Here is a 72,089-nt window from a genome sequence, read left to right as displayed (position 1 = left end):
CTGCCATCATGAACCTTGCCGTCGGTTATCTCCTGGTTAATCACATAATTCAGTCCCACAAACATTGAGCGTTTACTAAGGCTACTTACCATCCTCCAGTCAAAAATTCCTAAAGGCCCAGAGAAGCTAGGATCCTACTCAAAGACCTTGCAGTGACTGTGATTGTATTCCGCGAAACAACACATCTGGTACGTGCGAACGATCATCAATCGTTCGTCGTCGTCTGATTGAGCCAGGAACCACCTACAACTGCCATGCCGCTTTTCTTTGAAAGTTTCTAGGATTAGGAAGGGTAGGGACAGCAGGCGGCCTACAACATCATATCAAGTTGGAGTCAAATAAAAAGAGGCTCTTGATGTAGTCAATCTTAAGAACGACATGTTATGAGAATGAATATTTTTTCAGTAAATGTTGACAGTAATATAAGCAAGCCATCATGATATCATAGGAAAGTAACATACTGCTGTAACAGCCGTTTGTAGCGATGACTAGAGTAGGCCAGTAATACGTCCAGCCATAGAAGGAGTCGACAGCGTAAATGAAGCCCTTGTGTTCAATGGCATCAGAGAACCATGGAGGATGTATGATCCTACGATGGACGTGCAGATTTGTCCACTTACCGCAGTGACCTGTCAGATAGGCGAGACCGTGGTTGAAGAATGCAATTAGCCTGAAGTCTTTACAACTCGCAGATCTTGTGGGCACTTGGCAGATTACAACCTTGAGCAAGTCAAACTTGGTATCATGTTGGCTTTGTAAGATTTTGAGTATTCTAGGCCGCGGTGCCAAATCCGTGTAGTGTTAATCGAAGGAAGGGGGATCAATCGATGGGTGTAGACCTCCACGAGCATCCAGCTGCCGTGACCGTCAATGAGCACCATCCAAGACGTGTTCATGCCGACCCAGTACATACCGTTAATGTAGTTGAGGGTGACGGGTATCGGATCATAGTCAAGGGGGTTGATGCTCGCCACCCTACGATCGTTATGCTGTGTGACACGCCGTTTCTGAAGATCAGGCAGCATCAGAAAGCAAGGAGCTAGCTTAAAAAGCTCCGTCCTGAGGGCTTTGAGTAAATGATACAGCCCCGACGAGCATGCAACGAGAGGCATGGTACTGAGCTTGTCCACACGCGAAACAATGAGCTTGATTACCTCTTTGTGGAGCGAATTCTAGCCACTCTTTTGGAGGACGCTACTCAGTTCTGCCATTGTTAATGCTTGGGTTTCTAACGAGGGGGGGGGAGGCACCTTAGCGGGGATGGAAGATTGGACGAGATTATGTGCCGACAAATATGGAGAAGCGAATATGTGCTGTGGGAAGTCGACAGGTGATGATGACTACAACATGCCGCTTGACTTACGAGACACATACCGGCAGCGTAGGGTCATATCGATGCCAGACAACTTGCTTGAGTGATCACAGTACTGGTACTCCCTACAGTACCTACTACTATGCCCTAACTTGCTTGAGTAGAGTAGTAGTGGAGTTGGACTCTGCTCTACTACTAGCACCGGAGGAGTAGTATATTCTACTCTAAAATAGTTACAAACTTCAGTGCCCGAGCATGGAGTGACTACGAACCGCCATCGGTGCTAACTCCAATCCCCAGCAAACGTTCGCTGGGAGACATGGCAGTTGCAAACGCCTGCGATGCAGCTACAGTACGTGTGTAAGGGCGGCGGTTTTGTAAAATACTATGGCTTAAAAACAGGCCACCGTCGGATGGAAATCTGACGGTTACGTGGGATTCACCAGGATTGAGCTCATGCCGAACAATCGCCAGATATCATTACTACAAAAAGCTTAAAACACCCGAGGCTATAACTTGCACCGGCTGACCACTAACAATGATACTAACATAGTTGTAAAATGGTCAAAGACCGTGTCTATGTGGTGTTTGGAATTATATGCAAAAAATTAGCAAGATGCCCGTGTATTGCACGGCACACCATCATCACCAACTCGGTTTTTTCTCTACTCCTACTCCTATAAAAGACTCAGTTGGTGATGATGGAGGTGAGGAGGCGTGTTCAGCCGGGCATGCAGCGGACGGTGCAGTACTATTCGATTTGTTATAAAAAACAAAGAAGAGCAGTAGAGATAGAAATAAGAGTAGAGATAGAGACTTAGGGTGGAGAACCATCTATTGCTTCGTGTTCTACTCCTGCGCTCCATTCGGTGGCCGCAACGTCCCCAACAGCCACTCCCTCCTGCGCTCCATTCGGCGGGCACTGTTGAAATTTGGGGAGCGCACTCTCACGTCTGCTGGCAGCCACGCCTTCACCGACGAGGACTTCTTGCCCGACCTCGGCAACCTCTTCCTCAATGACATGGGCGACAACCTCAACACCAACGGTGTTGCTCCCGTTGCACCATATGTGTTTCTGTCTTTCCTGTTTGAAATCGTGGTAGAATTCATGTTTCTACTCTATATCCTACTAGATTCTATCTTTTCATCTACTATGCTAGTCCACATGATTAGTTTAATCTCTGTTATAGATGTCATGATTTATTTTGTGCTTATTCGAATTAAATCTCTTAGTAACTTGCTCATATATTCAACTGACGCAACGTCCCCTACAGCCACTCCCGTTTCATGGACGGCCTGGTCGATGCCTCCAAGGAGCCCTTCGTCTATTGCTATGAGTGACCGATGCCGTTTTGGGGCTCGCCGACGAACATCGTGCATCACCTCACGGATGCATGCAGCGGTCACTATTGGCCCTTGGTGGAGAACATCAAGTACGAGACGTGCTACCCGTTCACCATGCCGGAGTCGCTGGAGGATCACTGCCGCCTACTAGTCTCGGAGGAGGACGGCGGTGTCTTCCTCTTGATCGTGGGCATCGGCGAGGCCCGCGCAGGCCGCCACCCCGTCTCTGTAGTGTGCGTCAGGGGCGATGCCGCTGACGCTGACACTGACACGTGGCCGATGTATGGGTGCGTGCTCACTGTTACTACCCCTCCGAGGTACGTGGGCGGAGACACCGGCTCCATCATGCCGACTAGGACTATGCAGAGCTGGGACCTTCCCGCGGATGTGGACATGGAAGACGCATGGTATGATTTACCCCGCAACGCGGTGCACGGAGACTCCAAGGACGTTCACCTGGACATACGCATTATCAAGTTAAATGTTGATCATTAGTCTTCACTCAGTGTAATCCGCTATCTAAGCATGTGGAGACTTCCATGCATGATCTTGCTCTATTGGAGTATCACACATGAATAAAAGTGTACCCATTTATAGTTTAGTCTAGAATCTTCCTTGTATGAATTTCAACTATAGTACTGGTGAAAGACTTACTATGAACTATTTCTTACATCTCCTCTGCCCCTTCCAAGTCATCCTGATTTAATCCCTCCGTCTAGGTGTATAAGGGCATGGTTAATACTTAATAGTATAGCCAACTGTTGACTATAAGAAAGTGCCATGTCATCTGTAGCCAACATGTATAACAATTGATACTCAAAAACTAATTCTTAAAGATCATTTCTTGCAAAGCACAATAAGTGTTATTTCTTCACAAGTTTTGGATGTAGGTTGAATAGTTGAACACTTTTGTTTGCAAAAGATACCTTTTTATCTATTTCACCCGGATGTTTGTGAGCTCTAGAGATGAAGTAATATACGAAGAAACCTATCGATACCCGTTACACATGAGATGACCCCCACATCCTTTGTCAAAATAAACAACTCCCCGATCAATGCAATTCACTCTTCCATGCAACGCACGGGCACCTTACTACTATAGATTGGTACGACCAAAAATTGAACTAACATTATATATAGTACGATAAATGCTGATGCATGTCACCTAAAATTATATCATTGAAAACTATGTTCAAATACGAATCCAACGATATAGTTTTTGTTTTCCTGCACTAACATTATGTCAGTTAAATATTCAGTCAAATTCAATGGGGGACTAATAAACCATGACCAATGTAGTACAAGTGTAGAGGGCGGCGCTCCACGGCAGTCTCACCCCGCTCGTGGCGCGACAGTAAAGCTGTCATATCACAAAACCCAACCACTGCCAGTAATAAGTGGCCTGGTAAAATAAACGCACAAGCAACTATCACATCCCTCCGTATTTTTTGCATTTCATCTCTCTGCATTTACTTTCTCTGGTTCATCTCGCACACTCGATCCCTAGATACTACTCCTAGTATCTCTAGCTACTACTCCTAGGGCTAGTTCTTTTGGCGACTTAAAAAATAAGCGTCTCTTCCCCAGCTTTTCCCATACAACTAGTCACAGTGGAGAGTAACATTAAGGCGCCTCACTCATTTATTTGCGCTTCTAAACTACTACTAGTACCTCTGTCCTGGTTTATTCGTCACCATTGTAATTTGTGGTAAATTTTGACCAAAGATTTAACTGATGAAATGTTAGTGCATGTGACATGCACAAACATTTCATTAGTTATATTTATGATCAAAATTTGACACAAATTACAATGGAGACCAATAAACTAGGACGAAGCTAGTAGTAATGGGATTACTACTACTCTAGAAGCCTAAATGAACTGGCCCCTGGTACTCCTACTATTGGTACTAGTACTCAAGTTGGAATTCCAATTGTACGACACAGCTTGTTAGGAAAAAAAATTCGATACAGGGTGTAGGAAGCGGTTTGGGAATTTGCATGCCTTTCCGACCAGTGAGATACTCCGTACAAAGTACGACAGAGAAATAACCACAGAGAAGGAAGCTAAAAGTAAACAATCAAACGAGCATTTTCAGAATCTTGACTAATGTTGTTTTCCTACTTTTACAAAAACCACATCGTAATGTTAAAACGTGCATTTGCACATATATAAGTAATAGTAGCACTCCCTCCGCCTAGGTGTATAAAGTCTTCCGTCCTTCTTGGTCACGGTGTACAACCAAAGATGACTTATTCACGTGGACGGAGGGAGTAGCATAGTCTGCAAGCATATATAGAGAGAGACGTGTAGTGTGATAGTATATAGTAGTAAAGTTTGTGCTATATACACCTACTTACAAAATGCATACGGATACACAAGGTTTCCAAACTTTCCCTCTTACATACTTAATTAAGGACCCTAATATTTCCCGAACATTCGGTATTTATCATTTGCGTCCCAAAACTAATGAGATCACCTTACGAAACTAAATTATACTCCTACTAAAAGCCACGACAATCGCAGGAGAGCTTGTGGTGAGCCACCAGTGCCCTGGTGCGCGGCCATTTCCCAGCGCGCCGACACAACGCCTCTTCCTCAGCCTCGCAACTTGCGAGGAGTTGATTGGCCGCTTGCTGGCGGGTGAGCACAATTCATTGGTGTGGTGATCCGGCGCCAGCAGGTACTCCTCCTCGCTAGAAGCGTGCACCCGGTCCACGTACCACCAAGCGTAGATGAGGCGCTTGGGCCCGACTTGACTCAGGGCTTTGGCACGGGCGTCCTCCACCACCCTCACGGCCCTTGCACGAGCCTTCTACCAAAGAGCCAATTGCCTGACTCTCATGGACGTGACATAGACCTGCCAGGAAGCTTGCCCCGTGGCGCGCTTCTCTTCCTCAGCCTTCTTCTCCACCTCTATTTTGGCGTGCTCTGCATGGGGGGCTCGATGGGCGGTGCAGCGTTCTCCTCATAGCGAGGAGCCGACCCGTCCTCCGACGCGCATGCTGGCGAGATTGGGAATGACAACGTGTACACCTCGACGCGTCGTGGCGAGGAGTGGAACACTCACGCGTCCTCCTCGACTAGTGGAGGCGAGGAACGGAACGGTGATGCGTGATCGTCCGGGCGATGTAGCGAGGGGCGCCTAGGGCTTGGGAGGGGCGATGCCATGCTGGTCGACGTGAGAGGGAGGGAGAGGAGATAGCGATGAACGTGAGCATTCTTCTGAATGCCGTGGGAGGCGCAGTATTTATAGTGAGCAATGGCACACCTACGTAAGATATGGACTGAGCTGCACTGACTTAACTGCAGGTCCAGTTGCATCATTGACATGTGGGCCAGACCCCTGTTGGGCCCATATGTTAGTGACCCAATGCACCTGCAGTTAAGTAACTGAAGCAACGTCCTGGAAGATATGTTGTGTGATTAACGTAACAACTACGTGGGCATATTTGTTGGACTAAATTACGGGGGAGGGAAGGGGTGGAAATATTGCTGGTCACAACGGATTGGACGAGCATGGGGGGAGGAGAGTCATGCATGCAATTTTTTTCCACACGAGCTGGAGTGGTGGGACCGCTGGAGGGAGAAGGAGAGTCTGGCAGGCATATTGTTTCCACACATGGAGAGGAAAAGATTTGGAGACGAATGGGATTCTTGGAGGTATGGGGAACGGTGCATAATAAGTCATCTTGCATGCCGGGCTAGGTATAGTCTCAAGTCGTTAAACATACACGCCCCACAGATGTTCATATTTCAAGGTGCACTAAATTATTGCATGCGATGATTAAGGCTGGCCATAATGGTGGTATCTTAGCTGGTATCATGCACAAGGGAATAGCAAACATGCTGATGTGGCAAAGAATTAAAGAAGAGAGTGGGGGTAGAGTAACTAGTGTTCATGCATGCATTCATAAACACATTTTTTGTGAAGAACGACAACATTAGTTGAGTACTTTTGCAGACTACAAAAACTATTCCGCCGCCTCTATGTCGCTAAGAGTAGGTGAAATTTTTGAATCGAGCCCTTTAAACTAGAAGGGAGGTAGTAGTACTCTAATAGCTAATCTTGTTGTGATGACAAGATAGGGCATGGCACGCACCTGGACGGAGGAACTAGTCAGCATTGTGCATTTAAGTTTTGTCTGAAGTCAATGTACCTCTACTTTGACCAAACTTATAAAAAAATGTATCAACATTCACAATGTCAAATCAATATTTTTATATTCATTATAAAACGTAATTCTTATACTCATTATAATCAGTATTGTAGATATTAATATATTTAGTATAAATTTGGTCAAACACTTTGCAAACGGTTGACCGAAGTAAAAAGGACCAGAGGGAGTATCATGCATGTGTAGTAGGAAAAAATGCTCATTTATAGTCGATCGAAGTCTCAAAGGGCGCGACCGCGCGATGGAGGCGAAGGTCGTGGGAGGCGCGACGGTTGACGGAATTAAGTGAAGTTACATCGACGCGTCGGCATGGCGTGCGAACAGGCAGAAGCTATACCATCAGGCCTATGATATGGGTCGAGTAGACATGACATCTAGTGGGTCCCGCATAGTTCTCGAGAACTCTTTGGGGGCTTGCATCCGTTTATCCACCGGGCAAGCCAGCAACCCCACGCTGTTCGCACACCCTACTCGTCCCTATCTTCTACCTTACAATAGTTTGCTCCCAATCGTCCCGTCCTTTCACATTACACTAGTTCAACTTTTTTTGCGGGGTACACCAGTTCAACTTCTCCTAACCCTCCTCCAAAATCCATGGCCTCCCAAATCTCCATGGTCGCTGCTGAGTACCAGGTTAGAGCCATCACCGGCGATGAGTTCATTGTCATCTACACATGTGGATCCGCGACGGTGAAAGCATGCCTTGCTCGCTTCCTACGCATGTTCAACAGTTCAACGAATGAGTGGGTCGCTGGGCTAGATGTTGAGTACACCACAGCCCTGGAAAGAGAGAAGATTCTAAAGGATGCAGAGAAGAAGAAGCCCGCCATGATCCAGGTTTGTGTACATAACGTGTGCTTGGTCTACCACATATGCCATGCTGACGTTGAGTGCCAGGATTTTAAGAACTTCCTCAAGGACGGAAGAGTGAAATTCGTTACTGTAGACTATAGGAACGACGGTGATGTCCTGCATCTAATAGGCATCGTTGTAGGCCAGCCCTTCGATCTCCAGAAGGCAAGCCTGGTGTCCTCCTCTCAGCCTTCAATGCTGACCCTGGCAACAACCATGATTGATCCTTCGCACGCTTAACTGAAGAAACCTCATCACGAGTTTCATCATGCATGGGAGTCGAAGACATTAGATGAAGGCCACATCCTGTATGCAACAATGGATGCCTACTTTTGTTAAATATCTACAAGGGTTGGATGAAGAAGTAGAGCCCAATTTCCGGTTCAATCAAAGAAGCGTCGGCGAAGAGGAAGAAGAAGAGGGACGAGGACGAAGTCGAGGACGTGGACTCGGACTCCGAGTAGGTGGCAGTGCTGTCGCTCATGCTGGTTCTACTTCAGTGTCAAGCGGACTAGTTGCTTAGTTTATTTTTCAAGGGTGTGTTGTGCTGAGGCCCCAACAGAACTATGTTTATGTTCTTTCTCGTTATTTGAACTCTTTAGTACATACAGTAGTACTAGTACTATGTCTTACTACTGTTCTTCTTGTAGTTGGTACAACTGCTCGTATCTTCGTGTTCCTACTGTACTTAATACGTTTGTACTAGTAATATAATTTGGGTCAGTCGATTTGTGAATGAAGTTCGACGGAGCAAAGGAAAAAGAGGACAGAGAAGCTACCCCAGTAACTATATTAGGGTGGCAGGGTGCCCATGATCTATCTTATGAGTGTTGGGTGTCGAATGCAGTTCGCCGAAAAAAATGGATCGTGCTCGGGGTTAAAAGGATGGTGGGGGTGGGGATCATGGCGGTGGCAGGCAGTTCAGGGGAGGGCGGGGCGGCGGCGGCAGGCGGTTAGGCATGTGGCGGACTGAGAAGATGAACCGTGCATCAATTTCAGATATTGAAGAAGCCCTTCTAGCCATCCATGTTGCATCAAACGGCTCACAAGAGTCAACTGACCCAAATTGCTCCTTCAGATTACAGGATCCACGTGGCATTCAAGGTCTCGAAGGTAGATTCCACGTCCGCACCTGGTTTGTGGGCTCGGCGCGTGCGCGACCGGCGTTCGCCGCGACAGCCACCATGCGCGCCTCCTCCGCGCGGGCGGAGACGACAATGAAACGCTAGTTCCTCCTCGCCGGCGTGCTGGAGCACGCGCTCGTCCACCTCTTCGTACGCTATGTGCATAGACGCGGCTGCACCAGCTGCTCGCGTGCTTGGCAGCACGACGGCATCGCGAGGAGGAACTATAGATGACGTGAGCGGGTGAGCCTTCGGCTTCATGGCACAACGATGGCGGCGACACGGCGGTGATGGGCAAGTAATTGTTGGCCGGAGCAGGCGGGCGCCAGCATGCGCAATGGCGGCGGCGGCATATTGATGAGTGTGCGTATGAGAGCTTACTTTAGTTTTATATAGGGTTTGTCAAACTTAAAAGAAAACTGTACTAGTACACGTAAACATTAGACTTAGGCAGCGCTTTTATTAGTTACCATAGCCACGATATGGAATCTTGTGCAAGCATGTGAACCGTGGCCGCGCGGTCAATCGAACGGTTTGTCACTGTTGAGGGAGTCCTGGATTAGGGAGTCCTTGGACAGCCGGACTATATGCTTATGCTGGACTGTTGCACTATGAAGATACAAGATTTAAGACTTTGTCCCGTGTCCGGGTGGGACTCCCCTTTGCATGGAAGCCAAGCTTGGCAATTCGGATATGTAGATTTCCTTCTCTATAACCGATTGTGTGTAACCCTAGCCCCCTCTGGTGTCTATATAAACCGGAGGGTTTAGTCTGTAGGACAACAACAATCATAATCATAGGCTAGCTTCTAGAGTTTAGCCTCTACCGTCTCGTGGTAGATCAACTCTTGTAATACTCATATCATCAAGATCAATCAAGTAGGAAGTAGGGTATTACCTCCATAGAGAGGGCCCGAACCTGGGTAAACATTGTGTCCCCCGCCTCCTGTTACCATTAGCCTTAGACACATAGTTCAGGACCCCCTACCCCAGATCCGCCAGTTTTGACACCGACATTCGTGATTTCATTAAGAGTTCCACTATGTCGTCACCATAAGGCTTGATGGCTCCTTCAATCATCTACAACGATGTGGTCCAGGGTGAGGTTTTCCTCCCCGGACAGATCTTCGTATTTGGTGGCTTCCCACTGTGGGCCAACTCGATTGGCCATGTGGACCAGATCGATAGCTACGCCCCTGGCCATCAGGTCAAGTTTGGAAGCCTAAACTACACTGCCGACATCCGTGGAGATTTGATCTTCGACGGATTCGAGCTCATGACAGATACACCCTACGGTCGCGATGAGCATGACCTAGATCTGCCATTGGACAGTGTTCAAGAGATCACACCTGCAGCTGCCCTGGCCCTAAATCTAGTGCAGATCGTGCCATCCGAGGACGGGAGGATGGACCCCACCACGGAAGCCGCACATTCAACGACGATAGAGCCGAACGCAGATTTCACTTCCAAGGAGGTCTGCGTCATCAGACCTTCAGACTCGTTTCCGGCCATAGGCTCCGAACCGCGTGCATTCGTGCCCATCGGATCTAACTGGGCACCGATAATGGAGTTCAGCTCCGTGGATATCTTCCAGCACTCGCCCTTGGGCGATGTTCTAAACTCATTAAAATCTCTCTCCTTGTCAGGAAACTCTTGGTCGAACTATGTCCGGCTTGAGTGGGAAGCAGACGATGAAGGAATTCGTTACCCACCCACCACCCACTTAATAGCCACTGTCGATGATTTCACCGACATCCTTGATTTCGACTCCGAAGACATCGACGGTATGGACGACGATGCCGGGGAAGAACAGGAACCACCGCCCACAGGGCGCTGGATAACCACCTCATCATATGACATATATATGGTGGACACACCCGAAGAAAACAATGGCGAGGATCAAAAGGATGCAGCGGAGGATAATCCTCTTGAGAAGCAACCAAAGCGCCAATGTCAGCGGCGCCACTCTAAACCCCACCATAGCAAAAGCAGCAATACCGGCACAAGAGACAATAGCACTCCGGATGATGCCGAAGACGAAAACAATCCCGCCCAGCCAAGCTTCGCACAGGACGGATGGGAGGACGGGCAAGCTAGCCCTGATGAACAGGCAATGGATGAAGAGTCGAAGGATGACAATTACATGCCCCTCTCCAAAGACGAGATGAGCCTCAATGACGAAGAATTTACCGTGCCTGAGGATTCCGTCGAGCAGGAGCGCTTCAAGCGCCATCTTATAGCCACTACAAAGAGCCTAAAGAAAAAACAGCAACAACTTCAAGCTGATCAAGATCTGCTCACTGACAGATGGACTAAGGTCCTGGCGGCCGAGCAATACGGACTCGAGCGCCCAACCAAAAGTTACCCGAGGTGCAGGTTGTTACCTCAATTCGAGGACGAGGCACTAGAGCCTATACTACCAGCACAGGATGCGGCTAGCCAACCACCTCATGGCTGAGACAAAGCGGCGTATCAGCCTGAACACCAGCCTACACCCCGTCGCCAAACAAACAAAAACACAAAGGCCTGGGGCTACACGCATGACCTATGAGACGAATTGAAAAACAAAGAAGGACAGTCAAGATCGATCTACAGATCGCGGGGGCGTGCCCCAACACGTGATGATGACCGCCACGCCTGATATACTAAATACAAATCCATCCGGGCCGAATACAGCAGACCAGATTCATCCGAACTGCGTCGCGGCGTAGCCCGGCACAGAGGCGCCGCACACCCTCTATGCTTCACTGAAAAAGTAATGGAGCATGAATTCCCAGAAGGGTTTAAACCCGTAAACAACGAACCATATGATGGGACAACAGACCCCGTGGTATGGATTGAAGATTTCCTTCTCCACATTCACATGGCCCGCGGTGATCATCTCCATGCAATCAAGTACCTCCCACTAAAACTTAAGGGACCAGCTCGGCACTGGCTGAATAGTCTGCCAGAAAACTCCATTGGCAGTTGGGAGAACCTGGAAGACGCACTCCTTGACAATTTCAGGGCACTTATGTGTGACCACCAGAGAGTCAGCCAGGAAATTTTGGACTCGGTTCTTAACCAAAAAGAACCAAATTGTCGACTGTCCGGATGCGGAAGCCCTAGCGGCCTTTAAGCATAACATCCGTGACGAGTGACTCGCCCGACACCTCGGCCAAGAGAAGCGAAATCCATGGCAGCCCTCACGACACTCATGACCCGCTTCTGTGCGGGAGAGGACAGCTAGATAGCTCATAGCAACATCACCTCAAGCAAGCCTATGAATTCGGAACCAAGAGATAACAACGGCAAGCCACGACGCAGCAAACACAAGCGTCAAAATAATGGCGACAACGCCGAAGACACGACTGTCAATGCCGGATTCAGCGGCTCTAATACCGGACAAAGGAAGAAACAATTCAAAAGAAACAGTCCGGGCACGTCTAGTCTGGACCGTATACTTGACCATCCATGTCAAATTCACGGCACCCCAGGAACACCAGCCAATCATACCAATAGAGAATGCTGGATCTTTGAACAAGCCAACAAGTCAGGTGCTGAAAACAAGGAAAAGGGGTCACAAAGCAATGACGATGACGAGGAGCCCCGGCCACCGAACACAGGAGGGCAAAAGAAGTTTCCTCCGCAAACTAAAACAATGAATATGATAAACGCCACCCACATTCCCAAGCGGGAGCGGAGGCGCACACATAGGGACATCGACGCAACGGAGCTAGTTGTAACGCCCCAAGACCGACGCTCCAGACGGCTTCCATGTTTTTCGTTGTTGTCATGTATTTCGTTTGTTTGTTGCATTCATCACCGCATCATTTGCTTTGAATCGGCACTCATTTGTCGTCATGCTTTAAAACTTGCATCCGTTCGTAGTTGCCGCGTTCCACTTTTGCGTTCGTTGACTGTTCCGAGACCAACCGTGCTTTCGATTCCCTCTTGTCAGACCACCTAACCTCTCTACACAACCACCGACCCCTCTCTTGGTGTGTCCAAAAACTGCTCCAAACCCGACCCGGGTTGTTGTTACTAATGGGTCCGGATCATCCCCTAACATCCCTAAATCATCATCGATTTCTCGTTGGACTCTCCTAAGCTATTTATTCTCGACAGTCCGATTACGATCAGAGGGACGATATACCCCTAAGTCAAACCCACCTACTATATATATCTAGACAAACCACCTAATTTCTAGGGATCCTACCCTAGCGCTGCCGCCACTCTCTCTTGGGATCCCCCCAGATCCGATTCATCCAATCCCACCAACCAGCGCAACCATCGCCCTCCTCGATCGTCCACGACCCCGAGCCACTTCTCCCGCCGGCAATCGAAGCAACCGACCAGGATCCCGTCGTCCTCCGGCAGCAACCAGGAGCTCAAGCTCCCTCTCTCGATCCATGGCGCCCTCGCCCCAAGCACGCAGGACCGCGCCCTTCCTCCCTGCTTTTCCTTCCCTTTCTCTATTTCTTCTCTTTTCGCCGCTCATCTCTCTCTGTTGCCTCCACAGGACACAATGGCCAGCCTTTTCCTTCGACCCGTCGCCGCGCCTTCGTCTCCTTCATGCAACAGCAGTGCCCTCATGCCAATCGCGACCTCATCGGCTCCATAGCCAGTGACCAGAACCAGCAGGACAGCCGCGTCCCTCCTCTGTTTCCTTCTCATCCTTCTCCTTTCCCTGTTCCCTCTCTGAATCTCCCTCTCCCTCCTTTCTTCAGGTAACAGCAGTTGCCACTGCCCTCGTGGAGCTCCCACGCAGGACCTCGCCGTCGTTCCGCGCCAGATCTGGCCGGGGACCGCTGGATCTCTCCGCCTCCGCCATGAACCCGTCCATCCCCGACCTCCTGTGCGCGCCACCACTTCCCTGGATCGCCTAAAGCCGCCCCGTGTCTCGCCTCCTCTGTGTGTTTTCCTCTGCATCGAGCGGCAGCTCAGGAACGAGCACCCCGCCCCGCGTTGACCATGCCTTCGCCAAGCCGCCAAGTCCTAGCGCGCCTCCAACCCAGCGCCATGGCCCAGCGCACCTCCTCACCCTGGCGGCCTTGCCATCTCCACAAACCGGGCCTTGGCCCATGGTGAGAACCCCAGCCCAGCACCCAGCAGTTTCAGCCTAGTGTTTTTTTTCATGTGCGAATTTGTCTAATTTTCCAGAGATGACAGATTTGCAAAAAAACCCTCATGTTCATGCATTTAATATCTCACAAACCATGCATCAGATTAAAACAACTTATATATCCAAAATGCTTAGTTTATCATCTAGTTTCATATTTTGCCACTTGCATCCATGTTTAAAATGCTTAAAATGATGTTTGTTTAAATTTGATCAAATGCCATGCTAAAATGGTTTAATTCATATCTAAATAAACATAGCTCCAAATTAATTAAACTTTATATGTAAATGGGGTGGAAAAATGCCTAGTTTAACATGGTGCACTTCATTTTGCTGTTTGACATCATTAAAATTATGTAATAGGCAGAACAGTACCAAACTCAAAATATGGACATGAGGATTTTCAGAATTGTTGTTTGTGGTTCCGGCCTCATTTAAACTTGCCTAGATAGGTAGTTTTATTATGCTTCACCTCTTGCCATGTTTAACAAGATTTAATATTGTTGAGTGGCTTAAACGAGAGAGAACTAAATATTTGATGTGGTGTTTTGTTAATATGCAACTCGTTGCATATTGAGCTCCACTTAATTTGTAGTATTGTTTGTTGCACTTTGCCATGCCATGCATCTTTAAAACCGATCATGCACCATACTTGTTTATGCATCATGCCATGTTTATGCTTGTGCATTTACCATGTTGTTTGTTTCTTTCCGGTGTTGCTTCTTAGTTTCGGTAATGTTGCGATTGTGAGGATTCGTTCAACTACTCCTGTTCGTATTTTTCATGGACCTCGTTCTTCTTCCTTGCGGGATTTCAGGCAAGATGACCGCTACCCTGGATCTCACTACTATCATTGCTATGCTAGTTGCTTCGTTCTATCGCTATGCTGTGTTACCTATCATTTTCTCTTCAAGCCTCCCAAATTGCCATGTCAGCCTCTAACATTTTCACTCTTCCTAGCAAACCATTGCTTGGCTTTGTTACCGCTTTTGCTCAGCCCCTCTTATAGCATTGTTAGTTGCAGGTGAAGTTGAAGATTGCCCCATGATGGACAAGATTATGTTGGGATATCACAATATCTCTTATTTTAATTAATGCATCTATATACTTGGTAAAGGGTGGAAGACTCGGCCTTATGCCTGGTGTTTTGTTCCACTCTTGCCACCCTAGTTTCCGTCATACCGGTGTTATGTTCCCGGATTTTGCATTCCTTACGCGGTTGGGTGATTTATGGGACCCCCTTGACAGTTCACTTTGAATAAAACTCCTCCACCAAGGCCCAACCTTGGTTTTACCATTTGCCTCACCTAGCCCTTTTTCCCTTGGGTTTCCGGAGCCCGAGGGTCATCTTTATTTTTAGCCCCCCCCCCGGGCCAGTGCTCCTCCGAGTGTTGGTCCGAACCGAGCAGCCTGCTGGGCCACGACGGGGAAACTCGAGGCCTGGTTTTACTCGTAGCTTGACTTATCCGGTGTGACCTGATAACGAGGTATGTGCGACTCCTATCGGGATTTGTCGGCACATCGGGCGGCTTTGGTGGTCTTGTTTTACCATTGTCGAAATGTCTTGTAAACCGGGATTCCGAGTCTGATCGGGTCTTCCTGGGAGAAGGTATATCCTTCATTGATCGTGAGAGCTTATCATGGGCTTGTTGGGGAACGTAGTAATTTCAAAAAGAAAATTCCTACGCACACGCAAGATCATGGTGATGCATAGCAACGAGAGGGGAGAGTAATGTCCACGTACCCTCGTAGACCATAAACGGAAGCATTATGACAACGTGGTTAATGTAGTCGTATGTCTTCACGATCCGACCGATCCAAGTACCGAACGTAGGGCACCTCCGAGTTCAGCACACGTTCAGCTCGATGACGATCCCCGGACTCCAATCCAGCAAAGTGTCGGGGATGATTTCCGTCAGCACGACGGCGTGGTAACAATGATGATGTTCTACCGGCGCAGGGCTTCGCCTAAACTCCGCGACGATATGACCGAGGTGGAATATGGTGGAGGGGGCACCGCACACGGCTAAGGAACGATCACCTAGATTAACTTGTGTGTCCTAGGGTGCCCCCCTGCCCCCGTATATAAAGGAGGGAGGGGGGAGGTGCGGCCGGCCCCCTAGGGGTGCGCCTGGAGGCGTCCTACTCCCATCGGGAGTAGGACTCCCCCCTCTTGCCTTGGTGGAGAAGGAAAGGGGGGAGGGGAAAGAGGAAAGGGCCCCCCCCCTTCCTTGTCCTATTCGGACTAGGGGGGGAGGGGGCACGCGGCCTGCCCTGGCCGGCCCTCCTATTCTCCCTCATGGCCCACTAAGGCCCATTAACCCCCGGGAGGATTCCGGTAACCCCCCGGTGTTCCGGTAAAATCCCGATTTCACCCGGAACCATTCCGATATCCTAATATAGGCTTCCAATATATCAATATTTATCTCTCGACCATTTCGAGACTCCTCGTCATGTCCGAGATCACATCCAGGACTTCGAACAACCTTCAGTACATCAAAACTTATAAACTCATAATAAAACTGTCATTGTAACGTTAAGCGTGCGGACCCTACGAGTTCGAGAACTATGTAAACATGACCTACAACTATTCTCGGTCAATAACCAATAGCGGAACCTGGATGCTCATATTGGCTCCTACATATTCTGCGAAGATCTTTATTGGTCAAACCGCATAACAACATACGTTGTTCCCTTTGTCATCAGTATGTTACTTGCCCGAGATTCGATCGTCGGTATCCAATACCTAGTTCAATCTCGTTACTGGCAAGTCTCTTTACTCGTTACGTAATGCATCATTCCGCAACTAACTCATTAGCTACATTGCTTGCAAGGCTTATAGTGATGTGCATTACTGAGAGGGCCCAGAGATACCTCTCCGACAATCGGAGTGACAAAACCTAATCTCGAAATACGCCAACCCAACATGTACCTTTGGAGACACCTGTAGTACTCCTTTATAATCACCCAGTTATCTTGTGACGTTTGGTAGCACCCAAAGTGTTCCTCCGGTAAACGGGAGTTGCATAATATCATAGTTACAGGAACATGTATAAGTCATGAAGAAAGGAATAGCAATATACTAAACGATCAAGTGCTAGGCTAACAGAATGGGTCATGTCAATCACATCATTCTCCTAATGATGTGATCCCATTAATCAAATGACAACACATGTCTATGGTTAGGAAACATAACCATCTTTGATTAATGAGCTAGTCAAGTAGAGGCATACTAGTGACTATATGTTTGTCTATGTATTCACACATGTATCATGTTTCCGGTTAATACAATTCTAGCATGAATAATAAACATTTATCATGATATGAGGAAATAAATAATAACTTTATTATTTCGTCTAGGGCATATTTCCTTCAGTCTCCCACTTGCACTAGAGTCAATAATCTAGATTACACAGTAATGATTCTAACACCCATGGAGTCTTGGTGCTGATCATGTTTTGCTCATGGAAGAGGCTTAGTCAATGGGTCTGCAACATTCAAATCCGTATGTATCTTGCAAATCTCTATGTCTCCCACCTGGACTTGGTCCCCGATGGAATTGAAGCGTCTCTTGATGTGCTTGGTCCTCTTGTGAAATCTGGATTCCTTTGCCAAGGCAATTGCACAAGTATTGTCACAGAAGGTCTTCATTGGTCCTGATGCACTAGGTATGACACCTAGATCGGAAATGAACTCCTTCATTTGCTGCTTCCGAAGCAGCTATGTACTCCGCTTCACATGTAGATCCCGCCACGACGCTTTGTTTAGAACTGCACCAACTAATAGCTCCACCGTTTAATAAAAACACGTATCCGGTTTGCGATTTAGAATCGTCCAGATCAGTGTAAAGCTTGCATCGACGTAACCATTTACGACTAGCTCTTTGTCACCTCCATATACGAGAAACATATCCTTAGTTCTTTTCAGGTATTTCAGGATGTTCTTGACCGCTGTCCAGTGATCCACTCCTGGATTACTTTGGTACCTTCCTGCCAAGCTTATTGCTAAGCACATGTCAGGTCTGGTACACAGCACTGCATACATGATAGAGCCTATGGCTGAAGCATAGGGAACATCTTTCATTTTCTCTCTATCTTCTGCTGTGGTCGGGCATTGAGTTTGACTCAACTTCACACCTTGTAGTACGGGCAAGAACCCTTTCTTTGCCTGATCCATTTTGAACTTTTTCAAAACTTTATCAAGGTATGTGCTTTGTGAAAGTCCAATTAAGCGTCTTGATCTATCTCTATAAATCTTGATGCCCAATATATAAGCATCTTCACCGAGGTCTTTCATAGAAAACTTTTATTCAAGTATCCCTTTATGCTATCCAGAAATTCTATATCATTTCCAATTAATAATATGTCATCTACATATAATATCAGAAATGCTACAGAGCTTCCACTCACTTTCTTGTAAATACAGACTTATCCAAAAGTCTGTATAAAACCATATGCTTTGATCACACAATCAAAGCGTTTATTCCAACTCCGAGATGCTTGCACCAGTCCATAAATGGATCACTGGAGCTTGCACACTTTGTTAGCACCTTTTGGAGGAACAATACCTTCTGAATGCATCATATACAACTCTTCTTCCAGAAATCCATTCAAGAATGCAGTTTTGACATCCATTTGGCAAATTTCATAATCATAAAATGCAGCAATTGCTAACATGATTCGGACAGACTTAAGCATCGCTACGGGTGAGAAAGTCTCATCGTAGTCAACCCCTTGAACTTGTCGAAACCTTTTGCAACAAGTCGGGCTTTATAGACAGTTACATTACCATCAACGTCAGTCTTGTTCTTAAAAATCCATTTATTCTCAATGGCTTGCCGATCATCGGGAAAGTCAACCAAAGTCCATAATTTGTTCTCATACATGGATCCCATCTCAGATTTCATGGCCTCTGGCCATTTTGCGGAATCTGGGCTCATCATCGCTTCCTCATAGTTCATAGGTTCATCATGGTCAAGTAACATGAATTCTAGAATAGGATTACCGTACCACTCTGGTGTGGATCTTACTCTGGTAGACCTACGAGGTTCAGTAGAAACTTGATCTGAAGTTTCATGATCAATATCATTAGCTTCCTCACTGATTGGTGTAGTTGTCATAGGAACCGGTTCTTGTGATGAACTACTTTCCAATAAGGGAGCAGGTACAGTTACCTCATCAAGTTCTACTTTCCTCCCACTCACTTCTTTCGAGAGAAACTCCTTCTCTAGAAAGGATCCGAATTTTGCAACGAAAATCTTGCCTTCAGATCTGTGATAGAAGGTGTACCCAACAGTCTCTTTTGGGTATCCTATGAAGACACATTTCTCCGATTTGGGTTCGAGCTTATCTGGTTGAAGTTTCCTCACATAAGCATCGCAGCCCCAAACTTTAAGAAATGACAACTTTGGTTTCTTGCCAAACCACAGTTCATGAGACGTTGTATCAACGGATTTTGATGGTGCCCTATTTAACGTGAATGCGGCCGTCTCTAAAGCATAACCCCAAAACGATAGCGGTAAATCAGTAAGAGACATCATAGATCGCACCATATCTAGTAAAGTACGATTACGACGTTCGGACACACCATTTCGTTGTGGTGTTCCGGGTGGCGTGAGTTGCAGAACTATTCCGCATTGTTTCAAATGTAAACCAAACTTGTAACTCAAATATTCTCCTCCACGATCAGATCGTAGAAATTTTATTTTCTTGTTACGATGATTTTCCACTTCACTCTGAAATTCTTTGAACTTTTCAAATGTTCTAGACTTGTATTTCATTAAGTAGATATACCCATATCTGCTCAAATCATCTGTGAATGTGAGAAAATAACGATACCCGCCGCGAGCCTCAACATTCATTGGACCACAAACATCAGTATGTATGATTTCCAAAAAATCAGTTGCTCGCTCCATAGTTCCGGAGAACAGCGTTTTAGTCATCTTGCCCATGAGGCACGGTTCGCAAGTACCAAGTGATTCATAATCAAGTGATTCCAAAAGCCCATCAGTATGGAGTTTCTTCATGCGCTTTACAACGATATGACCTAAACGGCAGTTCCACAAATAAGTTGCACTATCATTATCAACTCTGCATCTTTTGGTTTCAACACTATGAATATGTGTATCACTACTATCGAGATTCAATAAAAGTAGACCACTCTTCAAGGGTGCATGACCATAAAAGATATTACTCATATAAATAGAACAACCATTATTCTCTGACTTAAATGAATAACCGTCTCACATCAAACAAGATCCAGATATAATGTAAATGCTCAACACTGGCACCAAATAACAATTATTTAGGTCTAAAACTAATCCCGATAGTAGATGTAGAGGTAGCGTGCCGACTGCGATCACATCGACTTTGGAACCATTTCCCACGCGCATCGTCACCTCGTCCTTAGCCAATCTTCGCTTAATCTGTTGTCCCTGTTTCAAGTTGCAAATATTAGCAACAGAACCAGTATCAAATACCCAGGTACTACTGCGAGCATTAGTAAGATACACATCAATAACATGTATATCACATATACTTTTGTTCACTTTGCCATCCTTCTTATCCGCCAAGTACTTGGGGCAGTTCCGCTTCCAGTGTCCAGTCTGCTTGAAGTGGAAGCACTCAGTCTCAGGCTTAGGTCCAGACTTGGGTTTCTTCTCTCGAGCAGCAACTTGTTTGCTATTCTTCTTGAAGTTCCCCTTCTTCTTCCCTTTGCCCTTTTTCTTGAAACTGGTGGTCTTGTTAACCATCAACACTTGATGCTCCTTCTTGATTTCTACCTCCGCGGCTTTTAGCATTGCGAAGTGCTCGGGAATAGTCTTGTCCATCCCTTGCATATTATAGTTCATCACGAAGATCTTGTAGCTTGGTGGCAGTGATTGAAGAATTCTGTCAATGACACTATCATCAGGAAGATTAACTCCCAGTTGAATCTAGTGATTATTATACCCAGACATTTTGAGTATGTGATCACTGACAGAACTATTCTCCTCCATCTTGTAGCTATAGAACTTATTGGAGACTTCATATCTCTCAATCCGGGCATTTGCTTGAAATATTAACTTCAACTCGTGGAACATCTCATATGCTCCATGACGTTCAAAACATCGTTGAAGACCCAGTTTTAAGCCATAAAGCATGGCACACTGAACTATCAAGTAGTCATCAGCTTTGCTCTGCCAAACGTTCTTAACGTCGTCAGTTGCATCAGCAGCAGGCCTGGCACCCAACGGTGCTTCTAGGACGTAATTCTTCTATGCAGCAATGAGGATAATCCTCAGGTTACGGACCTAGTCCGTGTAATTGCTGCCATCATCTTTCAACTTTGCTTTCTCAAGGAACACATTAAAATTCAACGGAACAACAACACGAGCCATCTATCTACAACAAACATAGACAAGCAAAATACTATCAGGTACTAAGTTCATGATAATTTAAGTTCACTTAATCATATTACTTAAGAACTCCCACTTAGATAGACATCCCTCTAATCCTCTAAGTGATTACGTGATCCACATCAACTACACCATGTCCGATCGTCAAGTGAGATGGAGTAGTTTCAACAGTGAACATCAATATGATGATCACATCTACTATATGATCCACGCTTGACCTTTCGATCTCCGTGTTCCGAGGCCATATCTATTATATGCTAGGCCATATGTGTTTTGCACCCATTGTATTTGAACGTAGAGCCTATCACACCCGATCATCACGTGGTGTCTCAGCACGAAGAACTTTCGCAACGGTGCTTACTCAGGGAGAACACTTCTTGATAATTTAGTGAGAGATCATCTTAAAATGCTACCGTCAATCAAAGCAAGATAAGATGCATAAAGGATAAACATCACATGCAATCAATATAAGTGATATGATATGGCCATTATCATCTTGTGCTTGTGATCTCCATCTTCGAAGCACCATCGTGATCACCATCGTCACCGGTGCGACACCTTGATCTCCATTGTAGCATCGTTGTCGTTACACCATCTATTTCTTCTACGACTATCGCTACCGCTTAGTGACAAAGTAAAGCAATTACAGGGTGTTTGCATTTCATACAATAAAGCGACAACCATATGGCTCCTGCCAGTTGCCGATAACTTCGGTTACAAAACATGATCATCTCATACAATAAAATATAGCATCACATCTTGACCATATCACATCACAACATGCCCTGCAAAAACAAGTTAGACGTCCTCTACTTTGTTGTTGCAAATTTTACGTGGCTGCTACGGGCTTAGCAAGAACGGTTCTTACCTACGCATCAAAACCACAATGCTAGTTCGTCAAGTTAATGATGTTTTAACCTTCGCAAGGACCGGGCGTAGACACACTCGGTTCAGCTAAAGTGAGAGAGACAGACACCCGCCAGTCACCTTTAAGCACGAGTGGTCGTAACGGTGAAACTAGTCTCGCATAAGTGTACGCGTAATGTCGGTCCGGGCCGCTTCATCTCACAATACCGCTGAGCCAAAGTATGACATGCTGGTAAGCAGTATGACTTGTATCGCCCACAACTCACTTGTGTTCTACTCGTGCATATGACATCTACGCATAAAACCTGGCTCGGATGCCACTGTTGGGGAATGTAGTAATGTCAAAAAAAAAAATCCTACGCACACGCAAGATCATGGTGATGCATAGCACCGAGAGGGGAGAGTAATGTCCATGTACTCTCGTAGAACGTAAGCGGAAGCATTATGACAACGTGGTTGATGTGGTCATACGTCTTCATGATCCGACCGATCCAAGTACCAAACGTACGGCACCTTCAAGTTCAGCACACGTTCGGCTCGATGATGATCCCCGGACTCCGATCCAGCAAAGTGTCGGGGATGAGTTCCGTCAGCACGACGGCGTGGTGACGATGATGATGTTCTACCGGCGCAGGGCTTCGCCTAAACTCCGCGACGATATGACCGAGGTCGAATATCATGGAGGGGGGCATCACACACGGCTAAGGAACGATCACGTAGATCAACTTGTGTGTCCTAGGGTGCCCCCCTGCCCCCGTATATAAAGGAGGGAGGGGGGAGGTGCAGCCGGCCCCCTAGGGGTGCGCCTGGAGGAGTCCTACTCCCATCGGGAGTAGGACTCCCCCCTCTTGCCTTGGTGGAGAAGGAAAGGGGGGAGGGGAAAGAGGAAAGGGGGGCGCCTCCCCCCTTCCTTGTCCTATTCAGACTAGGGGGAGGGGGCACGCGGACTTCCGTGGCCGTCCCTCCTCTTCTCCCTCATGGCCCACTAAGGCCCATTAACCCGCGGGAGAGTTCCGTAACCCCCCGGTGTTCCGATAAAATCCCGATTTCACCCAATATAGGCTTCCAATATAACAATCTTTATGTCTCGACCATTTCGAGACTCCTCGTCATGTCCGAGATCACATCCGGGACTCCGAACAACCTTCGGTACATCAAAACTTATAAACTCATAATAAAACTGTCATTGTAACGTTAAGCGTGCGGACCCTACGGGTTCGAGAACTATGTAGACATCACCTAGAACTATTCTCGGTCAATAACCAATAGCGGAAACTGGATGCTCATATTGGCTCCTACATATTCTGCGAAGATCTTTATCAGTCAAACCGCATAACAACATACGTTGTTCCCTTTGTCATCGGTATGTTACTTGCCCGAGATTGATCGTCGGTATCCAATACCTAGTTCAATCTCGTTACTGGCAAGTCTATTTACTCGTTACTTAATGCATCATTCCGTAACTAACTCATTAGCTACATTGCTTGCAAGGCTTATAGTGATGTGCATTACCGAGAGGGCCCAGAGATACCTCTCCGACAATCGGAGTGACAAAACCTAAACTCAAAATACGCCAACCCAACATGTACCTTTGGAGACACCTGTAGTACTCCTTTATAATCACCCAGTTACATTGTGACGTTTGGTAGCACCCAAAGTGTTTCTCCGGTAAACGGGAGTTGCATAATCTCATAGTTACAGGAACATGTATAAGTCATGAAGAAAGCAATAGCAATATACTAAACGATCAAGTGCTAGGCTAACGGAATGGGTCATGTCAATCACATCATTCTCCTAATGATGTGATCCCATTAATCAAATGACAACACATGTATATGGTTAGGAAACATAACCATCTTTGATTAATGAGCTAGTCAAGTAGAGGCATACTAGTGACTATATCTTTGTCTATGTATTCACACATGTATCATGTTTCTGGTTAATACAATTCTATCATGAATAATAAACATTTATCATGATATGAGGAAATAAATAATAACTTTATTATTGCCTCTAGGGCATATTCCCTTCGGCGCTAAGTTGGGACACCCCTGCAGGGTATAAACTTTCGAAAGCCGTGCCTGCGGTTATGGGCAGATGGGAATTTGTTAATGTCTGGTTGTAGATAACTTGACACTAGATCCAAATTAAAACACATCAACCGCGTGTGTAGCTATGATGGTCTCTTCTCGGTGGAGTCCGGGAAGTGAACACGGTTTTGGGTTATGTTTGACGTAAGTAGGAGTTCAGGATCACTTCTTGATCATTGCTAGCTTCATGACCATTCCTTTTGCTCTCTTCTCGCTCTTATTTGCGTATGTTAGCCACCATATATGGTTAGTCACTGCTGCAACCTCACCACTTTACCCCTTCCTTTCCCATTAAGCTTTGCTAGTCTTGATACCCATGGTAATGGGATTGCTGAGTCCTCGTGGCTCACAGATTACTACAACAACAGTTGCAGGTACAGGTTATGTGATGTTCATGACGCGAGAGCGATGTTTGCTTGTTTTGGAGTTCTTCTTCTACTTCTTCTTCGATCAGGGGATAGGTTCCAGGCCGGCAGCCTGGGCTAGCAGGGTGGATGTCGTTTGAGTTTTTGTTTGTGTTTCATCCGCAGTAGGATGATGCTCTTATGTATTGTGATGTTGTATTCGTGTGGCATTGTATGCCTCTTGTATGTATCCCCATCTATTATGTAATGTTGATGTAATGATATCCACCTTGCAAAAGCGTTTCAATATGTGGTTCTATCCTTGGTGGGACCTTCGAGTCTCTTTAGGTTAGTATCGCATATTGGGCGTGACACTAGTCGCCCCAAAATATAACCCATGGTCATCTGGCCCGATCACCTTTGATCGCAAGGATCGTCCGACCAATATCCGTCAGGGCGGCTCAACCACACTAGTCCTTGACCCAATAATTGACGGATTCCACCTCACACGAGTCCTTATGGACGGAGGCGGCAGTCGGAACCTGCTTTATCAGGATACAGTGTGCAAGATGGGTATCGATCATTCAAAGATCAAACCAACTAAAACAACCTTTAAAGGTGTTATACCAGGCGTGGAGGCCCGCTGTATAGGCTCCATCACTCTGGAGGTAGTCTTCGGACCCTTGGATAATTACCGTAACAAAGAGTTAATCTTTGATATCGTCCCTCTTCGCAGCAGCTATCATGCACTGCTCGGATGAACCGCGTTTTCTTGATTCAACGCGGTGCTACATTATGCTTATCTTAATCTCAAGATGCTCGGTCCATGCGGCGTCATAAAAGTTAATGGCAAAGCCGAACGCTCCCTCCGTACCGAAGAGTACACCGCCGCCTTAGCAGTAGAAGGGTAGAGTGGCATTTTTCAATCGAACCTTCATTCGACAGCCAGGTTCCCGGACACTGTCAAAAGAGTCTGAACTACTCTGCAGCAGGATAGCCCAGCTCGTCAAGAGCTCAATTAACCACTCCAGCGGCAGGCGGAGGCTAATCTAGGTTAGGCCCCACAATGCGGCTTAACTGCTCTGTGGCACACAAACATTCTTTGCATTTTCTTTGCAGGTCCACTTTTGTGTAGGCCATCACTGGCGACATGGCGACCAGATCCATGAGGGGACGAACATACCAATGAGGGAAACAGCTCGAACACGTAAGGGAATCCTTAGATATTCCCCTTGATGATCATCCGATTATTCCCCGGATCCGCATGCAGCCCCCCTGGTCTGTGCAGGTTCCGAAGTCATATGTCTTCTTATCGCACTACTTGTACTCGTACGCCTCGACGTATTATTCAATTACAACATGTGGCTTTATATGACGCTTACTTGATGTTCTTTATTATCGATTTTTTTGTCAAATGGCATCCGTACACTACGGTACGCCTTAATATGCCAGGGGCCTTGTTGTACCCATAATACGGCAATAAAGTCCGAATACCCTCACGGTCGTTCGGCACCCCGAACTTATAGCATTATGTGCATTGGCTCTGAATCATGTCTTGGGTCAATAGTTGGTTTGCCTGGCTCCTTGCTTGCTACCCTATGTTCCGCTATATCGGCTAGGGTACTAAAGGGAGACTACTGCAATTGTGTCCAGGTTCTTCCAAACGAGCACCTTAGTAGAGAAAGCCGAAAACTGACTGTCATGATGCGGTGAGAGCTCGTCAGCTGTTCGAGAGGTTACAAAATCTTTAAGGATTTCTTCCGCATTATGCGATTACTAATGCAGTGTGCGATGGATCGACCTTTTCTTCCGATCAGGTGCTTATAGAGCCCCTAGTGCGGTCTTCCGAACACCACGGGTTGCGCCTTCCTTTATTTTGTCAAACTCCTATGGCTAAGTGAGGGTGATAAAGCCTTATAGTCCGATTGCATGGTTCGTTGCACTGAACACCTCCTTCAAGGACCCAAAACTGGGGTAAAGAGTGTTCAGGTTTATCCCTAACACCCCCATACTTCCTATGTGGGGGCAGAAGCTGACGACTGGCCAATTCTCAGGATTAATATATAAAACGGCCGCGCAGGAGGTAAAATTTTCAAATAACAGGCATTATATCATATAAATGACCTTGTTCAACATTACATAGGATAACATGAATGTATTCATGCGAATATAGTATCCTTGGCACATTGCTCCGCTACAAGGTGGGATCCTTTCAGGACATTGTCATAATATAACTCGGGCTTGTGGTGCTCCTTCCCCGCAGCCGGTCCTAAGGTCATCAGCTTTTCGGCATCCATCTTTGCCCAGTGCACTTTTGCGCGGGCGGAGGCCATTCGCGCACCTTCCATACAGACCGACCGCTTGATGACTTCAAATCGAGGACAGACACTTATAAGCCACTTCATGAGCCCGAAGTAGCTGCTGGGAATCGCCTTGGTGGCCCATAGCTGGATAATTAAATCCTTCATGGCTAGTTCGGCCGCCTATGTAGCTCGATCAGTTCTTTCAGTTGATCGGCAAAGGGCAATGGATGCTCTGGCGCCAGATATTGTAACCAGAAGAGCTTCTCCGTAGAGCTCCTTTCTTCGGCTCGGTAGAATTGTGCAGCATCGGATATGCTACGCGGTAGTTCTGCAAACACCGTTGGAGAAATCCGAACTCGGATTAGTAACATGATTTTCTTCCTTTAAATATTTGCTTTGCATAGAAAAAGCCTTACCCGCCGCAATCTTTCTGGCCTCTTGGATTTCCTGCAGGGCGCCTTGGGCTTCGTCCCGGGCATCGTGTGCGGCTTGACAAGCCTTGGTGAGTTCAGATTCTTTCTCCGTTAAACTCTGCTCCAAGGTCTCGCATTTCTTCACGGCCTCTTGGAGCTCTTGCTGAACTTCAATAACCCTGGCCTCATGCTTTTCACGAAGGGCCTACTCTGTGGCTCCCTTCTTCTCGGCCTCGGCCACTGCTTTCTTAAGAGCCTCGACTTCGGCCGTCGCTCCTAGAGCACATCATGAAATTTTTTCGTCATACTCAATTATTCATTCGTGCTAAATGCGAACAGGGTTTTTGCATACGTTGGTTATCCTTCAACAACTTCTTCACTTGGCCGAGTTCTTTTTTGGCCCGCTTCAGACTCTGCTTCAGTCCGGAGACTTCCGCAGTATGAGAGGTGGCAGTCACTACAGACGCCTGCTTAAAAAAACAAAAGAGGGAGAGGTACCACAAGGTAAGTCTCCTGAGAACATATATTTGATCCTCTGTCCGGTTTTTTCTTTCGAACACCGAACAGTGTATCAGGGGCTATTATCTATACTATGACACTCTTTGAAACCTCACAGAATTCCTCAAAGCCCGTTATAAGGCCGATGCAAGCTTCGGTCAGCCCGCTTTCGGCAGACGGAATCTTCTCAATCACCGCACCCATAAGGGCATGTTCTTCAATGATGGAGGCGCTCTTCAGTGCTGCTGATAAGGTATCTGGCACCTCTAGTTGGGCCGCTGAGGTTTGACCCTCTAGCGCCGCCTTGACAGTCTCCCCACCCCCTCCTCAGCTTGGGTCCCTTTGGGACGATACCCCGATGTAATTCACGTGTTTCGGGGAGGGGGCCATCGGGGGGGGGGGGTCCCGCTGTCCATAGCATCCAAACCCAGTGAATCCCACGATGAGGATTGTTCGGCGCAGGACCTGGCCGGACTGCAAAAAAGGCGTGACTCGATGCGGTTAAATGCTATACATTAGTGAGTCTGGATACACAAACGTGTCCGGGTTTTATATACTCACGATTTCACCAGGGGCTGGACCCTGGGATCCCACTCCGGGCTGCTGTCGGTGGCGGTGGCGGATTCCTCCAAAAAGGGAGTTTTTCCCTTCTTAGGCGACTCAGCCTCCAAGTGTGTGGATGTCGTCCTTTTCTTTCTCCCCCTCGATTAGAAGGATTGGTTTTCCTCCTCTTCCTCATCCTCTTTGGAGGAAGAGCGGGCCTCGGAGTCTTCGGATATTATGTCCGAAGTCCCTTGGCGATGAAAGTCGCTCCTGGTCTCTTTGGCTTCTTTCTCGGCTTTCTTCTTCGGCGTCTTGTAAGGCGCCGGGACCAGCATCTTCATCAGAAGTGGGCCGACTTGTTCTTCTGGCAGCAAGGCCGGGCAGTAGATCTGCCCTACCTTCTTTGTCCAGCCCTAGGAGAGTTATGGGAAAATACATTAAGCGTTTCCCTTGGATTATGCAAATAAATGATATGACTTGCCAACATACGAAGGCTTACCGAACTCGCGGGTCGGGACAGTTGGTACCCGCGGTCCTTGGCTGAATCCGTCCACGATTTGCCGAACTTAAAGAGCACCTTCCAGATATCTTTGTGCGATGAGTCGAAGAAACCTAGTAGGGTTTGGTGCTTGGCCGAGTCGAATTCCCATAAATTGCAAGCCATGTGTTGACAAGGGAGAATCCGGTGAACTAACATCACTTGGACTACGTTGACAAGTTTGATATTCTTGTCTTCCATACCCTTGACACGCGCCTGGAGCACTGCCAACTCATCTGGCGAAGACCATTTCAGGCCCTTCTTGGGCCAGGACATAAGCCGCAATGGAGCTCCGGATCAGAATTCAGGAGTTGCAACCCATCTTGTGCCATGTGGCTCAGTGACATATAACCACTGTTGTTGCCACCCTTTGACGGAATCATTGAAGGTACCTGATGGACATGTGACATTGGGCATCTTGCTTACCATGGCTCCTCCGCACTCAGCGTGCTCACCGCTCGCCACCTTGGGCTTAACATTGAAAATCTTCAACCATAATTCGAAGTGTGGAGAGATGCGGAGAAAGGCCTCGCACACGACGATGAATGTCGAGATGTTGAGGAAGGAATTGGGGGATAGATCATGAAAATCGATCCCATAGTAATACATAATGCCGCGAACGAATGGGTGGAGGGGAAACCCTAGCACACAGACAAAGTGAGGGAGGAATACAACCCTCTCGTGGGGTTCCAGAGTGAGGACAATCTGTCCCGCCGTTGGAAGGCGGTGGCCGATCTTCTTGGCCAGATACCCGGCCTCCCGAAGTTTCTTGATATCCTTCTCCTGGACGGTAGAGGCCATCCACTTGCTTCCTGCTCCAGATCCGGATATTTTCCGAGAGCCTTTGTAGCGGAGAAGGCGAATGCTTGGGCACTGGAGCTTGAGCTAGAGAGAATGGATGAGCAAAGGAAGAAGAAGGCGTGGGTGAAAAGGGGGAATCCTTATCTCCTTATAAAGGCAGCAGGGGTCATGCACCTCCCCACTTGCCCTGGAAACTCGCTTATTCCCCAAGCACCATGCTAATGGCACGGCTGGGTTACCCACACCCATATTGATGAGAATCATGTGATAAGGGGACACGATCTCTGCTTCGACAAGACGTGCCAATCAAACCGCCTCGCAAGATGTGCAGTAGCAGGTTGAGAAAGCGGTTCGAATAATGACCGGCCACGGCGTCACGCTATGGAAAAGTTTTAAGCAGATTAGACTCGTGGAATATTGTGTTCTCTATGGTGGTATGTGGAATTTGTTTTGCAGAACCGGACACAATGTCACAACCTAGTTTTTGCCCTCTTTTCTTTGCCTGATTTTCATTTGAGTTGGTTTGAACTTGGAGTTTTGAATCATTCCATTTGGACTTGATCACTTGGGCATCCCTTGATTTTCACCCAAGTGCCTCCTCTCCTCTTCTACTCCATCATTTCACTCCTGGCCAACCTAACAAAATTTCTTGGAATATTTTTCTTAAATGAAAAATATTCATTTTGCCTCCTAAACCCTAGCTAAAATCTTTGACCTCCAAAGCAACCCTCATTTCTGTTGCCCCAAAAATCCTGAGAAAAATCCCAAATATTCTTTGGACCCTAGGGCACATTTCTGAGCAAAAAAATTTCACCACTTTTTGGAGTATTTTTGCTACAGAAAATATTTTCACTTCTGGCTGAAATGGTAGTTTCTACAGCAACTACCTTTTTACTAGCTCCCATGCAGCTGGTTTTCCCTGTGCTTATTCACCTTAGTAAGAGTCAGTAACACCCCAAAGATCAGCCCTTGAATCACTGTGGTTTGACCATAGTAGTTGTTCAAAGTTTCTATCCAGTAACTAAATATCTTCACCATTTCACTTCTACTGCACCTGGAAACCAACCAAGTCGTGGTAACACCTAAAGTTACTAAGGACTACACGTTAGACTTCATGGTTAGTGCTTATGCGGCCTGACGTCACAGTCCATGCGGTGACCGTGTTCGTCCGAGGGTGCTGGCATGCCAAACGCGCACTCTGCGCGTTGCCATCGCCTTTGTGGTGCGCGTGCCCGCTGCTCGGCCAGCCTGGGTGTGTCCCCCTGCGCCACCATCCTTGTCTCCACCCCCTTAACTCCTCCCTGCCGCTCGCCGACGCCGGAGGTCGCCGCAGCGAGCACGGGCACGGTCCGGCCAACGGCACCGTGCCCGCGCACTGTGTTCGTGCCCTTCCTCCTTGATCCCGTGCTCGTCCGCGTCCATGCACAGCTCCCGCATGAACCCCGTCGCCTTCTCCCTCTCTCTCTGGCGCCATTCGCCACCAGGCGCCGGCGACAGCTGTCCTTCGGCGGAGCCTAAGCCCTCCTCGCCGCCCCGCCTATAAATAGCCCCCTCCGCAGCCTCCTAGAGCACCGCACCTCACCACACGTCCCTCCTATAGCCACTAGAAGCCGTAGCCCGGCCGGGCAGGCCGCGGGGTGTCGTCCCTGAGCCGAGCTTGCCGGTGATTCCCCCTGGATCGACCCCACAGCTCCGGCCACTCCCAAGCCGAGGCGACCCTGCCTGGGCCTCCGCCTCTCCTCCGTGAAGCCAACGAGCCAAGCCCGAACCCCTGGAGCCGCCCCTAGCCACCGTCTTCCTCATCTCCGACGACCACCGTGTTCTGCCTCTGCTTGCGAGGAAGAAACCGACACTGTCCTGCCACCATTTGCCATGCCACGGGTACGGGCAGGTGCGTAAGAACCTTCTCCATTGATCCCTCCCTCTCATCTTCCCTCAAGAGGCCTCAACGCCGGCGAACGCTCCAGCGAACTGCCGCCCACCTCTGTTTTCTTTCCCCCCTCCCTCCGGCCAGACTAGCGGGGCCCGCTAGTCAGCCACTCATAACACGCGCGAAGTGGTATCAGTGGTGGCGCCCCGGTAAAATACGCCATCGACGTCACCCCCTCTCTGTTTTTCTTTTTTTCAAATTTATTTAAATTCCAGGAGCATTCAAACAGCCATAACTTTTATTCTACAAGTCCAAATGCAGTGATTCTATTTGCATTGTGTTCTTTGTCTAAAAATCCAACAACTCCCAAAAGATGGGATTTTTCCTTGCTGTTTAGATTTTCTGACAATTTTTAGAAGGTTTCTTGATATTTTTCTTTTGTGGGTTTTGAATGTTTCCAGAGGATCCAGCTTGTCTTGAGGATCACCAGGAGCCTTGTGACCCTCATCAGTACTAAGGCAAGCCACAGTAACATTTTCATGGTGCCACTTCAATATTATTGATTTTCATACTTGAACTTATGAATATTGATGCATTTTAATTAGTTATATAATAAATATATTCTGTTATATGCTTGTTATGTTAAAATGCTTGAACTTCAGTAGGTTGGAAGTAAATATTGTTGGTAGATGATGAGAACATAGTTGTTAGAGTTAAATAAATAATGTGTTAACAGAATTGATGGGAAATTTGGATATTATTTTTGCATGAGGTATCATGATGATAATTGCTAGAAATGGTTCTGGTATAAGTGAAGAAAGGTTTTTACCAGTATAGTAGCATGAATTTATGTTGGTTCCGTGGGAGCGTAGTTGGTGCAGTTTTGCACGGTTATGTGATGCATATGTTAAGTGATCCATGATATGGCAGTACGACACCGGTTATTTTCTTTTCACATTAAAAAGTTGAACCTGATTAATATTCAACTTGAACATGTTGTTGACTGGGTTGTGGTGCCGCTGAAATGAGTCTTTCCCAGTGCAACCACATTTGCTGGTATGGGACGACCTTAATGCGTTTCATTGTCGTGCCTCTAGTCGGTACCTCAAATTAGGGAAGGTTATGGGCGTGCTGTACCCTGGCCCGGTAGGCAAGCATAACCTTGTGATCCCATTGTTAAGTTAAGTTTGGTACCGGATCCCAGTGTGGATTGTGGCCACGATGGTGGTCGAGGTGTCTGGAGGTAGACACGGGGCCACCCAGGACTAGCCCAGTGGGGTCTGAGTCGGAGGGGCCGGGAGAGTGTCATGACAGTGAAATGGTTTCGTCAAAACATTGTTGGTCCACTCGGATGGGAGAGTGAGGCCATGGGTTCCGTAGTGTGGGTATAGTGTACTAACCTCTGCAGAGTGTAATTAATCTATCAAGAGCCGAGTCTATGATTACGGACACGCTCGAAAGTAAGGTACACCATGGGTCAACACTTAATAAATATGCACACAAATTTGCACTAAGGATGATAGTGAGGTCATCGTGTTGAGTTAGCCACGAGTTGGTCGGGTTGTGATAGCCGCAAGGATCACGGGCCACGAGTTGGTCGGGTTGTGATCGCCGTAAGGATCACGGGCCACGAGTTGGTCGGGTTGTGATCGCCGTAAGGATCACGGGCCATGAGATGGTCGGGCTGTGATGGCCGTAAGGATCACGTGTATGTGTTGGTAATATTATGTTTGTTGGTCACATCTGGTAAGCAAGTTGGGGGAATGAGTACCTGTTGAGCATAGTCGCATCATGTTGGTTATGTAGCTGCATTGCTGATTAAAACTGGATAAATATCATAATATTGCCTGTCATCTTGTTATGCTTATTGTGAGCTTGCAAGTACATTCAATGTACTGACCCGGCGTGTCATGCCAGATTTCAGGAAAGTCCCGTTGGAAAGGAGTGTTGTCCGAGTCTAGACCATGTCCATGTCGGTGTCCTTGTGCTATGGAGTTCCGCTACGACGTTGTTCTGTTGCCCAGTAGTTGTCATGATCGAGGCCCCCTTTTTGTTCACTAAATAATGTACATATTCTTCAGCCGCACCGTGTGTGCCACTTGGCCTCGCTAACTGTTGTAATATGAACTATGTTCCGCTAGCATGAATAAAGCGGTTGTATTCTGTACCATCCTGTTGTGTGTTGCCAGAAGACAAGGTCTCTGGGCTGGCAATGCAGGGTAAACCGGTCGCTCTGAGCCGGGGTGCCACAATTCTTGGTACCAGAGCCGCGCTGACTGTAGGCCACGCTAGACTAAGCCGAGTTAAATGGACGCTAGATACAAGTTGTAGCTGAGTGTGGGTAATAACTGTAGCTGGTTGTTGCATTGCATGCACTAATTATATTTATTTTTCTATGCTAACCTGCTAATGGTTGTGAGTGTAGATGGCTCCGGTGCTGTATCCGTGCCAGTTGTGGCTGATGCCGTACACGTCACCGCATCTTCTATCGTGTGTACCGGGAGTGCCTAGCTGACTCAGTGTATGAGTATCACGCCGTGGTTACTCTGCGCACCAGTTCCGATTCCAGTTCATACACTCGTACCTCTCGTAGCGGCTATGCTTCTTCCGCTTCTCAGGCTGTCCAGTTTGCTGCATTCGAGGTACTTGTTGAGCTCCGCTACAACGAGGTTCGGATGCAGAATCACCCAGGTTTCCACTACTACCCCTCTCTCTACGACAACGGTAATGTCCGCTTTCCTGTCATTGATCCGGAGTCTGATAGTGTCACTAGCCACCTTTCTCACTACATCACTGCTAGCTATCTTCTGATCTACGAGCTGGCTCGTGAGCTAAGTCGTGCTTGTACTGCTTTAGCCTCTACTTTAGTCACTGCTCGCTCAGCCACTGCTCCTCCATCTGTGGGATTTATTCCCTACGTTCCTGCCAGTTCTAGATCCCCTGTTTCTCCGGTTACTCCCCCGAGTAGCTCGGGCACCGCGACTGCGAGTCCCCTTAGGGCTCCTGCAGAGTGGGTTTCACTCCTGCAGCTCCGATGATCCGCCCTTAACCTGTACCTGAGGGAGAGCCCTCGAGGCAGCATCCTCGTGTCACTTTTAACCCGGAGGTCTCCGTTAACCCTGCTAGTTCCAGATCTGAGTCCGCATCAGGAGGGGACACCGCAGCGCCAGCCGAGTAGTAGAGCTTTCGAGTATTCTCAGTTGTCGGGATGGAGTATGGTTGTAATCGTACTAGTCATGCTGTTTCGTTTCATGTATGAGGGTAGTTGGACCTGGCATGTTGTTATCTTTCGTGTATGAGTCTATGTATAATTATGTTGGACTTTATTTTATTCGCCGTATTTTCTTCGTCTTTTCGGTTTCGCTTGGTTTTTGTTGCTGGCTTCTCCCCAGTTTTTGTTGAATGCTTCTCATCTCGGTTGCGTTGACTAGGGAAAAATCATATTAGGAAGACGCGGGGAGGCTGCAGTATCAACGTTCGCGAGGGTTCCCCTGTTCGGCGTTTCGCACGGCAGGCAGGACAATCACCCGAACCGTACGTTCCACCACCGCCTCCACCGCCAAATCCGCCCTCCACCGAGCAAATTATGCGCATGTTCGAGGAACGACAAAACAATGATCTAATGGAAATATTCAGAAGTATTCAAGCAATGGTTGGACAGAATGGGAATCACCCTACCTCCCACTCCAAGCTATCTAATTTTCAAAGGACTAAGCCTCCCAGTTTCAGTCAGGCCGTTGATCCCCTGGATGCAGATGATTGGTTAAGGACTATGGAAAAGAAACTTGAGGTTGCTCGAACTGATGAAGAAGATAAAGTTCCATTTGTAACACATTATCTGGAAGGTGCTGTTGCCATATGGTGGGAAAGTGAGAAAGCTATAGCAACTGAGAATGAAGCAATTACCTGGCCAAGATTCAAGGAGCAATTCCGAAAATATCACATCCCTGCGGGAATTATGAAGACTAAGCAGCGTGAATTTCTTGCGCTCCTCCAAGGAAGTCAGTCAGTGGGAGAATATTTACAAAAATTCAATCACCTGTCACGTTACTCTCAATATGACATGGCCACTGAAGAAAGGAAGATTGACCGCTTTCTTGGTGGATTAAACCCGCAACTTTGCTGTGCTCTCAGTATGTTAAATTTTCCAGATTTTCAAACCCTGGTGAACAAGGCTTTCATTGCTAAAAGGGAACACAAGCTCGTGTTAGATACTAGGTCTGTCCATAATGATCACAAACACAAATTCGAGCCCAAAAAGGAAATGCAACCAGTGCAAAAGGTTCGTACCTGGCAGCCAACTCCGATGGCATACCAGCCCAGTTGGCAACAAAATGTTAACAAGACCACCACCAAAGTGAAGAATGATGTGCTCAACCCAGTTATGGAGAATCGTCTGCGCAACAATTCCTGTTATAGTTGCGGACAAACCGGACATTATGCCAAACAGTGTCCCAAGAACACTCGGACCAATGCTGCGTTCAAGCCTCAAATCCATTATTTGGAAGCTGGTCCAAGTCAGCACGACGTCACGGGATACGTTCGTCACATTTCAGCCGATGAAGCCCAAGAAAATCCCGAGGTCGTCTTTGGTATGTTCCTTGTTAATAAGATACCTGCAGTAATTTTATTTGACTCTGGGGCTTCCCACTCTTTCATTTCTCAGAGTTTTGTCGCCCAAACAAATTTCCTCGTTCGCTTTTGGGAAAAAATATGCTTGTACAAACCCCGGGATCTATTATTCAAAGCAATCTCGGCTGTCGCAATGTGGAAGTCAGGATCAACAAAATCAGTTCTCCGACGTCTTTGATACTGATCGAGTCTGAAAAATTGGATGTTATCTTGGGTATGAATTGGCTGACTCAGTACCAAGTATGCATAAATTGTGCAACCCGGGAAGTCAATTTGACCGGACAAGATGGACAAGCTACCAAGTTTATTGCTCGTAGAAGCATACCCTCCAAGGAAATGGTTTTTACATAGCAGAAATGGAATTAATACCAGTGGTCAGTGAGTTTCCCGATGTATTCCCAGAAGAACTGCCAGACATGCCACCTGATCGGGAGCTTGAGTTTGCAATAGAACTTGTGCCCGGAACCACACCAATACACAAGAAATATTATCGAATGCCGTCATCCAAGTTGGTGGAGCTAAAGAAACAGCTTGATGAAATTCTCCAAAAAGGATATATCCGCCCCAGTTCCTCGCCATGGGTATCACCCGCTATTTTTGTGGACAAGAAATATGGCAGCCTTCGCATGTGTGTGGACTACCGACAGTTGAATGATGTCACGATCAAGAACAAATACCCTCTGCCAAGAATTGATGATTTGTTTGATCAACTCAGTGGAGCCAAGGTCTTATCAAAAATTGATTTGCGGACTGGATATTACCAGCTTAAAATTAAAAAGGAGGATATTCCCAAGACCACGTTCACCACTTGCTACGGTCTTTATGAATATATCGTCATGTCCTTCGGCCTCACCAACGCCCCTGCTTTCTTCATGCACATGATGAAAAAAGTGTTCATGGATTTCCTTGATAAGTTCGTAGTTGTCTTCATCGATGATATATTTATCTATTCAAGAAATGAAGAAGAGCATAAAGGACACCTCCGCGCAGTGCTACAACGACTCCGTGAGCACCAATTGTACGCCAAGTTCAGTAAATGCGAGTTTTGGCTCAAGCAAGTTGGGTTCCTCGGACACATACTACCAGCTGAAGGAATAGTAGTGGACCCTAGTAAAGTAAAAGACGTGCTCGACTGGTTGCCACCTGCCACCGTGTCTCAGATCTGGAGTTTTCCTGGATTAGCCGGATATTACCGTCGATTTATTGAAGGGTTCTCCAAGATTGCTAAGCCCATGACGGAGTTACTTAAAAAGGATAAGAAGTTTGAATGGACGTCAGACTATGAGAAAAGTTTCAACGAGTTGAAGAAGCGCTTAACAACTGCGCCGGTATTAACACTTCCAGATATCTACCACAACTTTGATGTATATTGCGACACTTCCCGACAAGGACTTGGGTGTGTGCTTATGCAAGATGGCAAGGTAGTAGCCTACGCCTCACGGCAGCTACGACCTCATGAAGGCAATTACCCCACTCATGATCTGGAATTGGCCGCCGTAGTTCATGCTTTAAAAATTTGGAGACAGTACCTCATTGGAAAAAGGTGCCAAATTTTGACCGACCACAAAAGTCTCAAATACATATTTACTCAGCCGTATTTAAATCTCCATCAGCGAAGATGGCTGGAGTTGGTCAAAGATTATGATCTTGGAATAAATTACCATCCGGGTAAGGCCAACGTGGTTGCTGATGCACTCAGTCGAAAGCACGTCAGTTTAAACGTCATGCTGGAATCTCTGCCTTTTGAACTCAAAGAAGAAATTGCTCAGCTCAACCTGGTTGTTGTTGAGGCTGGTCTTGCAAATATTCTGACGATCACTCCTACTCTTGAGGAAGAAATCCGCAAGGCCGAGCCAGGCAACGCCAAACTGCAGAAACGCATCAAGTCATCCGATTTCTCGAAGGATCAGTACGGTACCCTTCGATTCAGGAGATGGATTTGTGTGCCTAATCAGGCTGACCTAAAGCAGAAGTTTTGTCAGAAGCCCATGAGTCCTTGTATTCAATCCACCCTGGAGGCACAAAAATGTATGAAGACCTTCGACAAATATTCTGGTGGGATGGAATGAAGAAAGACATTGCTTATTTCGTGGCCTGTTGCGTCATCTGCAACAAGGTTAAGGCGGAATATCAGAAACACACCGGACTTCTCCAACCACTGCCCGTATCACAATGGAAATGTGACGATGTCTGTATGGATTTCATCACAGGATTACCCAGGACCCGACGATGCAATAATGCGATCTGGGTCATAGTGGATACATTAACCAAGGTGGCTCACTTTCTCCCAGTCAAAACCTCATACCGAGCAGATGAGCTTGCCCGACTGTATGTATCCAGGATTGTCAGTTTGCATGGGGTTCCCTGAACCATCACTACTGAACGAGGTTCACTATTCACCTCTGCTTTCTGGACCCGCATCCATCAAGCCCTTGGGGCGGAATTAAAACACATCACTGCTTATCATCCTCAGACGGATGGGCAAACGGAAAGAGTAAATCAGATACTCGAAGATATGCTCTGATCCAGTGTTCTAGCCCAAGGACCACAATGGGAAGATTGCTTGCCATACGCCGAGTTCTCATATAACAATGGATTCCAGACCAGTTTAAAGATGTCACCTTATGAAGCTTTGTATGGTCATAAGTGCCGCACTCCATTAAATTGGTCTCAAACTGGAGATAGCCGTATTTTCGGAACAGATCTCATGCTGGAGGCTGAAAAACAAGTCAAAGAGATCAGAGACAGATTACAGCTAGCCAAATCGCGACAGAAAAGTTATTATGATGCAAAGCACCGACAGATCAGTTTTGAACCTGGAGAACATGTCTACCTACGAGTCACACCCATGGAGGGAGTAAGAAGGTTCCAAACCCATGGAAAATTGGCACCCAGGTTTATTGGTCCATTTCCCGTCATGACACGAGTGGGTGCTGTGGCATATCAGTTGGAGCTGCCTCCGGAACTGTCCGATGTGCACAACATGTTCCACGTTTCACAACTACGACGGTGCATCTCACCACCCGAGAAAAAGACTGATTTGTCAGAGATAGAACTGGCTAAGGATTTGACCTACGAAGAGAGGCCAGTGAAAATTTTGGATCAGATGGAAAGAGTTACTCGTAGTAAGTCACGGAAATTTTACAAGGTTCAATGGATGCATCATACCGAATCAGAATCAACCTGGGAATCAGAAGAATTTCTAAGGGCATGTTATCCAAAATGGTTTTCCCAAGCAACCGAATCTCGAGGACGAGATTCATTCTAAGTGGGGGAGGTTTGTCATAGCCTGGTTTTTGCCCTCTTTTCTTTGCCTGATTTTCATTTGAGTTGGTTTGAATTTGGAGTTTTGAATCATTCCATTTGGACTTGATCGCTTGGGCATCCCTTAATTTTCACCCAAGTGCCTCCTCTCCTCTTCTACTCCATCATTTCACTCCTGGCCGACCCAACAAAATTGCTTGGAATATTTTTCTTAAATGAAAAATATTCATTTTGCCTCCTAAACCCTAGCTAAAACCTTTGACCTCCAAAGCAACCCTCATTTCTGTTGCCCCACAAATCTTGAGAAAAATCACAAATATTCTTTGGACCATAGGGCACAATTCTGAGCAAAAAATATTTCACCACTTTTTGGAGTATTTTTGCTACAGAAAATATTTTCACTTCTGGGCTGAAATGGTAGTTTCTACAACAACTACCTTTTTACTAGCTCCTATGCAGCTGGTTTTCCCTGTGCTTATTCACCTTAGTAAGAGTTAGTAAAACCCCAAAGATCAGCCCTTGAATCACTGTGGTTTGACCACAGTAGCTGTGCAAAGTTTCTGTCTAGTAACTAAATATCTTCACCATTTCACTTCTACTGCACCTGGAAACCAACCAAGTCATGGTAACACCTAAAGTTACTAAGTACTACACGCCAGACATCATGGTTAGTGCTTATGCGGCCTGATGTCACAGTCCACGCGGTGACCGCGTTCGTCAGAGGGTGCTGGCATGCCAAACGCGCGCTCTGCGCGTCGCGAGCGCCTCTCTGGCGCGCGTGCCCACTGCTCGGCCAGCCTGGGTGTGTCCCCCCGCGCCAACATCCTCGTCTCCACCCCCTTAACTCCTCCCTGCCGCTCGCCGACGCCGGAGCTCACCACAGCCTGGGTGTGCTATGGATTTCCGCTACGACGTTGTTCCGCTGCTGAGTAGTTGTCATGATCGAGGCCCCTTTTTGTTCACTAAATAATGTACATATTGTTCCGCCGCACCGTGTGTGCCCCTTGGCCCCGCTAACTGTTGTAATATGAACTATGTTCCGCTAGCATGAATAAAGCGGTTGTATTCTATACCATGCTGTTGTGTGTTGCCAAAAGACAAGGTTTCTAGGCTGGCAATGCAGTGTAAACCGGTCGCTTTGAGCTGGGGTGCCACACACAATTCTTGTGTTCAAGATCTACTTTGGTGTATTCGGAGAAGGAACCCGCCTTGCAATGCCGAAGACATTCTGTGCGCCGGACTCATCGTCATTGAAGCCTGGTTCAGGGGCTACTGAGGGAGTCCTGGATTAGGGGGTCCTCGGACAGCCAGACTATATGCTTATGCCGGACTGTTGGACTATGAAGATACAAGATTGAAGACTTCGTCCCGTGTCCGGGTGGGACTCTCCTTTGCGTGGAAGGCAAGCTTGGCAATTCGGATATGTAGATTTCCTTCTCTGTAACCTACTTTGTGTAACCCTAGCCCCCTCGGGTGTCTATATAAACCGGAGGGTTTAGTCCATAGGACAACAACAATCATAATCATAGGCTAGCTTCTAGGGTTTAGCCTCTACGATCTCGTGGTATATCAACTCTTGTAATACTCATATCATCAAGATCAATCAAGTAGGATGTAGGGTATTACCTCCATAGAGAGGGCCCGAACCTGGGTAAACATCGTGTCCCCCACCTCCTGTTACCATTAGCCTTAGACGCATAGTTTAGGACCCCCCTACGCGAGGTCCACCGATTTTGACACTGACAACCGTGTCGCGCTCGAAGGACATCCATCGAACCTTTTTTTTGTGTGTGAAAACAATCCCCGAATATTACTCAACTTTGTTTTCCTAGAAAAGTTCTTGAGCTACAATATTTCCATATATTTGAATTTAGCTCCAGTTCGTGTTTATTTGGATTTGGACGTTTTAGGTGTGCCCTGGTTTTTTTAATACTGATTTTGTTTGTGTGACTGAGAGATAATGTGTGTGTGTGTCCATATGTGTGTTGTGGCGGCAGGGCAATGAGGAGACGGTGTGCGTGTGATAGGGACATAGAGAGGTGTGAATGTGCAAATGATCATGCAAGAGTGAGACAAAGACAAATGCCGATACATTGTGTATACATGAGAGACGGTCTTCTATTTTACTTGTGTGTGTGTGAGAGAGAGAGAGATAGAGAGAGAGATGAGCATCCGTAACACAACAACCATCTCTCTCGATTCGTTCGTCCCTCGCACGATCGCATGTAACACATGCATCAACGCACACATTTTGACACCCTCACCCAGCCCCTGCCCACCTCAAGGCCCGCACAATCTCTTCATGAATACCCTGTTTAGCATGTAGCTTTCCGTCACATACACACACATTTTTCTCCTTAGGTTTGTTTTCTCTCAATAACTGACACACACACACACACACACACGTGCGCGCGCGCGCGCACACACACATACACAGCACAACACACACACACACCCCCTCCCCCGAGCACACAATTCATCCCCATCCAAGGTTATATGGCGACCACTCTCGCTTGTGCTTCTCTGGACCCCAGCATGCACAACACCTCAATCTTCAAAGAGGGCATCGAGGAGATCAAAGACGGCGACCACACTGCGCTAGAGAATGCGGGGCCATTTGGAACCAGGATGATGTGACGACGGCTGACTAACTCTTCCCCCCACCCTCTCCCTCTCGCACAAAATTACCAATCCCTCTCTCCCCCGCAAAAAATTATCAATCCCTCAAGCCACGAGATCCTTCCCCTCTCATCCATGTTTTTCCAGCTCTCTCTCATCAAACCTGTTGTCTCTTCTCCTTCCACGTGTACAGAATCCGGATGCACACACATCCACATATATTACATGTCTCCATCTTTCTCACAGACCTAACTTCTTCCTCTCTCTCTATCTCTCTCTCTCTATCTCGTTAGGTTTGTCTCCTACTCTCTCGTCCACATACATACAATCATTCCCGCACTATCTGCTCCATCTTTGCAAGCTCTCTCTGCATGTTTCATTCACACATTGGGATATGTTCAAAATGTTGCTTTTATAATGGCTGATATAGGGTTATGGTTGGTTTTGTTGCATCCTACAAAGTAATAACTACGAAATGCATTTAGATTCTCATTTGACTGGGATTATGTGAGTTTGAGCATGTTGTGAAATACTATAGACCTCATATACATCTTGGAATTCGACAATGATTGTAACTATTGAATTGTATAGACAATTATATTCGAAGTCAGTAGCCTAATACATTTATTTCAAAATTTCAACAATGATTAGTTCACTACAAACTAAAAAAACAAATGTGTACTCCCTCCATTTTTATTTAAGTCCGCGTATTAGCATTGGTCAAAGTCAAGTTTTGTAAACTCTGAGAAAGCTTATAACGAAAAATATTAACATATACAAGAACAAATAGATACCATTAGATTAATTATTGAATGTACTTTCACATCATACATATTTGTTATGGTAAATGTTTATATTTTTCTATAAACTTGGTAAAACTTTAGGAAGTTTGACTACGGTCAAACTTAATATGCAGAGTTTACTAGTACTATTCGCTAGTTGCTTAGCCGAATCACCCAACACGCCACAGGAGGAGTTCAGTGTCACAAAATTTTGAGGCCGGCGAGAAAATCTCCCGCGACCCTGATTCGAGTAGTGGGAAGTTACCATCTTAGCTTTCAGAACAGGCCTACGGATGATGCTTGGTAGGGGGCTGGTTTCGTAACTTCAGGCTCACCCTACCCAGCCAACCCCACCCCGGCACCCAGAGTAGTACACCTGAATACTCCCCATTTTCTATCCCCACTGCAAAATAGACTTTTCCATGGCACCACAGACTTCGTGCTCCTCCCCTTCTATATCGGCGCACTCTTCCACCGCAGTGCATCTGCCTCATCAACAACCTCGTACGCCACACTGGAGCCGGTCCACCGTCGTTGTCGTACATGGACCCTCTTCCCTGGCACCGTCTTCCACGGTCTCGGATCTGCTTCCCGGAACCGAAGCCAAGCGCAGAAGCACCACCGTCATGGACAATGAATTGATCCCCGTTGCCGACCATGACTCATAGAGGCCGCCATGACCATCGTTCTCTTCCTCGATTGGTAATGTGTGTATTGAATCACTTAGTAGTACATGTGCAGTTCCAATTTTGTTCATACATACCCTTCAAATTTCCTGGGTGCTATTGTTCCCGTAAAAGTAATTGGTTATATCCTCCGTTGTCCAACAGAATATCAGCTTGTAATTGTGTGTCGCTCCTGTATCGCGCTGTGCTTGGGTAGGTTTTTCATCTGCAACCAGTAGTGTGGCAAATGATGGAAAGTTTTTTAGAACTAGCAAGATGCCCATGCGTTGCACGCATGAAGATGCATTTGTATGAGTAGTTTATCTTGTCGGAGAAAAGTATGAATGAGGGAAGGCCTTATTTGCAAATCTGTAGAGGGGTGCGGGTATATTTTTGCAAAATTCCCATTGCTTACTTCCTATCTATCAGATATAAATTGGACGACCTATATTGCAGGATGGCAGGCACACCATCATCACTAACTCTGTTTTTTATAAGAACCATAGAGAAAAAAGTAGACAGCAGAGAAGTAGAGATAAATATTAAATATAAAATAAATATAACAGTATAGAAGAGAGAAGAGATAGCAGAGACATCGGGAAAGGATCACGCGCGCTCGGCGAAAACCGGTCGGGCGTGCGCTAGTTTTGGCGTGCGGCGTCCGACGCGCTTTATAAAATCCAACGCCCTCCCACCGCTTTGTTCCTTGCCACCACTCTCTCCCTGCTCCGTGCCTCACCACCGCTCTCTCCCCACTCTTTCTCGCCTCGCCGCCGCCGTGCCACCATGCCACCGCATTGTCGGGAAACTTAGGGATACCGTGGCGTCCACGTGCGCCCCTCCGACGGCTTCTTCACTGAGATCTGGTTCCGCGGGATGCGCCTCGGCCTCGGCAACACCACGAACGAGGCCGCCTGCGCGTATGACGTGGTGGCATGGCGCCTCCGATGGCCTCATAGAACATTGGACTTCCCCAACGTGCCGACGCAGGAGCGGGAGCAGGAGCTCGTGCCTCTGCTGCGGCTTATCACCGACGAGGATCGTCACGACAACCAGAGGCGGGAGCACCATCTCGGCATCGCCGAGATGGATCAGGAAGCCATGGCGCTGTGGCGCCAACACTTCTCGCAGGACATCATCAACTAGCGTGAGTTCTACATGCAAAGGAGGGTAGAGAGGGATAAGAGGAGGGCGAAGCGAGCCGCCTATCGCGAGGACAAGCGTAGGCAAAAAGTGAACGCTCAATTCAACATGAGGCTAGGAGCAGCGTCGCCCTGGGAATCCGACGACGATCGGTATCTTCACGCCTACAGTCAGACGTCGGAGGAGGATATCATCGAGGAGGAGTCGGACAACGAGGAGTAGTTGAATTATCTATTTTTTCTATCTATCTACGCTGAGAACTATCCTCTACTCTCTAGTTTCTCTACTTCTCAATCTCAGCACTATAGACGCTTTTTCGAAGCGCCATGCGTTGCGATTCTGTTGGAGATGCTCTAAGATGGCAAACGAGTGCTTTAATGTTGCCCACAAGATGCCCGAGTATTACTAGTAGTATATTTTTCTTGCCATGTTGAGATTTTAATACCACGAGTGCGAACATGCAGAGGAGCAATGAAGACCAAACACGGGATATTGGGGACATCTTCAAGGAGCATGGCAAGTTAAAGAGGAGCTACACCGAACCTGTAAAATGAGCTTTTGTAAGTAACACCCTCTCAATTACTTTCGTTTAGCCTCGTGTTCTTTGATGTGTATATGTTATAGTTTCTGTTTCTCTTCAGCCTCGTGTTCTTCAATGTGTAATAAGAAGAGTCTTAATCATCCTAATGCTTTCATTTTTAGCTTGATGTAGGAAGTGGGTGTTCTCACCTTGTAGTCTATTTTTATATTTTTTTCCTTTTGAATTCACTTCTCCGAGTTATGTTTATCTGGCTTCTACTAAATGGATCTGGGTTGCTCTGAGTATTGATCTAAAAAAGAAGTAACTTCATGTAAGGATGCAGTTCCTGCGAGGAGGGAAGTATGGTCAACCTCGAGATCATGTTTCCAAAATGAGGTTGGATTACACACAAGGTGCCAGTTCCCTAATAATGGTGGATTAGACACAAGGTGCAAATCCCCAAATGATGCTGGATTACACACAAGCCAGGTGGAGTCGTCAAATGTTCGTGTCCTCGTGGCTCTAGTAAAGGCTGAAAGAAGGTGTGCAACAGCCCTTGAGAATGTAGCTGAGTTCCTGAAGAAGCGATAAGAGCAATCAGATGCTCTCTTCACCCAAGCCAAATAAGAGATGGAAGAAGCCAGAAATAAGCTAGCAGAGGCAGAGCAGGCTAGCGTCTCCTGCTATCTAAAACTGTTGTCAATACAAAATTTCCTTCATAATAGCTAGGTTTAAATGTTTATCCATTCAGCATGCCTGTTGTGATGCCCGTGCATCTACTGATGTGGCACAAAATATTTTTTTTGGGTCATGTAATAACAGCAATTACTTTCCAAACAATAATAGATGAAGCGTTGGATATGGTATAGTTCACGCGCAAGCCCGACATTCCAAGTTCAACTTCCACATCAAACTCATGTTCACAGATATCTGCACATTCATACATAATGTCCACAACCATGATTCACTCAAAGCCCAAAAAATGTGAGGAGAGTTATAAATAAAGAAAAACCTCTAGTTCCTGCTACCAGTGCAAGCACAACAAGTCAAGACCATGTGTAATTAGTTATATTTTGGTCACTTTTTGTGTTCTAAAATGCCGGCCGACTCGTGGAAGGACGTGTTGCCGGCACACGAGCGGATTCAATGAAGGCAGGCGGGGCAGTCTGCAGCCGGTTGCATGCGGCGAGGAGGCGTGTTCTGCCAGGCCTAAAGAAAGTAGGGCCCTCTTGGCCGGCGCGCCGGTTCAATGCCTGCACTATGAGAGGTCGCATCCATGTTAGAGCAATCACTCCCTCCAGTCCTTTTTTGTTTGGGTATAACAAAATCTCGTTTTCCATTTACATTTTACAAGTAAATTCCTGGACAAACTTTGACCCAAAATACGATGGGAACTAGTAAACCAGAACGGAGGTAGTAGTTTTTTTAATCAAAGAAGGGTTTCCCCCTTCCGATTTTCATTACTGAAAACCAACATCTAAATCTAAACCATAGTATTTGCCCTAGAACTACCAGGTTCAACATCTCGCAACATAAACCCATACAACCATACGCCAAGGAGGTATGTAGTACTATGAATTCCATTTTCGCTCCATACCAACCGTTCTAAAAACTAATTAGTACTTATAACGCGCCATTGAAAATCGAAACTCTTCCCGGCTAAAAATGATATTTTAAACGTGGCTACTTGATCTATGGCAACTGGCTAGCCACCGAGTCGTTCACCGGTGGTCCCGACCATCAACTCCAACGAATCAAATTAACATGTGAGCTGACTATTCCTACAAAGGTACCCGCGAATGCAGCAATCGTGCACCTAGGGTTTTAGGGTTTATTTGTTAACGTTGCCTTTACGTAACACTCATGTGTGCCAGACAGCGAGAGACCGACTGCATGCGTGCGCCTCTTCTCTTCGTATATGTACTCCACCGTTTGTCTGGTGTCCAAAAAATTATAATAAGTACTAGCAATGTGCCAATGTGTTGCCACACGATCAAAGTAGATTAATACATATTCACCGATTTGATAGGAAAAAAAGTCTAGTTTTGAAATACATATATCACTAAAAATATGTTATGTTTCACTCAAAATATATTCCTTTGGCGGTTTTGATGAGATAAGGGAGGAATGTTGTTGGTTTCAGGATTCGAGAAGTGGTCTATGTCTAATTTCTACTCTTACTATCAAGATGCCCGTGCGTTGCACGGAACATCAAGATCTTGTGGGAGAAAAGGATGAACGAGGGAAGGCCTTATCTACAAATGTGGAGAGGAGTGTATGCGATAGTGGAAGCATGAGTGTGCGGGTGTATAAACCTATCCAGAGGCTAGTCGATAAATATTTGTAAGAGAAATACGAGTCAGGGGTGCGACTGCAAGAGTTTTGTGTGTGAGAGAGAGAGACGATAGTCGGGAAGGGGAGTGGAAGTAGGAGTTGTGTGTGTGTGTGTGTGGGTGAGAGAGAGAGGGGGGAGTTTCTCTGATCGTTAAACAAATGAATAATGTCAGTCTTGGATGGAGACGAAAAGGAGACCGCAACAAATGTTGTGTCTACAGGAGAGAGAGAGAGTAATTTTAGTGGTATGAGTCATATCTAGAGACATATAGGGTGTGTGAGAGAATCCCATAGAGAGAAAGACAAAGTGAAAGACGAGTGGAGACTGTGTGTGTGGCGGTGAAAAAGAAAGCTTAGGTACCTAGTGATACCAGAGGACAGTAGAGACGTGAGAGATAATGAAAACCGTGTAATGTATAATGATAGGAGAGTGTGACACTTCTCAAGGGAGACGTCGAGAGACCATGTTTGCGAGGATAGGAGAAACATGAAGTGAGGGTGCGGGTGAACTGGAGAAAAGAGAGTGATAGCTACATGAAGGAGCATGCATGCGAGAGAGATGGGCGTGAAAGGAGTGAACGTAAAAGGGATTCAAATATTTGAATTCGAGATGATGATACATGTAATCCATACTCAAACCAAAATTGATCTATCAAACATGCATACTCATATGAATTCACGCGCATCTATGTTATTTAATATGTAGATATTACTGATCCATACATCTTAGTAGAACATAATTTGGTTTAAATTTTTTGAATTCAACGTTATGATTTTGAGATCATTGTATTTGTAAATCATATTATACATATAAAGGAGCAGAATTCTCTGTTGTGCTTTTGAAAGTACATATAAAAAATGATGTATATAGAATTTTATTCCAATCGAAAATGGATCCTGCCCCAAAAAATAGAATACAAACGGGATTCGAATTGAGTTCAGTAAACGTGCACTCTGAAAATTTGAATGAAGCGGGGAAAGTCGCAGTAACCGCCCGAAACCAAAATTTGCGAGATGGAAATTACTATACTTCCTATCCCTGCCACGCAAAGCCTATGTGCTCGATTTCTATAGGTTTCGGTAGGGGTAGGTTTGTAATTTCACTCAAACGTGACATAACCTCCTCTCACCCGGGTTCATACACGCTGGGAGACAAAACACAGTGTGTCCTCGGCCGAAATCGACTCCCTCCCCGATTCATACACGATGGGTGCCAAAAACAAACTCTCATTGGCAAAAATTTGGTGTATGCAAGATTACCGTCCTTTCCCCAACTGACTAATATTGCTGTGATGTAGGAAATTTGAAACGGGGGCTAAGTTTGTAAATTTCCTTGCATTTGAGACAAGCGCGCCCTGAAGACATGGTTCCCCCTTCCTCTCTACCTCCATTTCCCCATTCGTACTCCGTGGGCGCCAAAACACCCTCTGCACCCGAGCCTCCTCCGTCCGCCACCCCATCCACCGCCGTCCTCCTCCACCATACCGGAGCTGATACCCCGACATCGCCGTCCATTACAAGAGATCGACCTCTCTCATCCACAGCTTTGGACTGGGATCCTTGCATCCCATCCTCTCGCTTCATCCCCGCCGTCGTCCACCTTGCCGGCGCCGCTCCTATGACCGTCTCATCCATCGCACCCCGCCGCCACCATTTACCCTCCTAGATATGCTTCCACGCCGTTGACAGCCATCACTACCGCAGCACCCACAAATGCATACACGGCACCGCACCAGAGGCGGTACTCTTTCGTATCTGCTCAACTTATTTATCGCAGCAAGAAAATATATCGCTACTGCTTTACTATGATTTCTTGTCTATCACTTACTTGCTAGTTAAAAAGCAAACATTGGTTGCGAAGTTGCCTTTGTCCGGTTTGCACCTTCAGATCCGCCATGGCACGCTCAACACTATACTCCCAATGCTTATGGTTTTCCCCTATTATATTCCACACTAGTTAAATCACAACAGACTAAATTTCAAAATTGGGTCAGTCGATTTTTCAGAGCTCGCCGATGTGAATGAAGGGGCTCGGGTGGGGACGCTGGTTGTGGGGAGCGGTGGTGGGGCCTTGCCGAACGAAGAAAACTCGACGCGGGTGGGGGCAGGGATGGGGGGTGGGGCTAGTGGAGGAACACAGGGCGTGGGGGCCGGTGGTCCGGCCGGCGGCCCGTGTGGTGTTCTGTATGGGAAGAATCAGAGACGAGGAAGAAGAAGGGTTAGGAGACGTAGGATCTTCATCCAACTGCCTGAAATGGTCGAGAGACAGCAGGGAGTTGCATTCTTAATGCGCTCTGGTTCATCATGGGTGGGCACTGCACAACGAACATTTTATTATCCAAAATTTGCTTGCTCTTCTTTAGCATGTTCCTTTTTCGTTCTTCTTTAATAAGTACTCTCTCCGTTCTTAAATACAAGTCTTTGTATAGATTCCGCCATGGACTACATATGGAGCAAAATGAGTTAATCTACACTCTAAAATGTATCTGGATACATCTGTATGTGATCCATAGTGGAAATCTCTACCAAGACTTATATTTTGGAACGGAGGGAGTATGATAGTAGTACAGTATGTTCCTTGTAGGGAAGATGAGCAGGGACATTTGCAATGTAGAGGTCTATATGGTCGGTTGTGATGGACACTTTGATCTCTTCGGGCCTCTTTGATTCGTAGGATTTTGTAAACATAGGAATAGGATTTGTAGTGGCCTGCCCACCTGAATCCTATAAGAATTGCAAGGAAATGCAGGGAGTTGTATCGCCTTTGAGAGTTACACTGATATTAATAGTACCGCACCTACAGTTGAAGAGAACTAGTTTTCAAAGCCTTTCTAGCCGTACCGGTAATACTATCACATATACTCTAGCAAGTTCCACTTTGCTGATTTTACTCTGATGCTTACGACTTCCCCGTTATATCTACACTATGATCTGCGTAGCTGCTTTGTGTCGTAGTAGCAACAGTCCACTCTTGAAGCTAAACACTGCAATGACTTACAAAATTGGCACCAAGGCATTGAGTGCCATTCTGGATGCAATGAAACTAATACGCTCCCCACCTGTTGATTCTTGTTCAGAATATGATCCTAATGACTATTCTAACCTTGAGGAGTCAAAGGCAGATGGCCTATCCTGTTCACCCATCAAGGTGCCTGTTCTAATTTGGCAAGGTTTTATTGATTGCACGTATCTTTCATATGTTGTCTTGCATTTCTTCTACTTTGTTGCACCGCCATCTGCTTAGTTTACTCATCATATATGTCGAGATGCCATGCCCATCCATTATCAATACATATTCCATCTATCATCATACCATGTTTTTCCACTCAAATGTTGTTCTTGTGCATCCGACATCAAAAAGGAAGAGGGTGATTGGCGAACCTGAAGGAGCACCAGCAAAGTCCTTGAAAAACATGGTGGTGCCAAAGAAATCAGACATCACCCCACTTATATTGGTTGTACAACCAGTGACACAAAACGTAGGACCGACTCCAGTAGAATGTACCCATACTTTACTGGCCACACCACTAGCCCCACCACATAGGATCTGCACTCCAGCAAAAGGAATACCGATTTCAGTTGCCATAGCACCAGCCGTACCACAGAAAAATCCCACTCCAGCAAAAAGTACAACAAGTCCACCCGACGAAGACCTATCCCAACTACAGAGATAGCCAATTTCTGCAGATTGGAACCCCATTCTAGTTATTCCCAGTTTAAAAGACAGTGCTTTCAATGTTGTTAGGGACTACGTGCATATATTCCCATCATGGGAAGATTATAGTGAAGACAAACACCATTTTCACATCTTCCTGTCCAACTTACGTGTAAGTGCTATTATTCATGGTTATTATTTTCCTGTTTTCTGCTGATTGAACACATCAATGATTTACATTACATTGTTGTAAGTAGGCGAGGGTCAATCTGGATAGTCATGACGAGCAGAGCATGTTTCTGCTTTTCAAGGAAGCATTGCAAAAATATCGGTGTTACCTAATGAAATCACACTTTGATGGCAAGTCTATAGAAGAATTTCCGGTGAAGTCTGCTATGCTAAATTTAGAAGACATTGAATGAAAAAACCTTGGCATGCACCGGTCTTGTTCCCAGGATGAGTTACTATCTATGAAATCACATGACAATTTGAACTTCTACTTTTCCACATGTGCCTTACGGGTCTTTTTTGCAGGAAATCTGCTCGAAGAAGAATTCCGGTTTGAAAAGAACGAAGGATATCGCATATATGCTGCCTGCTGCTTTGCTCTTGTGAGTACCTGTTGTCCTATATCACTATACTTGCATACATACCTGGTTCATTATGTGATAGCAATATGCATGATAGCTTGCTTATCAATTGTTCGCTCCAAATTGTCTGATCTGTATGAATGGTTACATTAGTGTAGAATATATCGAATGCCAATGATTTTTTTAGCTCTGCATCGTTCTTGTAAGTACATGCTATCCTTTATCAGTGTACTTATATTGATAGGTAGTTGTTCATGTACCATCACTTTGCAGCTTATTTTCCTTTGCCCTCAATTTTCTACACATCAGATCTATATTTACTCTTACCATAAGGCAGGATAACACCGATGGTACTGAAGAAGTTTAGATGTGCATTGCTCGTGGCTGTACCTTTTGCCTGTATCGTTGTACTTACATTTATAGCTACTTGGTTATGTAGCATCAGTCTTCATCTTATCTTAAATATTCTCCATTTTTTCTTATATTATCACATCTATATTTACTCTTAACAAAATGTAGAATAAAAGAAATGCTTATGAAGAAGATTCTATGGTAAACTTCTTGATTTTTTTTGAATATTTACTGTAGGGTAAAAGCCCCACAGCCCTTTATTTCAAAAAGAACGAAACAAATTGTACAGAGAAGGAAAGGTTACAGTCCTATGCTAGGTAAGAAGAAAATTTACCTTACATGAGGGAGTTAACCCAATCAACAAGTCTATGTATAGCACTATCCCTAAGTCTATAGAAAGCAACAAGATACCATGAACAAAATTACATCTCCAAGATGCAAAAGTAGCCCTTGTCCCCCTGAAGGTTCTCCCATTCCTCAAGATCCAAATATTCCAAGCAGCAGTGAGCATCACTTCAAAGAAGAATGGATGTCCAAATCTTTGCCTTGCTTGGGAGATAGACTGCTGAACATTTGAACCATGGCTCCAATCAATTTGCAAATAATTCCAAACCCTGCAACTAAAGTTACATTCAAAGAAAAGGTGTGCTCTATCCTCATAAACATATGCATTGCAGATGACACATATGTTATCATCCAAAGGGGATCACCAGTGCCTCCTGACCAACATATCCTTCGTGTTTAGCCTGTCAAAGAAAAGTAGCCATCCAAAAACTTTAATTTTCATAGTACATCTGCTTTTCCACAGCCACTTGCAAGGTTGGATGGTTGGAAGGTTGGTATGCATGATGACATAGAAGCTCTTAGCAAAGAATTGCCTAGATTTTTCCAGGCCAAACCCAAACATCGGGCAAAGTGGGGTCTCTCTGCAGATTAAACAACCATCCTTGGAGGAGTTCCAGTTCTTCAGTCGCCTCCTGTGAAATTGGCAGATGAAACATGGAGAATAAATCTTGATATTGAATGAAGTCTCTGACTGAAACTTTGTCACCCAAACAAAAGAGAATAGTCTTGCAAGCCTCAAGTTTATAGGTCTGGAGGATCCTCCCACATGCCAAGCATCAAGCCAAAAGAGAGCAGAATCACCCATATTAATTTGCCCTGTGGAAGTTGATCTATAATGGTCAGCGAGCCTTATAATATCTTTCCACCAAAAGGAGCCAGAGAGGACTATTGCATGTGGCACAACACCATCATAATAACTGTCCCATATCAACTGTACCCATGGAACCTGATGCTTATTATAGAATTTATGCAAGTGCTTTAGAAGGAGACCTTGATTCTGAATATTCAAGTTAAGAATCCCTAGGCCTCCCTTATCCTTGGGTCTGCAAACTAAATCCCATGCAGCTAGAGATTCTTTGGGAGCATCAGAGTTTCCTCTTCAAGGTCATTGTCTGAATATTCTGTCCAACTATTTAATAATAGGGGGAGGGATACATAGGCTGCAGAGGAAGTATATGGGCATTGAAGTCAGGACAGATGTGAGCAAATGTAACCTGGATCCTTGATTTAGCATGGCAGAGCTAACTGACAACCTTCTTTCAACACTATCCACAAGAGGCATTAGATCAAAAATTCTAGGTCTTGTAGTACCAAGGGGTAGACCCAGATATGTAAAGGGTAACTGCTCCAACCTACAACCCAAAATGTTGGATAGTCTTTGTGCCTCGAATTGCTCCATATTGATGGGAATCATTGATGACTTGGCAAAGTTCACTTTGAGACCAGTTGATAGTTGAAGGATCTAAAGCATATTCTTGAGAGCAACCAACTATTCCTCCACTGCAGAGAGGATTATTATTGTATCATCAGCATACTGGATGATAGGAAAGTCAGGATCATGAGATGGGATTGGAAGTGATAGAACTCCTCTAGCAAGCATGTCATTGACCATAGATTGAAGAAGATCAACATCAATTACAAAGAAAAGTGGTGAGAGTGGATCACCCTGTCTGACACCACATTTACATTTGAACTTTTTCCCAGACACTCCATTGAGGAGAACAGATGATGAGCTAGAAGAAAGAATCTCTTTAATCCAAGCAATCAAATTTGCATCAAAACCTTTATGTTGAAGAATTTGAAGGATAAGATCATGCTCCACAGTATCAACGGCTTTTGCAAAATCCAGGTTCAGGATGATAATAGGCCTTCTTGACTGTTTACATTGGTGAATGTATTCAAAGGCCCAACCCAGGCAGTCCTGAATGGCTCTACTCTTCAAAAACCCATACTGATTTTTTGTGGATACATCTAAGAATCACCTTTTGCAACCTATTAGCCAGCAGCTTACTAAGGAATTTTAGTCATGTATTAGTGAGTGAAATTGGTCTAAAATCCTCAGGTCCCTCAGGAGACAACATCTTTGGTATAAGAGTGATAAGAGAGCCATTGATATTTTTCAAAGATAATCTGCCATCAAAAAAATCCTGAATGAGATGCAAAAAATCCTTCTCAATGATGGGCCAACACTTCTTAACAAAGAGGCCGTTAAAGCCATCAGGCCTAGGAGCTCTATCAGTTGGCAGATCTTTCAAAATTTCTTGAATTGCCCCCCCATCAGCATGGACAAGGGCTTTATAGAGCCTGTCTTCACCAATAATGTAAGTTTGTCCTTCTCAAGCCTTCAAACTTTGTTGTGTATATTTGGTTAGCCATGACTGCAATAACTGTTTATTTTTGGTGTTTGCATCAAATTGCATGTTTAAAGTTTATTATGTAGTTCATAAACAAAAGTTTGTCCTTCTCAATTTAAGTTTTCAGTTGTACAACCAAGTTCCTTCTTCATAACATGTAAATTAAACTATACAGAGCAAGTGATCTTATTTTGCACTGCATGTATGCTTCTGTTCTTGATTCATAACCCAGTGGTGTGGTGAACCTACCCACTACAGCACAATGTCATATTTTGCAATGTCTTAAGTATGAACAATGTCATATCATTCTACTATTATTTAAGCCGTCTCTTTATTTGCGAATCTGAAATGGGATAAATTGATAACACACTAACCATTGATACTTATGAGTTCTTGATCTGTAATCCAGTGGTGTCGTGAAGCTGCCAACTCCTTCACAATGTCATTTCCTGCCATGTCTTGACCTGAGCAATACCATTTTGTGTTAATGAATTTTAAACTGTGTCACTTTATTCGTCAGTAAGAAATGTGATGAATTGTCAGCACTGATACTTTTATGTGCAAAACCTGTCATTTGTCTGCTTGTTTATCTTTCAGAGTGAGGAGGATATAAGTGTTAAACAAGCGATGTCCCATTTAGGCCGGCCCATTTAAACTTTATGGGCCACTTTTGGGCCGGTCCGCATGTCAACATATCATAGGCGCATCTCGCCCATTGGATGGGTGACACCTGTGCCAGCGTGGAGCTGACGCATGTTTCCTCCAGCCAATGACGATTTTACATGTGGAAAATCCCCATTGGTCGGGGCTGTTAACGGGTTATCGGATCCAAAACCGGACCCAATAGCTTAACAGCTTTTCGTTACTGTGGATGCCACGTGTCGGTCACCCTTGACGAAAGCACTTCTATGACGCATGATTTATCGTCATGGAAGTGGACACTTCCATGATGATAATTTTGGTAATGTCATGGAACACTTCTACGACAGCACATGTATGACTATCTTGATTCTGTCATAAAATCGTCATGGATGTACATGCAGGACAAAAAACGTGACCTACTGTGACAAACACGTATCATCACGGAAGTGTATTTTTTGTAGTCTTTACCCAGGTTCGGGCCGCCTCGAGGCATAAAACCCTACTCCTCCTTTGGTGGATTGATGGTGGAAAGTTGTTGGTGGTGCGTAGTACACTTGCCCAGCAGGGGTTGCTACGGGGCAGCAGAGACTACGCACATATGGGGGTGCGTGTGGTCTAGCTTTCTTATCTCGCGAACCAAACCTATTCTACGGTTGCCATGGGCCTCTTTTTATAGGTTAAGGGGTCACCAAAGTGGCAATTTAGTCATTAGACACTGATATGATAGCAAATAGTGCTATCATACCTAACTCCGCAGGCTGACAGCGTGCATTTAATGCACCTCTTAGTGTCACGTTGTTGGTTGCCTGGCAAGGCTTGCCGGGCTAATTCGCCAGCTCTATGCCTGCTCGCTTGACACGTCATTAGACGGGTGTCATCTGCAGGTTTCCCTGGTAGGAAGTCGCCGCCATGTGGCGAATGGCTGCCACTTAATCACTCCGCGACTTGACACCGCACTGATTGACGACGTGGGTCATGGTGGAGTAGTTGGTGAGGTAATCTGGTCTCTGTGAGCCCCGGCAGGCCCTACTGGGACGCCTTAGTCATCTCCTTCTAGGGGCGGCCTCGCCCCTTGCCGGGCTTGTCTACCCACCAAGGGAGGCTTCTCTCTTGATAATATCTGGCACTTCTGCCTTGGCCTTGGATCCTCCTAATCTGCTGGTTGGTTCTTTGAATCTCTTGGTCTCTTGTTTACCTTGCTCTGATGTTTCAATCTTGATCTTGTGCCTGTGCATAGTCAGGGCAACAGGCCCTGGGTCTGTTGCACCAACAAAAGAGAGAGAAGAAGCCATCTAGCTACTAGCTATGGACGCGTAGGTCTATGGCAAACTAGTCACGCTTCATCGGAAGGGCAATGGTGTTGATGTAGAAGCCCTCCACGATTGAATCCCCCTCCGGCAAGGTGCCGGAAAAGGTCTCTAGATGGGATCTCATGGGTACAGAAGGTTGCGGTGGTGGAAAAGTGTTTTCGTGGATGCCTCTGGTGGTTTGGGGACATTTTGGAATATATAGGTGAAAGAATTAGGCCGGGAGAGTCACGAGGGGCCCACAATGGTGGCGGGCGTGCCCTACCCCCCTGGGCGCGCCCTCTGTACTTGTGGCCGCTTCGTGGCTCCTGCAACTTCATCTCCAAGTCTCCTGGTCCAAAAAAATCATCGCAAAGATTTCATTTCATTTGGACTGTGTTTGGTATTCCTTTTCTGCGAAACTCAAAAACAAGAAAAATCATGGCACTAGGCTCTAGGTTAATAGGTTAGTCCCAAAAATAATATAAAATAGCATATCAATGCATATAAAACTTCTAAAACAGATAAAATAATAGCATGGAACAATCAAAAATTATAGATATGTTGGAGACGTTTTAGGGCCAACAACCATATGGTCCATATCTACATACTTAACATAGTAATAGCTAGCACATTTTAAGAGGCTGAGGGCCAACAACCACAACTATCCGCTGGAAGCAGCTTGATCACGGCGAATCGGCATCTCGTCAATGAAAAGGAAGAGCCCTCTTGTGCCTTGGGAGTAGAACAATGTCTCCAATTTTCCAATATGGATGCATTGCCACGACAAGCGAGTACTTGTTAATTTGAATGGTTCCATTTCTGCGGGAAATGCAGTACCTTGCAATAACTTTGGCGTTATTAGCAAGAACAAGTGTAATTTGACCACATTGGGAAATCGATCCAGGAACTGCTACAGCGGGCAATTTCTGCTGATATGTAGAATAAAAACCAATTGTAACATATCGTTGAACTGCTACAGTGGACTATTGCCAGCTTTCAGTTCATAACACTTAGACATTTTTCTCCAAAGGTCCGCATCAAAATAGGAGTGACCATCTTTATCAAGTTTTACGCTAACCATCATTGCAAATCCATGTTGCGTTGTCAATATGACATCCATGGAGTCATCAACAAAGTAAAGCCCAAGATTACCTTCTACTCCTATTCTTGCAAATCAAGGGATGTACTGCTTGAAACAAAAAATAAGATCATAAATTAGATATATTGAAATAACACAACAAGATGCAAATATGGGAGTAACTGATAGAACAGATCAATATATATATGAAAGCAAGGTACAAAAATATATAATTAAAAATAGATAATGTAACAAAGATTTGATTTAAATATGAGAGTAACTGAATGAACATTACATCATATATTTGCCTAATATAGGGGGGGGTCGGCTTCGACATCTAGGCTACACGTGGCACCATACCTTTTATCCAAATGTAGCAACAGACAGTATATGTTCACAAATTTAGGCCATGCCGACCGTGGTAGGTCGAGATTGAACATACCGAGAACTCCCTCAAGTCATCCGGAATGGTGAGATAGAACTTCGTTTCCGACTGGCCATGACCACACTTGCCTGATTTGTGCTTGCACTGTGGAAACATGAATGAACACCCATGAATCAGCTAGAAGAAAAAGGAATCCACGATGATTTCCACCGGATGATTAACAACAATGGACCAACTGCGAAAAGAGACGAGTGAATATTTCGCTAAGTTGATTACCTTCTCGATGGGAAAAATCCCCGGCCCAATCCCGCGGAAAACCCGAATCGATCAGAGTATAGAATGTCGGTGAAGATAGGCGGCGGAAAGCTGTAGGGGCAAAATCTGATGCCGTTTGGAGCGTGACCTCCGCCCGCCGACAACAGCCATCGAGCTTAGGGTGGCCGCCGTGATAGAAGTTGATGAGGTGCAGAGTTGCCGAGGATTCTACGGTGAGTGGGTGGGAACGAAGTGGGCGAGGGTTTTCTTTTTTCCTTTTGCATATGTGGGTGAACACACACGGTTCGCAAAGGCGACGGAGATGAACCGTGTGCAATAGTAAATCACAGAGATTGAAGAGGAATCCAAATTTCCTTTGTCCTTTGTCCATGAGTTTTTTTCTATGATGAACATAAACCCTGCAAATCACCGTGTTCCAATTTGGCACTTTTCCGGATTCATTTAGAATATTTAGGGGATTATGTGCATTTCTAGGCATTAATGCACATAATTAAAATTCAAACAATCTATGCATGAAAAGGTGCACGAGAATTGTCTGGAAAACCATGATCATGCTATTTAGTAAATTCTCATGCATTTTACAAGGAATGGGTAGATATTTCACGGAAATGTGTGGCAATAGTCAACCACAAACACGTTGTTTTTTTGGTTTTTCAACTGTAGAAGAATGAAATACATGCTTGAAAAACATGACGGCTGGCATCACTATAAAAAAAGACACATCCATGACATTTTCGGCTGAACAATTTTTTTTCTGTCATGCTTATGACGCTTCTATGGTGATAATTGTGACCAAACCCGGTTTCATCATAGATGTGGTGGGCTCCTACTTCTATGACAAAAAATCATGACAGAAAATGGGATTTCGTCCTGGGCGTGCTGAAGACGCAGCTGCATGACATTCTTTGTGCCGTCTATCAGTGTCAAAACCGACAGATCTTGGGTAGGGTTCCCGAACTATGTGTCTGAGGATCAAAGGCAACAAGGAGGCAGGGGACACGATGTTTACCCAGGTTCGGGCCCTCTTAATGGAGGTAATACCCTACTTCCTGCTTGATTGGCTTTGATGAGTATAGGGGTTACAAGAGTTGATCTACCTCGAGATCGTAATGGATAAACCCTAGATGTCTAGCCTGTATGATTGTGATTTTCCCTAAGGACTAAACCATCCGGTTTATATAGGCACTGGAGGGGACTAGGGGTGTACAAAGTCGGTTTACATAGGAAGGAAACTATACTTTCCATCCACGCAAAGGAGAGTCCCATCCGGACACGGGGGAAGGCCTTCGGTTCTGTATCTTCACGACCCATCAGTTCTCCCCATGTCACATAGGCCGGCTCTCCGAGGACCCCATAATTCAGGACTCCTTCAGTACCCCCCAAACTTGCCTTCAATGACGATGTTGTATCCATCTTCATGTCTTTGGCTTTGCAAGGTAAGTTCCCCATCATGCTCCATATAGTTCGGCTTTTGCATTAAATATTGTACTCTTCAGCTTCTGCACTGCCGTCGCCTCGGCTTCCACATGTCAGACGAATATGAAGGGTCTAGGCATTTTTTATAAATAACCCCTTGACCATGTAGGGAAGGCGCTTATTTAAAGAGATCAAATCTCAGATTCCATTCCTCACCAGACGAAAATCCTTAGAGCTTGCCATAAGAAACCAACCAAGGATGGCCAATGCCCCTTGTTCTTGCTCGCGTCCCCAAGGCCCTCAAGAAGGCGACTGGGAGAGCTGCTTGGTACCCCATGCTCAATTGACCAAGCTTCAGGCACAAGGATACCTCCCTCCATCGGATCTAGTTCTCGTTCGTGCGGGATTAACTACCTTCAATGGTGAAGTACTGGCGGAGAAATTCCCCAATCCCCATAATGGGGAGCAGGTGTGCTTCGTTTCCTTCTTGCTGAGGGGCGTGGGATTTCCAATCCACCCTTTCCTAAGAGGTCGTCTGGAGTATTACGGTCTTCAACTGCAAGATCTCACCCCGAGATCCATTCTACACATCGCGTGCTTTGTTGCCCTTTGCGAGCTATTCCTGGGATGCGAGGCCCATTTCGATTTATGGAGGAAATATTTCTTCCTCGTCCCCCGCTCCTAGAAGGGATCCATCTTCGAGGTGGGCGGTGCCGAAGTATGGCGTATAAGCGGAACAGGATACCTGCCCGGCACTCAGAAGAAGGCATTTGTTGGCCCTCGGAGTGGTTTTATATCGAAGGTCTTCCCAAATTTTCTTCCGCTCCTTTAAAGAAGCGCACCAGCTGGCGTCCTCGAAGCTATGAAGAAGAGGATAGTGCGGAGGTTAATAGGATAGCGAACAAGATCAGAATACTCGCCCACTCCGGACTATCTATAGTTGAGGTAATGGCGATTTCAATAGCGTGATGCGTTTAACCACTTCAATCCAGACGGCTTCCCATGTGGCATTACAATGGGGAGGACGCCTCCTCTCGTTGTGGGCGCAAGGGTCCGACTAATTTTGCCGCGCTGGCCGCCTCATTGGTCGACCTTTTCAAAGGATAAAATGAAAATTTCGCTCGCCTGAAGTGTCAAGAAGGTTTCTCCATGTACCCCCATTGACTGGGCGAGTCTTTGATTACAGGCCTTAATTGATCCTTTCTCCTTAACTATGCTTTGTAGTCAAATTTAATCCGACTGCCTTTAACAGGAATGGAGAAAGTCCGTCGCAGAGATCTACGGCCCGCTCCACAACCGGAGGACCATAATCGAGACCTTGATCCTGGATACGAAGAAGATCCGAACATATTTGTAGATTTTGAGGATGGAGTCTTTTATCAAATGAGCTACGACGGCACGGAAGTGGCCATTATAGCCGACTACCCCGGCCTTCTCCCTTCCTCCCATGTAAGTACCTAGGAGACATCTCCTCAAAAGAGTTTTCCCACTATGACTCACCCACCGCATTACATCGTGATCCCAAGGGGCGACGCTCGCACTAGCATGCCGCAGCAAATGCATCCTCTAAGAAGACGACGCTTGCACAAGGCACATCTCTGAAGAGAACAGCGAACAATGATACAGTCGGGCCCTCTTATGCATCGAAGAGGTATCATCCTCTAACACGCACTTAGTGGATTAGATCGGTCAATGATGTTCCTTGTTGTGTCATATTGCAGGAGGAGTGTACGTTGGACTGCATCTGGAGACCTGGCCGGCCATGCACGAACTGATCCAGCCCCGAACCCTGCCACAAGGACTGGAGGGGATGCGGGAGCAATGCCGAATTGTCATCTCCCAGAGGATTCAGATAATGTATCTGTCACAAACTTCAAAGTGGAGAGTGTGATGGGTCACCGGCGGCGGAGAGCGGTTATGCGCGACCCACATTTTACCGAAGAGGCTTTTAATGCTCTCAGCTCAGCGGATGCTTATATCTGAGTTTCTTGTGATGGAGTTGCTGGAGCCACTCACCAGCTTTCAAAGGATATGGGGGTAAGATTTTTTTCTTGGTGCAGATTCAATAATCATATGCCAGTAGCCCCCAAGTCTTGAAGCAGTTGGCCCAACTGATTTAAGTGTCGTTACATTATTAGGTACTCACAGCGAGGAATAACACATTATTGAAGCCGCTAGAAGAATGCCGAACTAAGCTGACTGCTACCACCGCCGAACTAGAAAATTTAAAGAAATCCAAGAAGGCACCTGATGGTAAGTACAGCAGCAACTCAGAAATAAAGCTCCATGAATACAATGAGGTTGCTTAATTATGCTTTTGTCTCGTTGGTAGGATCGACAGATCAGCTAGAGGAGAAGCTAAGGGCTGCTCAAGCGGATAAACAACATGTCGAAGGGCAAGAAGCCGCTGGTCAATGTGTATTGACACGGCCCATTACTGAGAAGAACAAACTACAGGATGCAAATATCAAGCAAGCCGAAGAGCTGAAGGATTTAAGAGCCCAATTATCGGATGCTTTAAAGGAGAACAAGAAGTTGAAAGGCGACATATTCGGTATGCTCTTTAACCTATTTGTCAAATGGTCTCCTGTTTGAAAATTTTACAAGTTTGCTTCTGTAGGTGCGCTAACCAGATGTCCCGAAGGAGAAGTGTCCGAATTCCAAGGCAAGTTGCTACAAGAGTTGTCCAAAGTGCACGGGCGAGCTCAGAAAGCATTAAGAAGCATGGCTAAGGCTTTATGGCCATCTAATTCCCCTCCAGGAAGTATGGATGAGCTTGTGAATTTATTCAAGGGAGCTCATCGCCGTTTGGAGCTATGGAAGATATCAGCATGTCGGGAGGACGCCCGAAACGCCTGGGCCATGGTGAAAACACAGTATACCAAGCTTGATCCGAATCATATGGCCCGGGTCAGACCTCGGGGACTAGATGGACAAGAAATTCCTATTATCTTAGTGTACGACCAAATGAAAACCACCGCTAAGTTTTCTCAACAGGATTGTAAACTAGACAACCTACTAGAGGGTCTAGAGGAAGAAGTTTTTGAGTCCAAGTAATAGTGTACTTTATCAACAAACTTATCTCCTGCCGAATTGTCAAATGATTGTCATGGCAGACTTTCCGCTTTGACCTCCAGAACCCGAGGTTTGGAGTGTTTCCGGATATTTATACCATTGGTAAACACCAAGGCATGTTCGAAAACTAGGCAGTCCGGTCATAGTTGCTTGAATGGACAAGTTGTATTCGAGGAGTTATGTTATATCACATTTTATCGTAAGAAACATCTTCCAGAGAGAATAGTTCCATTCAGGGTTCCTTTACCTGGGCCAGCATGCGTGTTTATGCATACATAAACGGTGATGCGAGAAATCACAGTACACTTTATAATTTGGGGGCGTATATTGCAACATGGGCAGTTCGTCTCTTGTCCACCGACCAATTATTCCCTTAAGAACCCTCACTTTTGGCTTCACCCGTCTGAGGTACACATCTGGATGACCCGGCTGTAACAATTGCAGAGGTGCTCCCTTTATGCCCTAGCTGAACAAGCGGGAACATAGGGCATAAGCACAGGAGCCAGGCAACCTAGCTTGGCAAAAACTTAAGTCATAAAGGTGCATATAATGGCGAAGACAAGACACATATGAGTAGATAAGACATATATATGGTGAGCTTGACGCTCCAAAATAATAATCAGAATAAGCTTCTGTGAAAAGAAGCCCCCCGGTATCATGGGGTATGTACATCTAATGATGTATATCCCTTAAGTGTGTGGTTGATCCAAACACTGGTATAAGTCATACAAAAACCGAAAAAGAGAGAGAAAGGAGTGAGAGAGGGAGAAAAGACAAAAAAAGTTACAACTATTGACTTAGGCGTAGAATCTTCGTAGCCAAGCGGCGTTCCATGGGTTTGGTTCCAAACGATTATCTGAAGCGTTGCGAAGGCGATAGACTCCTCTAGTGATAACTTCATCTATAATGAACGGACCCTCCCATTTGGGCTTGAGCTTGTCCTTTTTCTTCTCTGGTAGGCGCACGACGAGTTCACCGACATTATAAGTCTTTGCCCGAACTTCCCTGCTTTGATATCGCCGAGCTTGCTATTGATAAAATGCGGAACGGGCCTTTGCGATGTCGCGCTCCTCCTCCAAGCTGTCCAGATCTTCCTGCCGGTTGAGCTCGGCCTCTATCTCTTCATACATACGCACTCGAGGTGAGTCATGAATAATGTCGCAAAAGGTGTGTGACCGGTCGTGCGATTGGGCGTGGTACGCAGCCCCCAAAGTACATAATCGAGTTCTTCAACCCAGTGCTTGTCTAATTCACGCAGGGATCGCACTAGTCTCGGTTTAATGCCGCTCATTATCAAGCCATTAGCCCCTTCAACCTGACCGTTTGTCTGAGGGTGATATACGGAGGCGTAATCGAGCTTGATGCCCAGATTAGCGCACTAGGTTTTTACCTCGTCGACTGTAAAGTTAGAACTGTTGTCAGTAATGATACTATGCGGGACACCATAACGGTGTACAACACCGAATATGAAGTCTAAAACCGGTCCGGCTTCGGCCGTTTTGAATGGTTTGGCTTCTATCCACTTAGTGAACTTGTCGACCATAACCAGTAAATATTTCTTCTTATGGCTTCCCCCTTTAAGGGGTCCAACCATGTCAAGCCCCCAGACCGCAAAAGGCCACGTAATGGGGATTGTTCGCAAGGTAGTGGGTGACATATGGTTTTGATTTTTGAAAAGCTGGCATCCAACACATCGTTGTACGAGGTCTTGTGCGTCTGCTCGGGCTGTGGGCCAAAAGACACCTTTATGGAAGGCCTTACTTACAAGGGCCCGAGCTGCGACGTGATGGCCACCAAGACCGGCGTGTATTTCGGCCAAGAGCTGCCGTCCTTCTTCTTCTTCGGAGATACACCTTTGTAGTACTCCGGTGGAACTTTTCTCGTAGAGTTCCCCCTCATGGACTTTGTAAGCCTTCGAGCATCGAACAATGCGACGGGCCTCCATTTGATCATCAGGGAGCTCATTCCTAGTAAGGTAGGCAAGGAAAGGTTCGGTCCACGAGGCGATTACAGCCATAATCACGTGAGCCGATGGTGTTATCTCGGGCCCGAACCCCCGACAATATCGGAGCTGTGTTCAGAATCTTGGGGTATGGTCGGCTCTGGAACAATGTTGCCGCTATCGTCCTGCCACCCTACAGATGGCTTTAAGAGCCTCTCCACGAAGGTGTTAGGTGGGACGGGGTCGCACTTAGCGCCCATGCGGGCAAGTATGTCTGCAACTTGATTACACTCTCGAGCCACATGATGAAACTAGAGCCCTTCAAACCGAGTTGAAATTTTGAGTACGGCATTACGATAAGCCGCCATCTTCGAATCTTTTGCGTTGAAGTCTCCATTTATCTGAGATATTGCGAGGTTTGAATCCCCACGCACTTCAAGGCATTGTATGCCCATGGAGACGGCCATCCGGAGACCGTGCAATAAGGCCTCATATTCGGCTACATTGTTAGAGTCTATATACAGTATTTGGAGCACATAACAGATTGTGTGTCCTTTGGGGAATGTCAAGATGACACCAGCCCCTAATCTGGCTAACATCTTAGAGTCGTCGAAGTGCATCACCAGTTGGAATATGTGCCGTATTCTTTAGGGATTTCGGCCTCTATCCATTCGGCGATGAAGTCAGCCAACACCTAAGATTTAATAGCTCGGTGTGGCTCGTAAATTATTTCAAATGGTAAGAGCTCAATGGCCCATTTGGCAATCCGGCTGGTGGCGTCCTGATTGTTTATAACATCGTTAAGTGGTACTTTGGAAGCCACCATGATGGAGCACTCTTGAAAGTAGTGTCGCGGCTTGCGGGATGCCATAAAGACCGCATATGCTATTTTTTGATAATGCGGGTATTGGGATTTACATGGCGTAAGGACCGTTGATACATAATATACTGGTTTTCGAAGTGGGAATTTATGTCCCTCCTCATCTCGTTCGACGACGAGCACTGCACTAACTGCCTGGTGAGTTGCATATATGTAGAGAAGCATCGGTTCACCAGTGTTTGGTGTGGCCAGGATTGGGTTACTCGCTAACAGAGCCTTTATTTCTTCCAATCCGGCTGTGGGAGTGTCCATCCACACGAAGTGGTCAGTGCGGCGTAGGAAGCGATATAATGGCAGCGCCTTTTCCCCAAGTCTGGAGATAAAACGGCATAAAGCTGCCACGCACCCAGCTAATTTTTGGACCTGCTTGAGGTCTATTGGTGTTGCCAACTATGACAGGGCTCGGATTTTAGCGGGATTTGCCTCGATTACCCTATTGGAGACAATGAACCCTAGCAGCTTTCCGGCTGGAACACCGAAAACACATTTTTCCTGAATGAGCCGTATGTCATATGCTCGGAGGTTGTCGAATGTAAGGCGTAAGTCATCCACCAATGAATCGACAAATTTAGTTTTGATGACTACCTCATCTATGTATGCCTCCATAGTTTTGCCTAGCTGTTTTTCCAGGCTTGTTTGAATCATGCGTTGGTTGGTTGCGCCAGCGTTCTTGAGCCCGAAAGGCATAGTGTTGAAGCAGAAGGGCCCATATGGAGTGATGAATGCCGTTGGAGCTTGCTCGGATTCTTTCATCTTAATTTGATGATATCCGGAGCATGTGTCGAGGAAGCACAAGGAATCGTGCTCTACGATTGTGTCAATAATTTGGTCGATTCGAGGTAGTGGGAAGGTGTCCTTAGGGCAAGCCTTATTAAGGTCTTTTAAGTCGACACACATGCGCCAAGATTTATCCTTCTTAGGTACCATGACCAGGTTTGCTAGCCAATCCGGATGTTTGATTTCTCTGATAAACCCGGCTTCGAGTAGCTTGGCTAGCTCCTCCCCCATAGATTGTCATTTGGGTTTAGAGAATTGGCGCAGAGTTTGTTTGACTGGTTTGTATCCTTTCAGTATGTTGAGACTATGCTCACCCAGTCTTCGATGGATACCTGGCATATTCGAAGGGTGCCAAGCAAAAATATCCCAGTTCTCACGCAGGAATGCGCGTAATGCTGCGTCCACCGTCGGATCCAGCTGTGCCCCAATGGAAGCTCTTTTATTGGGATCCATCGAGTGGACCTGAAATTTGACTATTTCGTCTGTCGGCTTGAAAGAAGTAGATTTGGGTGTTTTATTGGGGATTACATGATCCCTATCTACTGTGGAATGTAGAGTGGTCAATTCCTCGACCGCAAGGGCCTCAAATAATGCCTCAAGGGCCAGAGAGGCGGTTTTGTTTTCGGGGAGGAGTTCTATGTCCGGATTACTGGCGATAGTGATAATTCCATTGGGCCCGGGCATTTTGAGGTTCATATACCCATAATGGGGTACGTCTTGGAAGCACGTGAATGCTTCTCGCCCCAGCAAAGCATGATACTCGCTATTGAATGGTGCCACAGGGAAGAGTTACTCTTCGGACCTGTAGTTCTCTGGTGTGCCAAATACCACGTCGAGTTTGATTTTTCCAGAGCATCTGGCTTCTCGAGTGGGGATAATACCGTGAAAGGTTGTGTTACTTTGCTCAATGCGACTCCTGTCCATTTGCATTTTATTGAGCGTGTCCTCGTAAATGAGGTTCAGTCTGCTACCGCCGTCCATGAGCACTTTAGTGAGCCGAAAGCCGTCTATGATTTGGTTTAGTACCAAAGCGGCTGGTGCCCGGACTGAGCGGGCTCTTGGTTCGTCATCAGCGTTGAAAGTGATCGCCATGTCGTTCCAAGGATTTACCGCTGCCATGTGGCAGACTTCAGCGAGGTCATGGAGCGCTCTCTTTCGCCGATTATTCGAAGAAAAGGTCTTGAAGACCGTGAATACTTCAGGATCATTTTCCTCCGAAGAATAATTGTCTGGAGTGTTGTTAGTGAGGAGACCCGCACCGCTTTTGGCCACCTGACGGAGTATCCAACATGCTCGAAGGCTATGTGTTGGTTTTTTTTGACACTTAAGACAGTAGGAGAGGCTCCTACTGTATGTATTAAAATAATATCAAAAAGGTCTTGCAAAGTTGTAACCTTACATCCATTGACATGGAGTAAATATAAGTAGGGGGATGTGAGGGTTTAGAGTAAATAAATACCAATGGGGAAGCTACAGGGTCTGTATGACAGAGATGAGAAAGGGTTTGTGTTTTTCTCCCACCCTATAACAAAGCAGGGAGAGGTCTTCTTTCAGCCTAGTCATCCAGGATTGTTTTGAATGGATGATCCCTCTGAAGTGTTTATTATTTCCTTCCTTCCAAATGCTCCAAGCAGCTTGCAGAAAGATATCCATGACCATAGGTTTGTTCCATATAGTTTTAGCCTCTTCTATCCAATGGAGCCTTGATCCTTGCGTGGGCCAGCTTATGTTGAGGTGTGTCCAGCAGTCTCGGCTAAAAGGGCAAGTAAAGAATAGATGTTCCAAGGTTTCCTCTAGGGGGAGGCACACATGAGGCAAGTGTAGTTGTCTCCAATATTATAGTGTCTTCTTTTGAGCATGTTCCTTGTGTTGAGTCTATCAGAAAGGAGCAGCCATCCAAACACCTTGATTTTCATAGTAACTTTGGATTTCCAAATCCATTTGTAGGACTGGTGAGCATCAAGATCTCTAAAGTAGTATGAGTAGTATTGCTTGGCTTAATATTCTCCTATACCCCATGTACATCTCCACTTGTCCTCACCTTGAATCAGATTACTGTGGGCCAGCATCTGTTGCATTGTCAACAATTCCTCATGTGCCTGTTCGGATAAAGGGAGGTGGAACATTTCACCAAGCGTCTCTACCGTTATAAATTCTTGGACGGATATGTCCTCATTTCTGGTGAAGGAAAAGGCTATTGGGAATCTATCAGCCAGGATGTCATCTGTCCATAAATCCTTCCATAGCAGAGTCTTGTTTCCATCCTGGATTGTGGTCCTGGTTATACCTCTGTAGATAGGCATGAGTTTGGTTATATCTTTCCACCAGAATGAGCCACATGCGTTTGTTGCATGTGGGATTTTTGTAGCGTAATAGGTGTTCCATATAAGTTCCACCCAAGGCAAGTCCCAATGGTTGTAGAATTTATGTAGGTATTTCAGAAGCAGGGCTTCAGTTTGTGTTCTATGGTCCAGGATACCCATCCCTCCACAATTCTTGGGTTTACAAATCATGTCCAAGGCTGCCAGAGAGTTGCATGATTCTCCTTGTTCTCTTTTTTTGGTCCATAGACATTTCCTTCTGATTTTGTCAAGTAGCTCAAGTATGCTTGTAGGCGGTTTAAGTGTGCAAAGAGCAAAGATAACCAACAATGTGATCACAGAGATAACAAGAGACAGTTTTGCTCCATAAGAAATCATGTTGAGGGCAGTTGTAAGACGTCTTTCCACTTTACATACCATTGGCATTAAATCATGTACGGAGGGTCGTGTTGATCCCAAAGGTAGACCCAGGTATGTGAAAAGCATTTTACCAGTGATGCAACCGAAGATCTGAGCTATGTTTTCACTTAGGGTGTCGTCACAGTTGATTGGGATCAAAGTAGATTTGTGAAAGTTGATCTTCAGACCAATTGAGGTTGCATAATCCGACAAGATTTGGTTGATCGTTGAAGCCTGTGTTTCACAGGCCGGGAGTATAATTATTGTATCATCAGCATATTGTATAACTGGGTAGTCTTTTTGAGTGGCGCAGGGGAAGGGTAGCCGAATCGCCCCTTGGATGAAAGCATCATTATTGACAACTTGAAGTAAGTCAGCTGCAAGCACAAAGATTAGTGGCGATAATGGATCTCCTTGGCGCACACCACTTTTGCAATGAAACTGACGACCTGGCACTCCATTAAGCAGAACCGAAGATTTCCTAGAAGACAAAATGGCCTTGATCCAATCTAGCCACTTAGCATTGAATCCCATGTGTTGCATTATATCTAACATTGCATCATGTTCAATTGTGTCAAATGCTTTGGCAATGTCAAGCTTACGAAGGACAATTGGTTTCTTTGAGGATTGACATTAGTAGATATACTCAAACGCCCAAGCTAAACAGTCTTGGATCGATCGTCCTTTCAAAAACCCGTATTGATTTCGATGTACAATCTTTAGGATGAGTCTTTGTAAGCGGTTGGCAAGAAGCTTGGTGATTATCTTCAGACAACAGTTAAGTAAAGTAATGGGTCTGAAGTCATTTACTAAGGTGGGCGCATTGATTTTTGGTATCAAGGTAATAAATCCCTCATTGATGCTCTCAAGGTTTAGCTTGCCCTCATGAAATTGATTGCATAATTTGTAAAATCCTCTTTGATCATGTGCCAACAGGTTTTACCGAAAAAGGCTTTCCCCCCGCTTTATAAATAAAGCAATGATCAACCAGAGTCCAAGTACAAACGCACCCCACCACAACACATGCACACACCTAAGGCGGGATACATAGGCGCTGAGCGCAGCAACACCACCCCTAGCACAACAGAGCAATCGAGGTCCTCCACCGTGAACACGCCACCGCGAAGAGATGAAGCCGCATATGACGAACTGTGCACTCCAAGACGGCGCCTTCAAGAAGGTTACGACACCAACGCGCCGCCACCGTCTGACTTGACGATCAGAGTTTCCCCTAGAGCAACACACTGGCCGATGAGAGCCGCGACGACGCCTTCAAGAAGGGAACGAGCTACGCTGCCGCCGGTCGGTCTAGGGATAGAGCAGGTTTTCACCCCGGCCAAAATTCATCGCCACCGAACGCCACACCCACGGCGACCACGCCACCCATATGGCCATGGCCACCGGGCAGCACCAATCCACGGACTCTGCCCAAGAGCACCGCGGAGCCACCACCAAGGTCGCTGCCCCGGCCTCCCAGACCTGGATACCACCTCACCTGAGGCCCGCTGCTACCCCAACCGAAGAAACGAGCTGAAAGGACCCACCTTTCGCACCCCTGGGTGGCTCCCAGCAACGAGACCTAGAGGGCCGGCCAAAACTAACCTCCATCGACCCGTCCAACGGCACCGGGCGCGAGACTAAGTCGGTCCTGCTCCCGGGCGCAAGACGGAGCCGGTCCTGCTGCCGAGCGCGAGACGGGGACGGTCCTGCTACCGGGCGCGAGACGGGGTCGGTCCTGCTGCCGGGCGCGAGACGAGCGGTCCTGCTGCCGGGCGCGAGGCGGGTGATGGATCACAGCTGGGGGAGGACCTGCCCTTCGACGAGGCAACGGCGGACGATGAGGGAGAGGGATCGCAGGTCGAAATGGACTTCCTACAAATGAGCCGACGCTGAGAGACCAGCCGTCGCCGTAGCCGGCCCACCAAACTGCCGTGATGCCACCGCGGCACCGTGAAACGCCACCGTCGCCCACAGCCGGAGCAGCAACCATGCCGGACCGATGCCCCAACCCGCGCCTCCCGCTAGAAACAAAGCGTCAGATCCGGCTGGAACGCTCCACCAGCACTGCCACCAAGTCACCGGTGTCGAGCGCCCACCAGAGGCACGGGCAGATCCCGTCTAGCCCCGCGGCAGCCGACGGCCCACCCCGCCTCGCGAGCACCGCAGCCGAGCGAGAGGAGCCACGCCGTCCATGGCCCGCGCCGTCAAAGATGACGCCCGTGAGATCTAGTCGAAGATCAGCCGCGCCGCCGCCACCTTCGCGCGCACCACCCATCCCAGCGCCGCCTGATGCACCGCGTCGCCCACCACGACGGGAGCGTGCCGCCGCGCCGCGGCGCCCGTCGCCCGCACCGCGCCCACGCAGGAGGAAGCCGCCCCGCGCCGGCCCCGTCTTGTGAGAGATCGAGGCTGCCCCGCCGCCGCCAGCTGCGGGCGGGCTTTGCCCAGCCGAGCCTAGGGCGACGGCGAGGGAGGAGGGGGAGGAAGGCTGGGGGACCTGGCGGCGGCGGGCTAGGGTTTCCTCCCAGGCGCCACGCGGGGGCGACACGGGAGAAGGAGGAGGGGGAATCGTCCCAACAGGTTTTAAGAAAATGTCCAATGAAACCATCTGGGCCTGGTGCTCTTTCAGTAGGCATGTATTTTATTACATCATCAATTTCCTGGTGTGTGAATGGTACGGTAAGTTGATCGAGGTCCTCGACCCTTTTAATGATTCTGGCCAGATCAAATTTCATCTCATGTTTTGCCGAAGAGCCAAGACGTTTTTTCGAAGTTTGAAAGATG

This window comes from Triticum dicoccoides, chromosome 3B, assembly GCF_002162155.2.
Source record: "Triticum dicoccoides isolate Atlit2015 ecotype Zavitan chromosome 3B, WEW_v2.0, whole genome shotgun sequence".
Lineage (NCBI taxonomy): Eukaryota > Viridiplantae > Streptophyta > Magnoliopsida > Poales > Poaceae > Triticum > Triticum dicoccoides.
This window is presented reverse-complemented; position numbering follows the sequence as displayed.